The 58,922-nt window shown below is 55.8% G+C and overlaps 1 protein-coding gene across 1 annotated transcript; it reads left to right on the top strand.

Moving 5' to 3' along the window:
- Positions 1-9,665: 9,665 nt before the first annotated feature.
- On the top strand, positions 9,666-58,619 carry LOC140406756 (uncharacterized; the record flags this gene model as incomplete). Its single annotated transcript, XM_072494697.1, has 7 exons — positions 9,666-9,810; positions 15,670-15,920; positions 30,885-31,068; positions 42,367-42,506; positions 42,810-43,725; positions 51,189-52,575; positions 58,435-58,619. Coding segments are annotated over exons 2-7 (2,857 nt in total), but the record flags the coding sequence as incomplete, so codon positions are not given.
- Between the last annotated feature and the right edge of the window lie 303 nt (positions 58,620-58,922).

Genomic DNA, 58,922 nt, shown 5'->3' with positions numbered 1-58,922 from the left:
CCACACACAAATAGGCATATAGTATATCAAAACAAACTTTATTATTACCACTGTGTTAAACTACCTTAACATCACAGAAATATAGCTTACAATTACCAGTTCAACAATGCTTAATAATGAAATGAAACACTTTTGCTTCTAACTGATACCTCCTTTATCTCCAATCAAACAAAACCCATCACAGGTCAAAAAATAAAGTTTCAAATAAAGTCAGCAAACATGGGATTATTTGCCTTTTCTAGGTAGAAAGATCTTTTGGGAGTCTGCTTGAAGAGAGAGAGATATCTTATCAGATTAATGTTGAATCTCTTGACTACATCTTTATCCCACTCAAATCCCATGAATTTAAGTTTAAACGCAATGTCTCTAATTATCTACTCTACCAGAAATCATCACAAAAACCCATTCGGCCTCTCTTTGTAAACATAAACAGGTTAGAAAGAAAGGTAACCCAGTCACCATTTTTTTGCATACATCACAATAGACCCAAGCAATTCTCGAAGATTGAAAAGCTCGCAAAAGTACTGGTGCAAAGAGATTGGCACTGATCATTAAAATGTCTTAGTCAGCTACACAAAATAAATGAAAAGTTTGGTGCAAAGCCAGCCTTTATGATTTGTGGGCTGGAATATACCAGAGAGAAGATTTTGCTGCACATTTCAAAGCACTGGTTCGACCACATTGGGAGTACTGTTTACAGTTATGGGCACCGCAGTTTAAAAAGGATATATTGTCTTTGAAGGAGTGCAGCACAGATGCACCAGGATATTACCAGGGCTCCGAGAGATGGATTCTCTGAATCGTTTACATTAAAGAAGATTTATTTTCCCTGGAATATCAACAGGTCACATAATTGAGGTTGTTAGGATTTTTTGGGGAATTGATCAGGCAGATCGCGAGAGACATTTGCACTGGTTAAGAGTCTCAGAAAAACTGACTCAAACTTAAAATCAGAGTCAAGGCATCCAGGAGAGAAGTTAGAAAACATTTTTTAGGGCGGCAGAAGTGTTCATTCTCTGGAGAAAATACAGTCGCTGTTAACACAATAAATGATTTAAATTCAAACTCCCATTATGCTCCAGGAATACTGCTGACTGACTCTCCCTGTTCCCCGGGATTACTGCTGACTGACTCCCTGTTCCCCGGGATTACTGCTGACTGACTCCCTGTTCCCCGGGATCACTGCTGACTGACTCCCTGTTCCCCGGGATTACTGCTGACTGACTCCCTGTTCCCCGGGATCACTGCTGACTGACTCCCTGTTCCCCGGGATTACTGCTGACTGACTCCCTGTTCCCCGGGATCACTGCTGACTGACTCCCTGTTCCCTGGGATTACTGCTGACTGACTCCCTGTTCCCCGGGATTATTGCTGACTGACTCCCTGTTCCCCGGGATCACTGCTGACTGACTCTCCCTGTTCCCCGGGATTACTGCTGACTGACTCTCCCTGTTCCCCGGGGTTACTGCTGACTGACTCTCCCTGTTTCCCGGGATTATCGCTGACTGACTCTCCCTGTTTCCCGGGATTACTGCTGACTGACTCTCCCTGTTTCCCGGGATTACTGCTGACTGACTCCCTGTTTCCCGGGATTACTGCTGACTGACTCTCCCTGTTCCCCGGGATTACTGCTGACTGACTCTCTCTGTTTCCCGGGATTACTGCTGACTGACTCTCCCTGTTTCCCAGGATTACTGCTGACTGACTCCCTGTTCCCCGGGGTTACTGGGAACTGACTCTCCCTGTTTCCCGGGATTATCGCTGACTGACTCTCCCTGTTCCCCGGGATTACTGCTGACAGACTCTCCCTTTTTCCCGGGATTACTGCTGACTGACTCTCCCTGTTTCCCGGGATTACTGCTGACTGACTCTCCCTGTTCCCCGGGATTACTGCTGACAGACTCTCCCTTTTTCCCGGGATTACTGCTGACTGACTCCCTGTTCCCCGGGATTACTGCTGACTGACTCTCCCTGTTCCCCGGGATTACTGCTGACTGACTCTCCCTGTTCCCCGGGATTACTGCTGACTGACTCTCCCTGTTTTCAGGGATTACTGCTGACTGACTCTCCCTGTTTCCCGGGATTACTGCTGACTGACTCTCCCTGTTCCCCGGGATTATCGCTGACTGACTCTCCCTGTTTCCCGGGATTACTGCTGACTGACTCTCCCTGTTCCCCGGGATTACTGCTGATTGACTCTCCCTGTTTCCCGGGATTACTGCTGACTGACCCTCCCTGTTCCCCGGGATTACTGCTGACTGACTCTCCCTGTTCCCCGGGATTACAGCTGACTGACTCTCCCTGTTCCCCGGGATTACTGCTGACTGACTCTCCCTGTTTCCCGGGATTACTGCTGACTGACTCTCCCTGTTCCCCGGGATTATCGCTGACTGACTCTCCCTGTTTCCCGGGATTACTGCTGACTGACTCTCCCTGTTCCCCGGGATTACTGCTGACTGACTCTCCCTGTTCCCCGGGATTACTGCTGACTGACCCTCCCTGTTCCCCGGGATTACTGCTGACTGACTCTCCCTGTTCCCCGGGATTACAGCTGACTGACTCTCCCTGTTCCCCGGGATTACTGCTGACTGACTCTCCCTGTTTCCCGGGATTACTGCTGACTGACTCCCTGTTCCCCGGGATTACTGCTGACTGACTCTCCCTGTTCCCCGGGATTACTGCTGACTGACTCCCTGTTTCCCGGGATTACTGCTGACTGACTCCCTGTTCCCCGGGATTACTGCTGACTGACTCCCTGTTTCCCGGGATTACTGCTGACTGACTCTCCCTGTTCCCCGGGATTACTGCTGATTGACTCTCCCTGTTTCCCGGGATTACTGCTGACTGACCCTCCCTGTTCCCCGGGATTACTGCTGACTGACTCTCCCTGTTCCCCGGGATTACAGCTGACTGACTCTCCCTGTTCCCCGGGATTACTGCTGACTGACTCTCCCTGTTTCCCGGGATTACTGCTGACTGACTCTCCCTGTTCCCCGGGATTATCGCTGACTGACTCTCCCTGTTTCCCGGGATTACTGCTGACTGACTCTCCCTGTTCCCCGGGATTACTGCTGACTGACTCTCCCTGTTCCCCGGGATTACTGCTGACTGACCCTCCCTGTTCCCCGGGATTACTGCTGACTGACTCTCCCTGTTCCCCGGGATTACAGCTGACTGACTCTCCCTGTTCCCCGGGATTACTGCTGACTGACTCTCCCTGTTTCCCGGGATTACTGCTGACTGACTCCCTGTTCCCCGGGATTACTGCTGACTGACTCTCCCTGTTCCCCGGGATTACTGCTGACTGACTCCCTGTTTCCCGGGATTATCGCTGACTGACTCCCTGTTCCCCGGGATTACTGCTGACTGACTCCCTATTTCCCGGGATTACTGCTGACTGACTCCCTGTTTCCCGGGATTATCGCTGACTGACTCTCCCTGTTCCCCGGTATTACTGCTGACTGACTCTCCCTGTTTCCCGGGATTACTGCTGACTGACTCTCCCTGTTCCCTGGGATTACTGCTGACTGACTCTCCCTGTTCTCCGGGATTACTGCTGACTGACTCTCCCTTTTTCCCGGGATTACTGCTGACTGACTCTCCCTGTTCCCCGGGATTACTGCTGACTGACTCTCCCTGTTTCCCGGGATTACTGCTGACTGACTCTCCCTGTTCCCCGGGATTACTGCTGACTGACTCTCCCTGTTTCCCGGGATTACTGCTGACAGACTCTCCCTGTTCCCCGGGATTACTGCTGACAGACTCTCCCTGTTTCCCAGGATTACTGCTGACTGACTCTCCCTGTTTTCAGGGATTATCACTGACTGACTCTCCCTGTTTCCCGGGATTACTGCTGACTGACTCTCCCTGTTTCCCGGGATTACTGCTGACTGACTCTCCCTGTTTCCCGGGATTACTGCTGACTGACTCCCTGTTCCCCGGGATTACTGCTGACCGACTCTCCCTGTTTCCCGGGATTACTGCTGACTGACTCTCCCTGTTTCCCGGGGTTACTGCTGACTGACTCTCCCTGTTCCCCGGGATTACTGCTGACTGACTCTCCCTGTTCCCCGGGATTACTGCTGACTGACTCTCCCTGTTTCCCAGGATTACTGCTGACAGACTCTCCCTTTTTCCCTGGATTACTGCCGACTGACTCTCCCTGTTTCCCGGGATTACTGCTGACTGACTCCCTGTTCCCCGGGATTACTGTTGACTGACTCTCCCTGTTTCCCGGGATTACTGCTGACTGACTCCCTGTTCCCCGGGATTACTGCTGACTGACTCTCCCTGTTTCCCAGGATTACTGCTGACAGACTCTCCCTTTTTCCCTGGATTACTGCCGACTGACTCTCCCTGTTTCCCAGGATTACTGCTGACTGACTCTCCCTGCTTCCCAGGATTACTGCTGACTGACTCTCCCTGTTTCCCGGGATTATTGCTGACTGACTCCCTGTTCCCCGGGAATACTGCTGACTGACTCTCCCTGTTCCCCGGGATTACAGCTGACTGACTCTCCCTTTTTCCCTGGATTGCTGCTGACTGACTCTCCCTGTTCCCCGGGATTGCTGCTGATTTACTCTCTGTTCCCCGGGGTTACTGCTGACTGACTCTCCCTTTTTCCCTGGATTACTGCTGACTGACTCTCCATGTTTCCCGGGATTACTGCTGACTGACTCTCCCTGTTTCCCGGGATTATCGCTGACTGACTCTCCCTGTTTCCTGGGATTACAGCTGACTGACTCTCCCTGTTCCCCTGGATTACTGCTGACTGACTCTCCCTGTTTCCCGGGATTACTGCTGACTGACTCTCCCTGTTCACCAGGATTACTGCTGACTGACTCTCCCTGTTTCCCAGGGTTACTGCCGACTGACTCTCCCTGTTTCCCAGGATTACTGTTGACTGACTCCCTGTTCCCCGGGATTACTGCTGATTTACTCTCTGTTCCCCGGGATTACCGCTGACTGACTCCCTGTTTCCCAGGATTACTGCTGACTGACTCCCTGTTTCCCGGGATTACTGCTGACTGTCTCTCCCTGTTTCCCAGGATTACTGTTGACTGACTCCCTGTGCCCCGGGATTACTGCTGATTTACTCCCTGTTCCCCGGGATTACTGCTGATTGACTCTCTCTGTTTCCCAGGATTACTGCTGACTGACTCCCTGTTCCCTGGGATTGCTGCTGATTTACTCTCTGTTCCCCGGGATTACTTCTGACTGACTCTCCCTGTTCCCCGGGATTACTGCTGACTGACTCTCCCTGTTCCCCGGGATTACTGCTGACTGACTCTCCCTGTTTCCCGGGATTACTGCTGACTGACTCTCCCTGTTCCCCGGGATTACTGTTGACTGAATCCCTGTTTCCCGGGATTACTGCTGACTGACTCCCTGTTCCCCGGGATTACTGCTGACTGACTCTCCCTGTTTCCCGGGATTACAGCTGACAGACTCTCCCTGTTTCCCGGGATTACTGCTGACTGACTCTCCCTGTTTCCCGGGATTATCGCTGACTGACTCTCCCTGTTCCCCGGGATTACTGCTGACTGACACTCCCTGTTTCCTGGGATTATCGCTGACTGACTCTCCCTGTTTCCCAGGATTACTGCTGACTGACTCCCTGTTTCCCGGGATTACTGCTGACTGACTCTCCCTGTTCCCCGAGATTACTGCTGACTGACTCTCCCTGTTTCCCGGGATTACTGCTGACTGACTCTCCCTGTTCCCCGGGATTACTGCTGACAGACTCTCCCTTTTTCCCTGGATCACTGCTGACTGACTCCCAGTTCCCCGGGATTACTGCTGACTGACTCTCCCTGTTTCCCGGGATTATCGCTGACTGACTCTCCCTGTTTCCCGGGGTTACTGCTGACTGACTCTCCCTGTTTCCCGGGATTACTGCTGACTGACTCTCCCTGTTTCCCGGGATTACTGCTGACTGACTCCCTGTTCCCCGGGATTACTGCTGACCGACTCTCCCTGTTTCCCGGGATTACTGCTGACTGACTCTCCCTGTTTCCCGGGATTACTGCTGACTGACTCTCCCTGTTCCCCGGGATTACTGCTGACTGATTCCCTGTTTCCCGGGTTTACTGCTGACTGACTCCCTGTTCCCCGGGATTACTGCTGACTGACTCCCTGTTTCCCGGGATTACTGCTGACTGACTCCCTGTTTCCCGGGATTATCGCTGACTGACTCTCCCTGTTCCCCGGTATTACTGCTGACTGACTCTCCCTGTTTCCCGGGATTACTGCTGACTGACTCTCCCTGTTCCCTGGGATTACTGCTGACTGACTCTCCCTGTTCCCCGGGATTACTGCTGACTGACTCTCCCTGTTTCCCGGGATTACTGCTGACTGACTCTCCCTGTTCCCCGGGATTACTGCTGACTGACTCTCCCTGTTTCCCGGGATTACTGCTGACAGACTCTCCCTGTTCCCCGGGATTACTGCTGACAGACTCTCCCTGTTTCCCAGGATTACTGCTGACTGACTCTCCCTGTTTTCAGGGATTATCACTGACTGACTCTCCCTGTTTCTCGGGATTACTGCTGACTGACTCTCCCTGTTTCCCGGGATTACTGCTGACTGACTCTCCCTGTTTCCCGGGATTACTGCTGACTGACTCCCTGTTCCCCGGGATTACTGCTGACCGACTCTCCCTGTTTCCCGGGATTACTGCTGACTGACTCTCCCTGTTTCCCGGGGTTACTGCTGACTGACTCTCCCTGTTCCCCGGGATTACTGCTGACTGACTCTCCCTGTTCCCCGGGATTACTGCTGACTGACTCTCCCTGTTTCCCAGGATTACTGCTGACAGACTCTCCCTTTTTCCCTGGATTACTGCCGACTGACTCTCCCTGTTTCCCGGGATTACTGCTGACTGACTCTCCCTGTTTCCCGGGATTATCGCTGACTGACTCTCCCTGTTCCCCGGGATTACTGCTGACTGACTCTCCCTGTTTCCTGGGATTATCGCTGACTGACTCTCCCTGTTTCCCAGGATTACTGCTGACTGACTCCCTGTTTCCCGGGATTACTGCTGACTGACTCTCCCTGTTCCCCGGGATTACTGCTGACTGACTCTCCCTGTTTCCCGGGATTACTGCTGACTGACTCTCCCTGTTCCCCGGGATTACTGCTGACAGACTCTCCCTTTTTCCCTGGATCACTGCTGACTGACTCCCAGTTCCCCGGGATTACTGCTGACTGACTCTCCCTGTTTCCCGGGATTATCGCTGATTGACTCTCCCTGTTTCCCGGGGTTACTGCTGACTGACTCTCCCTGTTTCCCGGGATTACTGCTGACTGACTCTCCCTGTTTCCCGGGATTACTGCTGACTGACTCCCTGTTCCCCGGGATTACTGCTGACCGACTCTCCCTGTTTCCCGGGATTACTGCTGACTGACTCTCCCTGTTCCCCGGGATTACTGCTGACTGACTCTCCCTGTTCCCCGGGATTACTGCTGACTGACTCTCCCTGTTCCCCGGGATTACTGCTGACTGACTCTCCCTGTTTCCCAGGATTACTGCTGACAGACTCTCCCTTTTTCCCTGGATTACTGCCGACTGACTCTCCCTGTTTCCCGGGATTACTGCTGACTGACTCCCTGTTCCCCGGGATTACTGTTGACTGACTCTCCCTGTTTCCCGGGATTACTGCTGACTGACTCTCCCTGTTTCCCAGGATTACTGCTGACAGACTCTCCCTTTTTCCCTGGATTACTGCCGACTGACTCTCCCTGTTTCCCAGGATTACTGCTGACTGACTCTCCCTGCTTCCCAGGATTACTGCTGACTGACTCTCCCTGTTTCCCGGGATTACTGCTGACTGACTCCCTGTTCCCCGGGATTACTGCTGACTGACTCTCCCTGTTTCCCAGGATTACTGCTGACAGACTCTCCCTTTTTCCCTGGATTACTGCCGACTGACTCTCCCTGTTTCCCAGGATTACTGCTGACTGACTCTCCCTGCTTCCCAGGATTACTGCTGACTGACTCTCCCTGTTTCCCGGGATTATTGCTGACTGACTCCCTGTTCCCCGGGAATACTGCTGACTGACTCTCCCTGTTCCCCGGGATTACTGCTGACTGACTCTCCCTTTTTCCCTGGATTACTGCTGACTGACTCTCCCTGTTCCCCGGGATTGCTGCTGATTTACTCTCTGTTCCCCGGGGTTACTGCTGACTGACTCTCCCTTTTTCCCTGGATTACTGCTGACTGACTCTCCATGTTTCCCGGGATTACTGCTGACTGACTCTCCCTGTTTCCCTGGATTATCGCTGACTGACTCTCCCTGTTTCCTGGGATTACAGCTGACTGACTCTCCCTGTTCCCCTGGATTACTGCTGACTGACTCTCCCTGTTTCCCGGGATTACTGCTGACTGACTCTCCCTGTTCACCAGGATTACTGCTGACTGACTCTCCCTGTTTCCCAGGATTACTGCCGACTGACTCTCCCTGTTTCCCAGGATTACTGTTGACTGACTCCCTGTTCCCCGGGATTACTGCTGATTTACTCTCTGTTCCCCGGGATTACCGCTGACTGACTCCCTGTTTCCCAGGATTACTGCTGACTGACTCCCTGTTTCCCGGGATTACTGCTGACTGTCTCTCCCTGTTTCCCAGGATTACTGCTGACTGACTCTCCCTGATTCCCGGGATTACTGTTGACTGACTCCCTGTGCCCCGGGATTACTGCTGATTTACTCCCTGTTCCCCGGGATTACTGCTGATTGACTCTCTCTGTTTCCCAGGATTACTGCTGACTGACTCCCTGTTCCCTGGGATTGCTGCTGATTTACTCTCTGTTCCCCGGGATTACTGCTGACTGACTCTCCCTGTTCCCCGGGATTACTGCTGACTGACTCTCCCTGTTCCCCGGGATTACTGCTGACTGACTCTCCCTGTTTCCCGGGATTACTGCTGATTGACTCTCCCTGTTCCCCGGGATTACTGTTGACTGACTCCCTGTTTCCCGGGATTACTGCTGACTGACTCCCTGTTCCCCGGGATTACTGCTGACTGACTCTCCCTGTTTCCCGGGATTACTGCTGACAGACTCTCCCTGTTTCCCGGTATTACTGCTGACTGACTCTCCCTGTTTCCCGGGATTATCGCTGACTGACTCTCCCTGTTCCCCGGGATTACTGCTGACTGACTCTCCCTGTTCCCCGGGATTAGTGCTGACAGACTCTCCCTTTTTCCCTGGATCACTGCTGACTGACTCCCAGTTCCCCGGGATTACTGCTGACTGACTCTCCCTGTTTCCCGGGATTATCGCTGACTGACTCTCCCTGTTTCCCGGGGTTACTGCTGACTGACTCTCCCTGTTTCCCGGGATTACTGCTGACTGACTCTCCCTGTTTCCCGGGATTATCGCTGACTGACTCTCCCTGTTCCCCGGGATTACTGCTGACTGACTCTCCCTGTTCCCCGGGATTACTACTGACGGACTCTCCCTGTTTCCCGGGATTATCGCTGACTGACTCTCCCTGTTTCCTGGGATTACTGCTGACTGACTCTCCCTGTTTCCCGGGATTATCGCTGACTGACTCTCCCTGTTCCCCGGGATTACTGCTGACTGACTCCCTGTTTCCCGGGATTACTGCTGCCTGACCCTCCCTGTTCACCGGGATTACTGCTGACTGACTCTCCCTGTTCTCTGGGATTATGGCTGGATTGACTCTCACTATTCCCTGGGATTACTGATGGACTAGACTCTCTTTTCACTTTAGGGTTTCTGGCAGACAGCGGAGATCTCTCCCAGTGGATTCCTTCGCCGGCCGTGGCACTGTGATAATCTGCCAGGTAAGCAGAGGGAGTGTTATCCCATCCCAAACGGGGTTCTGGTGCTTGGATACAGTGAGTCACATGGGAAGAGAAGTCGGGGGAAGGGGCAGAGAGTAGGGGCGGGCGCAAGGAGGGGAGGGCAAGAGGAGGGAAGGGTGGGGGCATGCAGAGAGTGAGGGGCGGGGGAGGGGAACAGACGGACGCAACAGAGGAAAGGAGAGCACGGGAGGAGAGCTGCTGTCTGGAAGTTGCAATTATATTAAACACATCACAGAAATATAAATGTTCATCAGAGTTCATCTAGGACAGCAGTCTGTCTCCAATATTTATTTGTTCTGTCATGTGAGAGTACCTTTAAGAAATGGGTGTTTAAGAAATGTACCTTTAAGAAATGGGTGTTTATCAGTGATGTCAGAGAGTGGGTGGAGCTGGGCTATCTGTCAGCTTTTTACTTTCGTTTTAGGCTGTTTGCTGCAGGGTGTGTTTTAGTTTCGTTTTCAGAGCTGGATAGCTGCAGTCACAACCAGAAGGTGTTTTAGTCTCTCTCTCTGTAATCTAAAAACAGTAAATCAATCCTTTGGTGATTTAAAACTAATAACTGCTCTCAGTAGTGACTTTAACCTGATGTGCTTCTGTTAAAGGTTTTGTTTTTAAGTCTTACGGATGTTAAAAGGAAAGCTTAAAGGATTACTTAGTGTTGTAGTCTTTGGTGGTTGTATTTGAATTAATGGTTGCTAAGGTGTTCACTGTATGTTTTAAAAAGGTTAACTTGAGTTCATAGAATAAACATTGTTTTGCTTTGAAAAAATACTTTTCCATTTCTGCTGTACCACATCTGTAGAGTGGGCCGTGTGCTCCCCATACCACAATCTATTAAAAGTTGTGGGTCAGGTGAACTCCATGATACACTTTGGGGTTCTCTAAACCCCGGCCCATAACAATTCTTTCACAGAATGTAGAAGTCACTGGCTGGGCAGCACAGTGGGATAAACAGCTGGCTTGTAATGCAGAACAAGACCAGCAGCACGGGTTCAATTCCCGTACCGGCCTCCCCGAACAGGCGCCGAAATGAGGCAGCTTTTCACAGGGCTTTTCACAGTAATTTCATTGAAGCCTACTTGTGATAATAAGCGATTATTATTATTATTTGCTGCCCATCCCTAATTGCCCTTGAACTGACTTGACCGGCGTTTAAGAATCAACCACATTCCTACGGCTCTGGAGTCGCATGCAGGCCAGACTGAGTAGGGACAGCAGATTTCCTTCCCTAAAGGACATGAGTTGAACCGTTCGGGTTTTTCCAATAATCAACGATATTTTCAAGATCACCATTACTTAGACTAACTTTTAGGTGTGATTAATTAAAATTAAATTCCACCAGCTCCAACAACTGGTTGGGTTTGAATCCATGTTCCCAGATCATTAGCCTGGGCCTGTGATCACAGGCTTGTGACTTACCAGAGTGCCACTGTCTCCCCCCAAAGGAGAGGTGATAGAATGTTAAAGAAGCAGGTGTGAGCTATACAGCTGGACCGAGAGCACTAATAATAATAATCTTCATTGTCACAAGTAGGCTTACATTAACACTGCAATGAAGTTACTGTGAAAAGCCCCGAGTCGCCACATTCCGCCGCCTGTTCGGGTACACAGAGGGAGAATCCAGAATTCTCAGCCGATACGAGAATTGAACCCGCTCTGCTGGCCTTGTTCTGCATTCCAAGCCATGTGTCTAGCCCACTGAGCTAAACCAGCCTGTGTGACTTGAGGAAGCTATCAGTAGTGGAACAAGGATTTATTGAACTATGTCCGACACTCTGCCCATGGCAGTAACTCTCCCAATCCAGTCCAAGTTGGGACAATCAACAACTCCGGGCCCTGCTTAGGCCGGGTTTTCTGTGTAGTCTTTAATGAGCTCCATTTGGGTGGCCTCCACCCCTATCTAGGAAGCTCATACTCAACGTGTCCCACAGGGAGATCGACACTGGTATCCCCGTGGTCACTTTGAGGGGTATGACAGTGACCTCGCCACTTCCTTCAACTACTGACATCACCGAGCAGTTCTCATTGAGGCTTTGAGTGTGGGCAACGGGAAATGCACTTTCTCTAACCTTTATCTGAATGCCATTTTTATCTGTTCAGTGACAGAAGAGTGGAGCAGGATCATTCCCCAGCCTTAATTTCCCCTTGCTCTCAGGGCAGGTACAGCGTAGGTTGGAGATGGGGTAAAGCTCCCTCGGCAATGTGTAACCGCACCACCAGCACAGGTACAGCAGTTAGAGACAGAGGAATTCTGTCAGTCTGCTGCTGCAAGAGTGGCTGATGTCTCTGTTAATGGAGCGTCTGTCGCTGATGCATATGGGTGATGGGGGGAACATTCTTTTGCAATCTCCCACCCTGGTCTCTGCTGACTCCAACATAGGATAAGTATCAGACCACCCAACGTGGGGAATGTGTGGAGACCAGTCACACAGTCTGCATTGTCTAGTTTAGAGAGGAATTCCTGGCACTCCTGTGGGCCCCAGTGACAGTGCTGAGCCTGCAGATATGCATGGAGGTGTTTTATAACTGACGGCGTGTACAAAAGACTGTACAGTCACAGGCTAGAACTCTGACACACACTGCTGAATAAGCAGCTGCTCCATTCACTGACTGTGCTTGAGCCTCACTCTGAATAAACAGTGACTCTGTACAGTTACACAGTGAGTGACCCTCATCCTGAATAAACTGTGACTCTGTACAGTTACACAGTGAGTGATCCTCACCCTGAATAAACAGTGACTCTGTACAGTTACACAGTGAGTGATCCTCACTCTGAATAAACAGTGAGTCTGTACAGTTACACAGTGAGTGAGCCTCACTCTGAATAAACAGTGAGTCTGTACAGTTACACAGTGAGTGACCCTCATCCTGAATAAACTGTGACTCTGTACAGTTACACAGTGAGTGAGCCTCACTCTGAATAAACAGTGAGTCTGTACAGTTACACAGTGAGTGACCCTCATCCTGAATAAACAGTGACTCTGTACAGTTACACAGTGAGTGATCCTCACCCTGAATAAACAGTGACTCTGTACAGTTACAGTGAGAGACCCTCACCCTGAATAAACAGTGACTCTGTACAGTTACACAGTGAGTGAGCCTCACTCTGAATAAACAGTGACTCTGTACAGTTACACAGTGAGTGACCCTCACTCTGAATAAACAGTGACTCTGTACAGTTACACAGTGAGTGACCCTCACTCTGAATAAACAGTGACTCAGTACAGTTACACAGTGAGTGACCCTCACTCTGAATAAACAGTGACTCTGTACAGTTACACAGTGAGTGACCCTCACTCTGAATAAACAGTGACTCAGTACAGTTACACAGTGAGTGAGCCTCACTCTGAATAAACAGTGACTCTGTACAGTTACACAGTGAGTGACCCTCACTCTGAATAAACAGTGACTCTGTACAGTTACACAGTGAGTGAGCCTCACTCTGAATAAACAGTGACTCTGTACAGTTACACAGTGAGTGAGCCTCACTCTGAATAAACAGTGACTCTGTACAGTTACACAGTGAGTGACCTTCACTCTGAATAAACAGTGACTCAGTACAGTTACACAGTGAGTGACCCTCACTCTGAATAAACAGTGACTCTGTACAGTTACACAGTGAGTGAGCCTCACCCTGAATAAGAACATAAGAACTAGGAACAGGAGTAGGCCTTCTGGCCCCTCGAGCCTGCTCCGCCATTTAATGAGATCATGGCTGATCTTTGTGGACTCAGCTCCACTCTCCGGCCCATACACCATATCCCCGAATCCCTTTATTCTTTAGAAAGGCATCTATCTTTTCCTTAAAAACATTTAAGGAAGGAGCCTCAACTGCTTCACTGGGTAAGGAATTCCAGAGATTCACAACCCTTTGGGTGAAGAAGTTCCTCTTACACTCCGTCCTAAATCTACCTCCCCTTATTTTGAGGCTATGCCCCCTAGTTCTGCTTTCCCCGACCAGTGGAAACAACCTGCCCGCATCTGTCCTATCTATTCCCTTCATAATTTTATGTCTCAATAAGATCCCCCCGCATCCTTCCAAACTCCAATGAGTACAGTCCTAGTCTACTCAACCTCTCGTCATAATCTAATCCCCTCAACTCTGGGATCTACCTAGTGAATCTCCTCTGCACTCACTCCAGTGCCAATATGTCCTTTCTCAGGTAAGGAGACCAAAACTGAACACAATACCCCAGATGCGGCCTCACCAACACCCTATACAATTGCAGCATAACCTCCCTAGTCTTGAACTCCATCCCTCTAGCAATGAAAGACAAAACTCGATTAGCCTTCTTAACCACCTGTTGCACCTGCACACCAACTTTTTGCGACTCGTGGACCAGCACACCCAGGTCCCTCTGCACAGCAGCATGTTTTAACATCTTACCGTTTAAATAATAATCCATTCTGCTGTTATTCCTCCCAAAATGGATAGCCTCACACTTGGCAACATTGAATTCCATCTGCCAGACCCTAGCCCATTCACCTAACCTATCCAAATCCTTCTGCAGACCTCCGGTATCCTCTGCCCTTTTTGCTTTACCACTCACCTTAGTGTCGTCTGCAAACTTTGACACATTGCACTTGGTCCCCAACTCCAAATCGTCTATGTAAATTGTGAACAACTGCGGGCCCAACACTGATCCTTGAGGGACCCCACTAGTTACAGGTTGACAACCAGAGAAACGCCCATTTATCCCCACTCTCTGTTTTCTGTTAGTTAACCAATCCTCTACCCATGCTACAACTTTACCCTCAATGCGATGCATCTTTAGTTTATGCAGCAACCTTTTGTGTGGCACCTTGTCAAAAGCTTTCTGGAAATCCAGATATACCACATCCATTAGCTCCCCATTATCTACTGCACTGGTAACGGCCTCAAAAAATTCTACCAAATTAGTCAGACACGACCTACCCTTTATGAACCCATGCTGCGTCTGCCCAATGGGACAATTTCCCTCCAGGTGCCCCGCTATTTCCTCCTTAATGATAGATTCCAGCATTTTCCCTACAACCGAAGTTAAGCTTACCGGCCTATAATTACCCGCTTTCTGCCGACCTCCTTTTTTAAACAGTGGTGTCACGTTTGCTACTTTCCAATCCTCTGGGACCACCCCAGAGTCTAGTGAATTTTGATAAATTATCACTAGTGCGTTTACAATTTCCCTAGCCATCTCTTTTAACACTCTGGGATGCATTCCATCAGGTCCAGGAGACTTGTCTACCTTTAGCCCCAGTCGCTTGCCCGATACTGCCTCCTTAGTGATTACAATCATCTCAAGGTCCTCACCTATCATATCCTTATTTCCATCAGTCACTGGCATGTTATTTGTGTCCTCCACTGTGAAGACTGACCCAATAAACCTGTTCAGCTCCTCACCATTTCCCCGTCTCCTATTATTAAATCTCCCTTCTCATCTTCCAAAGGACCAATATTTACCTTAGCCACTCTTTGTCTTATATATTTGTAGAAGCTTTTACTATCTGCTTTTATGTTCTGAGCCAGTTTACTTTCGTAGTCTACCTTACTCTTCTTTATGGCTTTTTTATTAGCTTTCTGTTGTCCCCTATAATAAACAGTGACTCTGTACAGTTACACAGTGAGCGACCCTCACCCTGAATAAACAGTGACTCTGTACAGTTACAGTGAGTGATCCTCACCCTGAATAAACAGTGACTCTGTACAGTTATACAGTGAGCGACCCTCACTCTGAATAAACCGTGACTCTGTACAGTTACACAGTGGGTGAGCTGGGATATTATGTGCTGCTCAATTTGAGATCTGTTAACTGGATTTCTATCCTTCAGAATGAAGTTAATTTACTGTCTCATTCCCAGATTCCTTGCCTTTACCGTATTCCTTGGCTGAGGAGCGATATTCCGATTCGGATGAGGGATTCCAATTCAGTGATGATGTCTCCCCACATCCCTTGCCCTTGTCTGACGGTCAGTACCAGCAGCAGCAGAGTGATGCTGAGGATTCTCTGCTGAGCCACAATCTGGCACCCAGAAACCCAGAAGAACGCTTGGAAAGGCTGGAGGAGATGGTGGCCTCACTCAGCACAATGCTGGACATGCTCAAAGTTCAGGTAGGTGAAGGCTGAGACTGGGAAACACCCACACCGACCCAGATTCTCACATGGGTCTTATCCTGTCTGTGCATGTTGGCTTGGCTGCTCTGGATAATGTTTGGTGTCTCTAATCGTGTCCGCAGCACACATCCACAGACATTTATTGGTTGAGTTGCACCATATGCCATATTGGTGTAGGCATTCTGGTTGGAGTGTGTCGAGTGGGCAGATGCCAATCAGAATACAATGCTAATTTGATGTCAGCGTTAGCATGATGAAACTTAATCCCCAGCTAATGTCCTCTCTTAAATTCAGACAGCTGGACACATGTTCAGCCGACGGAACGTTCCTCCCAGCAGTACCTTTTCGAAGGATTACCAACACCATATAGGCAGGTTTCAGGTTAATTGCTTCTCACTTACCCTCCTTCGATTCGACAACTGTTCATGTTTTCTTTATGAAAGCAAAATCTTACAAATGCTGGAAATACTCAGCAGACGTGACAGCATTTGTTTTGAGATACAAATGGAGTTAACTGGCTGAATTTGCTGGGGTAGGCCTCCATTCTGGGTTGGGAACCAGAGGTGGCCGAGGCAGGTCTCTGCCTGCAATTTTCCCAGATGCAGCCAATTAAGAAGCTGATTCTGGGAGCCCCATCAAATTAAGGACAATGTGGGCCGGGGGGATGCTGCTGGCCCCAGGGGAGACCGGGGGGAAGCTGGAGGTCCCAGGGGAGACCGGGGGGAAGCTCGAGGCCCCAGGGGAGACCAGGGCGACGCTCGAGGCCCCAGGGGAGACCAAGGGCAAGCTGGGGGCCCCAGGGGAGACCTGGGGAAGCTGGAGACCCCAGGGGAGATCGGGGGGAAGCTGGATGACCCAGGGGAGACCGGGGGGAAGCTCGAAGCCCCAGGGGAGACCGGGGGGAAGCTCGAGGCCCCAGGAGAGACCGGGGGGAAGCTCGAGGCCCCAGGGGAGACCGGGGGGAAGCTGGAGGCCCCAGGGGAGACCGGGGGGAAGGAGGAGGCCCCAGGGGAGACCGGGGGGAAGCAGGAGGCCCCAGGGGAGACCGGGGTGAAGCTGGAGGCCCCAGGGGAGACCGGGGGGAAGGAGGAGGCCCCAGGGGAGACTGGGGTGAAGCTGGAGGCCCCATGGGAGACCAGGGGGAAGCTGGAGGCCCCAGGGGAGACCGGGGGGAAGGAGGAGGCCCCAGGGGAGACCGGGGGGAAGGAGGAGGCCCCAGGGGAGACCGGGGGGAAGCTGGAGGCCCCATGGGAGACCAGGGGGAAGCTGGAGGCCCCAGGGGAGACCGGGGGGAAGCTGGAGGCTCCAGGAAAGACAGGGGAGAAGCTGCAGGCCTCAGGGGCAGCTGGGAGGTGGGTGGGTGGAAGAGAGAGCTGGGAGGTGGGGGGGAGCTGTGTGGGGGGAGCTGTGGGGGGGGGGGGGGGGGGGGGGGAGATGGGGGAGCTTGGGGGGGGGGAGGCAGCTTGGGGGAGGGGGTTGGGGTGGGGAGGAGCTAGAGGCCCCAGGAGTGGTCTGGGGAGCTGGAGGCTCCTTGGGGGAGATGGGCACTGCTGAAGCAGGCAGAGGACTACAAGGTTGCCTTAAAATGGAGGTGCAGCCTGGGAGTAAAGTGATACATGGTGCCTGGCTGCAGCTGTCAGGCCATCTTGTGAAAGGAGAACTCTGCATAGGATGCCTCATGCTAAACTGTGGTCTTTTCGTCTCCGGGTCTGTGCGTCAGTGATCGAGTGGAGCGGCAGTGTCCAAGTAGATGGCTGGAAGTGTGAAATCTTCTGTGTTTCCACCCTCACTCTTTTCTTGCTGTTTCTGAACTGCCTGAAAGGTGAAAGGGCACAAGGATGAGGCTGGCGAGAGTGGAGGGAAGAGAGGCGGCTCACACCACCAGCATGTGTTGATGGGGGAACCTGAGAGGGACGGTCAGGCGCAGGGATATTGTTATCTTACAGGTTTCAGCACTTCTATTGGCAAAGCCCTCGACAGGAGGCACCTTAATAATGATCAGCACCATCTCCACCATCAGGGGTCAGGATCGGCAGAAGCAGCTGTCCAGCTCCTCCTACCCCTGCTTGGGCAGGAGAAAGGGAAGTGTGGGAGTGAGTGTGGTGCAGTGTGGATGGATAATGTGGGGGTTATGATAGCTGGCGATGTGTGCAAGCGCTGGGTGTGAGCCTTGCCCCGGCTATGTGGGGCTGCAAGGAATGAGCTCCGATGGATGTAATTGGTCTGTAAGTGACGGGATTGTGGTGCAGTGTTTGTGGCTATTGGTGCAGTTGTTGGTGAATATTAAAAGATGCATTCACTGACCTCAATTAGATCATTGATCTTGCTGAGGTTCATGTGCGTGGGACATGACCCTTGACATCAGTCTCCGTGATTATTTGCTCCCACTGTCTCTAACATGTGTCTGAAGTGCCAGCAGCCCCCCCGGTTATTCGACAGCTCTCCTCCTTTGCAACTCTCACTCCGAGGCCCCCAGTTCAGTGCGGGATAACCTTCTCTCCCATATTGTGCCATTCTTGTCTTTCTCAGATCTATTTCTAGTACCTGCTCCATCCACAGAATACCACCCTGTGGTGAATGTATTCACCTGAATATGAGCTGTCTGTATAGTACTGTGACTTATGGCCAGGAAATGGTAATACGATCTACCTCCAGGTATTGTACTAGAACCCCGGTGGGCTCCGCCTCTAGCTCCGCCCCCCCCGGGGCGACATACGGACCTGCCATCTGTGGGCGGCACTCATTTGTACAGCAGACACTGGCAGGCAAGTTCCTGGATAATAAATCCTTACGTTCACTCGCTCTCATAGTCTCGCAGTGAATTAACGGTATATCACAGCCCTTGAAGAGCAGTAGACCTAGTTTTACTGCTGCTAGCCACTCACGGTATTGGCTGACGACTCAGCCACCCAATTGCTCAATAGTGCAAGGAAATAATGTAAAACAGCAGTCAGAATGATGTTCGTATGCTCCTCCATTGCTATTAATAGGCAGGGGTTCAGCAATCATGATGGTGGGCACAGTGGGTAGCACTGTTGCTTCACAGCTCTAGGGTCCACGGGCGTCATTCTCCGACCCCCCGCCGGGTCGGAGAATGGCCGTTGGCCGCCGTGAATCCCGCCCCCGCCGAAGTCTCCGAAGGGAGAAAAGTCGGCGGGGCGTTAATGGCGCCGCTGCCGCGGAGAATGTCACGGGTCTGCGCAAGGCAGCCGATTTTCGGCCTGCCGATATTCTCCCTTCCGGATGGGCCGAAGTCCCGTCGACGTGATGACCGTTCACGTCGACGTCAATCAAACCTCCTTTTCATCGGCGTGACCCGGTGCTCCAGGCTCACGCCGACCAGCGAGGAGGTGAGTGACGGCCTGGGGGGTTGGCTCTGGGCAGGAAATGGCGTGGCCGCAGACTGATTGCGTGAGGAGAGGTGTGTCTCGGCTTGTGTGTGTGTGCGGCGGGGGGGGGGGGTGTGGTTAGAGTAGGCTGGGCTCCGGGGGAGTGCCGGGAGGGGGTCCGTGCCGGGGTGGAGGTTGGGGAGGGGGTCCGTGCCGGGGTGGAGGTTGGGGGCGGGGTCCGTGCTGGGGTGGAGGTTGGGGGTTGGGGAGGGGGTCCGTGCCGGGGTGGAGGTTGGGGGGGGGGTCCGTGCTGGGGTGGAGGTTGGGGGTTGGGGAGGGGGTCCGTGCCGGGGTGGAGGTTGGGGGGGGGCTCCGTGCTGGGGTGGAGGTTGGGGGTTGGGGAGGGGGTCCGTGCCGGGGTGGAGGTTGGGGGGGGGTCCGTGCTGGGGTGGAGGTTGGGGGTTGGGGAGGGGGTCCGTGCCGGGGTGGAGGTTGGGGGGGGGGGTCCGTGCTGGGGTGGAGGTTGGGGAGGGGGTCCGTGCCGGGGTGGAGGTTGGGGGGGGGTCCGTGCTGGGGTGGAGGTTGGGGGTTGGGGAGGGGGTCCGTGCCGGGGTGGGTGATGGGAGGGCAAATGAGTTGGTCCATCTGGCCAGGTGCCAGCCTCTGACAGTTGGACCCATGCGGTCCATGCCACCTGGCTGGGGGGAGGAGGGGATATGGGCAATGATGACATGTCGTCGTTCCCCTCCCCCCCACCAGGCCGTCATGTTTTCAGACCATCCAGCGATGTTGGCCGCCGTGGTGGCAGCCGCTCATATCTATGTTGCCCTGGATGAGGAGGAGGAGGAGGAGGAGGAGGAGCGTGCCAGAGAGGCGGCGCAGGCTGCCGCAGAGGGGCAGGCGGCAGCCGCCCAGGCTGGAGGGACACCTGACCGACAGGACGAGGAGGGGGAGGAGGACGTCGTGGCCCCACGGCAACGGAGGCACCCGAGGGCGCCCCGTGTGTACCGGCCCCGGCAGTCATACCAGGACCTCACGGACCGGGAATGCAGGAGGAGACTCCGGATGAGCCGGGAAACCGTGGCACACATCTGCCACCTGCTGGCACACCTGTCACCGCGTGGCACTGGCGGGGGACACCCTCTCTCCGTGTCCGTCAAGGTTACGGTGGCCCTGAACTTTTATGCAACGGGGTCATTCCAGGCACCGAGTGGGGACCTGTCCGGCATATCGCAGACATCGGTGCATCGGTGCATCCGGGCAGTGACAGATGCCCTTTATGCCATGGCGCACCGCTACATCCGCTTCCCCGTGGACCGGGCCAGCCAAGATGCCCGGGCCGTGGGCTTCTCTGCCGTTGCCGGGTTCCCCATGGTCCAGGGCGCGATCGATGGGATGCACGTCGCCGTGCGGCCACCTGCAGAGAACAGGGCCGTGTTCACTAATAGGAAGGGGACCTATTCAATGAACGTACAGGTGGTCTGCGACCACTGCATGATGATCCTGCACATCTGTGCCCGTCACCCAGGCAGTGTACACGACTCATTCGTGTTGTCGCGGTCATCCATCCCCGGCTGAGGGGCTGGTTGCTGGGCGACAGGGGCTACCCATTGCGATCGTGGCTGATGACGCCTATACGGAGGCCACGCAATGAGGTGGAGAACCGCTACAATGATGCCCATGTAGCGACAAGGGGAGTGATCGAGAGGTGCTTTGGCGTGCTGAAGATGCGTTTCAGGTGCCTGGACCTCTCTGGGGGCGCCCTCCAGTATCGGTCAGATAGGGTCGGCCGCATCATTGTGGTGTGCTGCGTCCTGCACAACATAGCCCAGCAGAGGGGCGATGTGCCGCAGGCAGAGGAGGGCGGAGTGGAGGAGCAGCAGGTAGAGGCCCAGTCCTCCCCAGATGAGGGGGATGGGGGCAATGGTCAGGGCAGACGGGGTAGACACAGGCGGGTGGCTGTCCACCGTTACCGGCTGGCCCAGCGGGCACGGGACAGACTGATAGACGCCCGCTTCACTGACTAGATGGGCGTGGGAATCGGGTAGTATGGCCACAGACCGCACACCATGACAACAGCCGACCACCCACACCCCCCACCCATCCACCCACCCAGCACCCTCACCCCCCTCCCCAACCCCACACACCCCACCCGCATGCACACCACCCCCCCACCCCCAATTGCCGATCCACCGGCGGCACAACGGGCCGGGCTCACCCAGTTGCGGGTGGACGCGTGTCTATCGCAGGCCATGGAGGATGATGACAACCCGCCTCCGATGAGCTCCTGGCTCTACATCGTTGGACTATGTCTGACCCATGGCCACAGTACCACCATCCACCCGGACCATCCCTGCATGCGGCTGTGACACTGCAGCGCACGGTCCCGTCCTCTGCCCGGGGGATGTTGATGGCGGCCCAGGGGGAAGGGGGCAGACTCACCTGGGGCTGAGGTAAGACCACCCGTCACACACACACTTGCGCTCAACGTACATGACACGCCCGCACACTTTGGACAGAGCACAAAGGCAGCTTCGGTAGGTGTAACATTGACTTTAATAACCAAAGGAGTTCATGCACGTGCCCTAGCCCCTAAAACTCATCTGTGCCCTGCACCCGTGCCAACTTACTCAGTGTCTAATTGTTTGGCCTTACGGGCCCTTTGACTACGTCTACGTGGTTCCCCAGACGGTACAGCAGAACTGGAGGTGGACTACTGTGATTCCTGCCCTCTGACACCGGATCCCTTTGGCGGCCGTTTCCTGAGGCGTCCTGGCCTAGATGGGCCAGGCTGCGGCCCGGGCGACTGGGATGGCGAGCTGCCAGCCTGTCCTGCCCGTTGCCCACCCGATGCAACTGGGACGGAAGGGGGGGAGTCCGAGGTGTCGCGGTGTACCGGGACCTCCCCTACAGAGGGAGCCGGGACGGACCACACCACCTCCTCCTCCCTCGGGGTGCCCGATGGCCCCCAGGCCTCTACATGGGTGGGGGATGCGAACGGACTGGCCATCCGACGCGCCCCCGACATCTGGCGCTGCCAGTCCTGGAGGCCCGTGCTGGTATCGACAGGGGTCTGCAGGTTTGCAGCCATGGAGCCCAGGGGGTTGTCGAACCCTGTCTGCGACAGTGCGACGCCAGCTCGCACATGGCCACTGGCGCCGATGCCCTCAGCGATGGCCTGCTGAGACTGGGCCATGGCCTGCAGAGACTGGGCCATGGCCTGCAGAGACTGGGCTATGGCCTGCTGAGACTGGGCCATGGCCTGCAGAGACTGGGCCATGGCCTGCTGAGACTGGGCCATGGCCTGCAGAGACTGGGCTATGGCGTTGAGCGCCTCTGCCATCTGGCGCTGGCACTGGCTCATGGCCTCCTGTGAGAGGGCAGCCATTTCCTGGGCCACAGACGCCGCCTGCACGGAAGGCCCCAGGCCTCGCAAACCGTTCCCCATGTCTGACACCGTCGCACCCATTGCCTCCACCGCGGACGCCACCCGTGCGGTGTCAGCCTGGGTGGCACGCATGACCGGGACCACTCCCAGCTCCTGGACGCGGGTGGACTCCTCCACCTGCGACCGCAGCCGCCGCAAGCCACCCGTCACCCTATTCGCTCGTCTCCGTGTCGGTGGTTGCATCGGATCTATGTGTGGGTGTGGTAACTGCAGGAACCCGGGATCCATCTGGGCGGCAGATGTTCGCTTGGCCTGGGCTGCCCTCCGACCGCCCGGTCTCTCTGCTGCTCCTACCTCCACCTGCTGTACCGGGACGGCTGTGTTGTGCGCACCAGTGAGTGTACCAGACGCCTCATCACTAAAGTGCCCAACCGTGGTGAGTGTTTCTGCGATGGTGGAGGGTGTTGGTGACAGCAGTGGCGTTGTGTCGTGCTCTTCGTCCCACTCTGAGTCCATGGCACTTTGGGGTGGGGGTTCGTCTCCACCCATCCACTCTGAGTCACTGTCCGGTATTTTGTCTTCCCGGGTAGGGGTGTCCTGGGTAGTGCTGTCCCGGGTAGGGGTGTCCTGGATAGTGGTGTCCTGGGTAGTGGTGTCCTGGCTCGGATGTGACGGGGGCCTGTGGCTGCCCCCCTCATCGCTGGGTGGTCGCTCCCGCACGTGACGGGGGTGTCGTCTCCCTGTTGCTCCAGGTCTCTCCGTCTCCCGTGGTCTCCGAGGGGCATCCTGCGGGCGTCGCATGCTGGAGGGTGCGGGTCTCTCCGTCTCCTGTGGTCTCCGAGGGGCATCCTGCGGGCGTCGCATGCTGGAGGGTGCGGGTCTCTCCGTCTCCTGTGGTCTCCGAGGGGCATCCTGCGGGCGGTCTGCATCTGCGGGGATGGGTGCCTGGACGTTTGGTCCTGCGATACACAATGAAGCATGCATGGTTAGACATCAGGCAGTGATCAGGTGATACGGGGGAGGGGGATATAGGGGAGGGGGGATATGGGGACGGGCTGTTGGTGGCTCACTTGCTCGTGGGGCCCCGACCTCTGCATCAGCAACCTCCCGGTCCTCAGGTCCGCCAGCCAGTTCCAGGGCCCTTTCCTCGTGTACGGTCAGTGGCCTCTCATCAGCGGGCCCTCCTCCAGTCCTCACATGCTCCCTATTGTTGTGTGCGCGCTTCTCCTGTGGGGGGGGGGGGGGGGGGTTGGTGGCAGGGGTAAAAGGCAACAGTGTTAGGCAGGTATATGAATGCACGCCATCGGTTGCGCGTGCATTGCAGAGGTTAAGGTTAGGGCTGGATTCACTTGGGGATATGGGGGAGGGGGGGATATGGGGGAGGGGGGGATATGGGGGAGGGGGGGATATGGGGGAGGGGGGGATATGGGGGAGGGGGGATATGGGGGAGGGGGGATATGGGGAGGGGGGTATGGGGGATATGGGGGAGGGGGGATATGGGGGAGGGGGATATGGGGGAGGGGGGATATGGGGAGGGGGGATATGGGGGATATGGGGGAGGGGGGATATGGGGGAGGGGGGATATGGGGGATATGGGGGAGGGGGGGATATGGGGGAGGGGGGGATATGGGGGAGGGGGGGATATGGGGGAGGGGGGATATGGGGAGGGGGGATATGGGGGATATGGGGGAGGGGGGATATGGGGGAGGGGGGATATGGGGGAGGGGGGATATGGGGAGGGGGGATATGGGGGATATGGGGGAGGGGGGATATGGGGGATATGGGGGAGGGGGGATATGGGGGAGGGGGGATATGGGGGATATGGGGAGGGGGGATATGGGGGATATGGGGGAGGGGGGATATGGGGGATATGGGGAGGGGGGATATGGGGGATATGGGGGAGGGGGGATATGGGGGAGGGGGAATATGGGGGAGGGGGGATATGGGGGAGGGGGGAGGGGGGTTATGGGGGAGGGGGGATATGGGGGAGGGGGGATATGGGGGATATGGGGGAGGGGGGGATATGGGGGAGGGGGGATATGGGAGATATGGGGGAGGGGGGAATATGGGGGAGGGGGGAATATGGGGGATATGGGGGAGGGGGGATATGGGGGAGGGGGGATATGGGGGAGGGGGGATATGGGGGATATGGGGGAGGGGGGATATGGGGAGGGGGGGATATGGGGGAGGCTCACCCTGCCTGCTCTGACGAGGTCGTTCACCTTCTTGTGGCACTGGGTGCCTGTCCGTGGTGTTAGGGCCACAGCGGTGACGGCCTCTGCCACCTCCCTCCACAGACGCCGGCTGTGGCGTGGGGCAACTCTGCGGCCGTGCCCGGGATACAGGGCGTCCCTCCTCTGCTCCACCGCGTCCAGGAGCGCCTCCACATCTCGTGACTCGAACCTCGGGACTGAGCGACGGCCAGCCATCAAGTCGGGTGTTGCGGTCAGGTGTTCCGGTCGGGTGGGGGGGAGCTGCGCGGCCTTATGAGCCGTCACGCCGTGCAGCGCGTATGACGCTGCACGGCGTGAACCACTGCGCAAGCGCGGATCCCGTTACATCGCTGCTAGCCCATTTCGGGCCGCAGACTATCGGCCCATTGTTATGACGTGACGCAAGTGGGATTTGCGCCGTTTTTTGCGCCGATCGGCGGAGTTTCCGCCGATAACGGTGAATTTCGCCCCACGTTTCAATTCCCGGCTTGGGTCACTGTCTGTGCGGAGTCTGCACGTTCTCCCCGTGTCTACGTGGGTTTCCTCCGGGTGCACCGGTTTCCCCCCACAGTCCAAAGATGTGCAGGTCTTACTTGTACACAGTTCCACACACACTGACTCTCACTGGGACACAGTTCCACACACACTGATTCTCACTGGGACACAGTTCCACACACACTGACTCTCACTGGGACTCAGTTCCACACACATTGACTCTCACTGGGACACATTTCCACACACACTGACTCTCACTGGGACACATTTCCACACACACTGACTCTCACTGGGACACATTTCCACACACACTGACTCTCACTGGGGTACAGTTCCACACACACTGACTCTCACTGGGACACAGTTCCACGCACACTGACTCTCACTGGGACACAGTTCCACACACACTGACTCTCACTGGGACACAGTTCCACACACACTGACTCTCACTGGAACACAGTTCCACACACACTGACTCTCACTGGGACACAGTTCCACACACACCGACTCTCACTGGGACACAGTTCCACACACACCGACTCTCACTGGGACACAGTTCCACACACACCGACTCTCACTGGGACACAGTTCCACACACACTGACTCTCACTGGGACACACATTCACACACACTGACTCTCACTGGGACACAGTTCCACACACACTGACTCTCACTGGGGTACAGTTCCACACACACTGACTCTCACTGGGACACAGTTCCACACACACAGACTCTCACTGGGACACAGTTCCTAACACACTGACTCTCACCGGGACACAGTTCCACACACACTGACTCTCACTGGGACACAGTCCCAAACACACTGACTCTCACTGGGACACAGTTCCACACACACTGACTCTCACTGGGACACAGTTCCACACACACTGACTCTCACCGGGACACAGTCCCACACACACTGACACTCACTGGGACACAGTTCCACACACACTGACTCTCACTGGGACACAGTTCCACACACACTGACTCTCACTGGGACACAGTTCCACACACACTGACTCTCACTGGGACACAGATTCACACACACTGACTCTCACTGGGGTACAGTTCCACACACACTGACTCTCACTGGGACACAGTTCCACACACACAGACTCTCACTGGGACACAGTTCCTAACACACTGACTCTCACTGGGACACAGTTCCACACACACTGACTCTCACTGGGACACAGTTCCACACACACTGACTCTCACCGGGACACAGTCCCACACACACTGACACTCACTGGGACACAGTCCCACACACACTGACACTCACTGGGACACAGTTCCACACACACTGACTCTCACTGGGACACAGTTCCACACACACTGACTCTCACTGGGGCACAGTTCCACACACACTGACTCTCACTGGGACACAGTTCCACACACACTGACTCTCACTGGGACACAGTTCCACACACACTGACTCTCACTGGGACACAGTCCCACACACACTGACTCTCACTGGGACACAGATACACACACACTGACTCTCACTGGGACACAGTTCCACACACACTGACTCTCACTGGGACACAGTTCCACACACACTGACTCTCACTGGGACACAGTCCCACACACACTGACTCTCACTGGGACACAGTCCCACACACACTGACTCTCACTGGGACACAGTTCCACACACACTGACTCTCACTGGGACACAGTTCCACACACACTGACCCTCACTGGGACACAGTTCCACACACACTGACTCTCACTGGGACACAGTTCCACACACACTGACTCTCACTGGGACACAGTTCCACACACACTGACTCTCACTGGGACACAGTCCCACACACACTGACTCTCACTGGGACACAGTTCCACACACACTGACTCTCACTGGGACACAGTTCCACACACACTGACCCTCACTGGGACACAGTTCCACACACACTGACTCTCACTGGGACACAGTTCCACACACACTGACTCTCACTGGGACACAGATACACACACACTGACTCTCACTGGGACACAGATACACACACACTGACTCTCACTGGGACACAGTTCCACACACACTGACTCTCACTGGGACACAGTTCCACACACACTGACTCTCACTGGGACACAGTTCCACACACACTGACTCTCACTGGGACACAGTCCCACACACACTGACTCTCACTGGGACACAGTTCCACACACACTGACTCTCACTGGGACACAGTTCCACACACACTGACTCTCACTGGGACGCAGTTCCACACACACTGACTCTCACTGTGGTACAGTTCCACACACACTGACTCTCACTGGGACACAGTTCCACACACACTGACCCTCACTGGGACACAGTTCCACACACACTGACTCTCACTGGGACACAGTTCCACACACACTGACTCTCACTGGGACACAGTCCCACACACACTGACTCTCACTGGTACACAGTTCCACGCACACTGACTCTCACTGGGACACAGTTCCACGCACACTGACTCTCACTGGGACACAGTTCCACACACACTGACTCTCACTGGGACACAGTTCCACACACACTGACTCTCACTGGGACACAGTTCCACACACACTGACTCTCACTGGGACACAGTTCCACGCACACTGACTCTCACTGGGACACAGTCCCACGCACACTGACTCTCACTGGGACACAGTCCCACGCACACTGACTCTCACTGGGACACAGTTCCACACACACTGACTCTCACTGGGACACAGTTCCACGCACACTGACTCTCACTGGGACACAGTTCCACGCACACTGACTCTCACTGGGACACAGTTCCACACACACTGACTCTCACTGGGACACAGTTGCACACACACTGACTCTCACTGGGACACAGTTGCACACACACTGACTCTCACTGGGACACAGTTCCACACACACTGACTCTCACTGGGACACAGTTCCACACACACTGACTCTCACTGGGACACAGTCCCACACACACTGACTCTCACTGGGACACAGTTCCACACACACTGACTCTCACTGGGACACAGTTGCACACACACTGACTCTCACTGGGACACAGTTGCACACACACTGACTCTCACTGGGACACAGTCCCACACACACTGACTCTCACTGGGACACAGTTCCACACACACTGACTCTCACTGAGACACAGTTCCACACACACTGACTCTCACTGGGACACAGTTCCACACACACTGACTCTACTGGGACACAGTTGCACACACACTGACTCTCACTGGGACACAGTTCCACACACACTGACTCTCACTGGGACACAGTTCCACACACACTGACTCTCACTGGGACGCAGTCCCACACACACTGACTCTCACTGGGACACAGTTCCACACACACTGACTCTCACTGGGACGCAGTTGCACACACACTGACTCTCACTGGGACACAGTTGCACACACACTGACTCTCACTGGGACACAGTCCCACACACACTGACTCTCACTGGGACACAGTTCCACACACACTGACTCTCACTGGGGTACAGTTCCACACACACTGACTCTCACTGGGACACAGTTCCACACACACTGACTCTACTGGGACACACACTGACTCTCACTGGGACACAGTTCCACACACACTGACTCTCACTGGGACACAGTTCCACACACACTGACTCACACTGGGACACAGTTCCACACACACTGACTCTCACTGGGACACAGTTCCACACACACTGACTCTCACTGGGACACAGTTCCATAGACACTGGGCTAGATTCTCCCAAAATGAGACAATGTCCCCACGCTGGCGTAAAATAACCGTCGTTTCTCACGTGTATCCGATAAAAAAGATCATCCAATTCACTCACCTGCAGGGGGCTGGCAGGAACCCAGCGTTAGGTGTGGATAAAGGCCTTGCAAGTCCGGTTTCGAGTCTGCGCATGCGCACGGCAGCAGCTTCCATGGCGGACTCGGACCGCAGAGGCAGCTGCAAAATATAGGCCATTCCGAATGGCCACGCGCCCGAAAATCCGGCCCAATCTGTCCCCCGGCCACCCATCAGGGCCTCCCAGTGCCCGATTCCCCCCGCCCCCAGCAGGGCGGCCGCGGACTGAGTCCGCAGCTGCCAAGCGAGCTTCCCGAACGGCGATAGGTGGTTAGAACCGCGCCGTCGGGAACTCGGCCGGTTGGGAGCGGAGGATCGCTGAGCGGGCTCCTGGCAATGCCCCCCCCCCCCCCCCCCCCCGCCGCACAGAGTACTCGGTGAACATGCCGATTCCGGGTCCCAGAGAATCACCAGGCTGGCGGCGGGCCCGATTTCGGCCTGAGCGTGGATTCTCCGACCCCGCGGCAAACGCAATTTCAGCGCGGGGCTGCGGATTATCCTGCCCACTGAAATGCTGCGGCATTGGGCTGAATGGTCTGAATATGTGTGGTCAGTCCTATTTTTCTTGTTCAGTGAGGATTGATGTTGGGAACTTGGGGAATGGGGACAGATGTTGGTTGAAGAAGACACAAGTCACTCCGGATTCCGGCTTCTGACCTTTCACTGGTGATCCTGGCTCGAAACTGTAAGTTTGGATGTTAAGGTAGCCCACTGGCCCCGTAGCCCACTGGCCCCGTAGCCCACTGGCCCCGTAGCCCACTGGCCCCGTTCCCCACTGGCCCCGTAGCCCACTGGCCCCGTAGCCCACTGGCCCCGTAGCCCACTGGCCCCGTAGCCCACTGGCCCCGTAGCCCACTGGCCCCGTAGCCCACTGGCCCCGTAGCCCACTGGCCCCGTAGCCCACTGGCCCCGTAGCCCACTGGCCCCGTACCCCACTGGCCCCGTACCCCACTGGCCCCGTACCCCACTGGCCCCGTACCCCACTGGCCCCGTACCCCACTGGCCCCGTACCCCACTGGCCCCGTAGCCCACTGGCCCCGTAGTCCACTGGCCCCGTAGCCCACTGGCCCCGTTCCCCACTGTCCCCGTTCCCCACTGGCCCCGTTCCCCACTGGCCCCGTTCCCCACTGGCCCCGATCCCCACTGGCCCCGTTCCCCACTGGCCCCGTTCCCCACTGGCCCCGTTCCCCACTGGCCCCGTACCCCACTGGCCCCGTAGCCCACTGGCCCCGTAGCCCACTGGCCCCGTAGCCCACTGGCCCCGTAGCCCACTGGCCCCGTAGCCCACTGGCCCCGTAGCCCACTGGCCCCGTAGCCCACTGGCCCCGCAGCCCACTGGCCCCGCTCCCCACTGGCCCCGCTCCCCACTGGCCCCGCTCCCCACTGGCCCCGCTCCCCACTGGCCCCGCTCCCCACTGGCCCCGCTCCCCACTGGCCCCGCTCCCCACTGGCCCCGCTCCCCACTGGCCCCGCTCCCCACTGGCCCCGCTCCCCACTGGCCCCGCTCCCCACTGGCCCCGCTCCCCACTGGCCCCGCTCCCCACTGGCCCCGCTCCCCACTGGCCCCGCTCCCCACTGGCCCCGCTCCCCACTGGCCCCGCTCCCCACTGGCCCCGCTCCCCACTGGCCCCGCTCCCCACTGGCCCCGTTCCCCACTGGCCCCGTACCCCACTGGCCCCGGTTGCTGTTGTGTTTGTGAAGGTTTTGCTTTTCTTCCTTGTTTAGAACTCTGAGCTGCTGGTGCGAGTCAGGCACCTGGAGACATGCGAATGCAGAAAGCCCGTGTGCTCGTGGCAGGGGAGGGAGTATGAGGAGGGGCAGTCGTGGGACCAGGACCCGTGTAGCACCTGTACCTGCACTAATGGAGTGGTACATTGTTCAAAGCAGGGTGGCAGAACCCTCTGTCAGGGTGAGTATCACACAGTGGGATGGGGAAAAGGGAGTGTCAAATATTTTGAACTCATTGTCTTCTAATAGATGAAATTAGAAACAGAGAAAATAGGAGCAGGAGTGGGCTATTCGGCCCTGGGAGCCTGCACCACCATTCAATGTGATCATGGTTGATCCTGCAACTTCAGTATCCTATTCCCGCTTTCGCTCCATTTTTAAAATATAAATTTAGAGTACCCAATTCATTTTTTCCCAATTAAGGGGCAATTTAGTGTGTCCAATCCACCTAGCCTGCACATCTTTGGGTTGTGGGGGTGAAACCCACGCAGACACGGGGAGAATGTGCAAACTCCACTCGGACAGTGACCCAGAGCCGGGATCGAACCTGAGACCTCAGCGCCGTGAGGCCGTAGGGCTAATCCACTGCGCCACCGTGCTGCCCACGCTTTCTCTCATACTCCTTGATCCCTTCAGCCTCATGGCCACATCCAGCTCCCTCTTTAATATATCCAACAGCCGCAACAGCTTCCTGTGGGAGAGAATTCCACAAGTTCCCAACTCTCTCAGAGAAGAAGTTCCTCCTCATCTCAGTCCCGAATGGCTGACCCCTTATTCTTAGGCTGTGACCCCTAGTTCTGGCCATCCCCAACATCGGGAACATTCTTCCCGCATCTAGCCTGTCCAGTCCCATCAGGATTTTATATGTTTCTATGACATCCCCTCTCATTCTTCTGAGGCCCAGTCGAGCCCGTCTTTCTTCATCTGCCAATCCTGCCATTCCGGGAATGAGTCTTAACTAATGTGGACGAACTAAACTGTGGCACCAGGTCCGCAATAACTTCTTTACTTTTCAATTGCATCTTCTAGAAATTAAACCAGGAAAGCAAATGTATCAAATGCTCTGTCTGAGTAAAAAATGTTCAATTTCCACTCCAGAGACTTAAAACAAGAGTCCAGACTTAAATCCCCAGTGCGGCACAGAGGTAACACGGCATTGTCGAGGGGGCAGTACAGAGGGAGCGCTGTGTTGTCGAGGGGGCAGTACAGAGGGAGTGCTGTGTTGTCGAGCGGCAGTACAGAGGGAGCGCTGTGTTGTCGAGGGGCAGTACAGAGGGAGCACTGTGTTGAGAGGCAGTACAGAGGGAGCACTGTGTTGTCGAGGGGCAGGACAGAGGGAGCGCTGTGTTGTTGAGGGGGCAGTACAGACAGAGAGAGCGCTGTGTAGTCGAGGGGGCAGTATAGAGGGAGTGCTGTGTTGTCAAGGGGCAGTATAGAGGGAACGCTGTGCTCTCGAGGGGGCAGTATAGAGGGAGCGCTGTTTTGTCGAGGGGGCAGTACAGAGGGAGCACTGCTGTTGAGGGGCAGTACAGAGGGAGTGCTGTGTTGTCGAGGGGCAGTACAGAGGGAGTGCTGTGCTGTCGAGGGGGCAGTACAGAGGGAGCACTGTGCTGTTGAGGGGCAGTACAGAGGGAGCGCTGTGTTGTCGAGCGGCAGTACAGAGGGAGTGCTGTGTTGTCAAGGGGGCAGTACAGAGGGAGCGCTGTGTTGTCGAGGGGGCAGTACAGACGGAGCGCTGTGTTGTCGAGGGGGTGGTACAGAGGGAGTGCTGTGTTGTCGAGGGGGCAGTACAGAGGGAGTGCTGTGTTGTCGAGGGGGCAGTACAGAGGGAGTGCTGTGTTGTCGAGGGGGCAGTACAGAGGTAGCGCTGTGTTGTCGAGGGGGCAGTACAGAGGGAGCTCTGTGTTGTCGAGGGGGCAGTACAGAGGGAGCACTGTGTTGTCGAGGGGGCAGTACAGAGCGCTGTTCTGTCGAGGGAGCAGTATAGAGGGAGGGCCGTGTTGTCGAGGGGGCAGTACAGAGGGAGCGCTGTGCTCTCGAGGGGGCAGTATAGAGGGAGCGCTGTTTTGTCGAGGGGGCAGTACAGAGGGAGCGCTGTTTGTCGAGGGGCAGTACAGAGGGAACGCTGTGTTGTCGAGCGGCAATACAGAGGCAGCGCTGTGCTGTCGAGGGGGCAGTATAGAGGGAGCACTGTGTTGTCGAGAGGCAGTACAGAGGGAGTGCTGTGTTGTCGAGGGGGCAGTACAGAGGGAGCACTGTGTTGTCGAGGGGGCAGTACAGAGGGAGCGCTGTGTTGTCGAGGGGCAGTACAGAGGGAGCGCTGTGTTGTCGAGGGGCAGTACAGAGGGAGCGCTGTGTTGTCGAGCGGCAATACAGAGGGAGCGCTGTGCTGTCGAGGGGGCTGTACAGAGGGAGTGCTGTGTTGTCGAGCGGCAATACAGAGGGAGCGCTGTGCTGTCGAGGGGGCAGTACAGAGGGAGCACCGTGTTGTCGAGCGGCAATACAGAGGGAGCGCTGTGCTCTCGAGGGGGCAGTACAGAGGGAGCACTGTGTTGTCGAGGGGGCAGTGCAGAGCGCTGTGCTGTCGAGGGAGTAGTATAGAGGGAGGGCTGAGTTGTCGAGGGGGCAGTACAGAGGGAGCACTGTGTTGAGAGGCAGTACAGAGGGAGCACTGTGTTGTCGAGGGGCAGGACAGAGGGAGCGCTGTGTTGTTGAGGGGGCAGTACAGACAGAGAGAGCGCTGTGTAGTCGAGGGGGCAGTATAGAGGGAGTGCTGTGTTGTCAAGGGGCAGTATAGAGGGAACGCTGTGCTCTCGAGGGGGCAGTATAGAGGGAGCGCTGTTTTGTCGAGGGGGCAGTACAGAGGGAGCACTGCTGTTGAGGGGCAGTACAGAGGGAGTGCTGTGTTGTCGAGGGGCAGTACAGAGGGAGTGCTGTGCTGTCGAGGGGGCAGTACAGAGGGAGCACCGTGTTGTCGAGCGGCAATACAGAGGGAGCGCTGTGCTCTCGAGGGGGCAGTACAGAGGGAGCACTGTGTTGTCGAGGGGGCAGTGCAGAGCGCTGTGCTGTCGAGGGAGTAGTATAGAGGGAGGGCTGAGTTGTCGAGGGGGCAGTACAGAGGGAGCGCTGTGCTCTCGAGGGGGCAGTATAGAGGGAGCGCTGTTTTGTCGAGGGGGCAGTACAGAGGGAGCGCTGTGTTGTCGAGGGGCAGTACAGAGGGAGCGCTGTGTTGTCGAGCGGCAATACAGAGGCAGCGCTGTGCTGTCGGGGGGCAGTATAGAGGGAGCACTCTGTTGTCGAGAGGCAGTACAGAGGGAGTGCTGTGTTGTCGAGGGGCAGTACAGAGGGAGTGCTGTTTTGTCGAGGGGGCAGTACAGAGGGAGCACTGTTGTCGAAGGGGCAGTACAGAGGGAGTGCTGTGTTGTCGAGCGGCAATACAGAGGGAGCGCTGTGTTGTCGAGCGGCAGTACAGAGGGAGTGCTGTGCTCTCCAGGGGCCGTACAGAGGGAGCGCTGTGTTGTCGAGGGGCATTACAGAGGTAGTGCTGTGTTGTCGAGGGGCAGTACAGAGGGAGCGCTGTGTTGTCGAGGGGGCAGTACAGAGGGAGTGCTATGTTGTCGAGGGGGCAGTACAGAGGGAGCACTGTGTTGTCGAGGGGGCAGTACAGAGGGAGCGCTGTGTTGTCGAGGGGGCAGTACCGAGGGAGCACTGTGTTGTCGAGGGGGCAGTACAGAGGGAGCGCTGTGTTGTCGAGGGGACAGTACAGAGGGAGCGCTGTGTTGTCGAGCAGCAGTACAGAGGGAGCGCTGTGTTGTCGAGCGGCAGTACAGAGGGAGTGCTGTGTTGTCGAGCGGCAGTATAGAGGGAGCGCTGTGCTGTCGAGGGGCAGTACAGAGGGAGTGCTGTGTTGTCGAGGGGGCAGTACAGAGGGAGTGCTGTGTTGTCGAGGGGGCAGTACAGAGGGAGCGCTGTGTTGTCGAGGGGCTGTATAGAGGGAACGCTGTGCTGTCGAGGGGCAGTACAGAGGGAGTGCTGTGTTGTCGAGGGGGCAGTACAGAGGGAGCACTGTGCTTTCGAGTGGCAGTACAGAGGGAGCGCTGTGTTGTCGAGGGGCAGTATAGAGGGAGCGCTGTGCTGTCGAGGGGCAGTACAGAGGGAGCGCTGTATTGTCGAGCGGCAGTCTAGAGGGAGTGCTGTGTTGTCGAGGAGCAGTATAGAGGGAGCGCTGTGCTGTCGAGGGGCAGTACTGAGGGGGTGCTGTGTTGTCGAGGGGGCAGTACAGAGGGAGTGCTGTGTTGTCCAGGGGGCAGTACAGAGGGAGTGCTGTGTTGTCGAGCGGCAGTATAGAGGGAGCGCTGTGCTGTCGAGGGGCAGTACAGAGGGAGTGCTGTGTTGTCGAGGGGGCAGTACAGAGGGAGCGCTGTGTTGTCAAGGGGCAGTACAGAGGGAGCGCTGTGTTGTCGAGCGGCAGTACAGAGGGAGCGCTGTGCTTTCGAGCGGCAGTACAGAGGGAGTGCTGTGTTGTCGAGGTGGCAGTACAGAGGGAGTGCTGTGTTGTCGAGGGGACAGTACCGAGGGAGCACTGTGTTGTCGAGGGGGCAGTACAGAGGGAGTGCTGTCGAGGGGGCAGTACAGAGGGAGCGCTGTGTTGTCGAGCAGCAGTACAGAGGGAGTGCTGTATTGTCGAGCGGCAGTCTAGAGGGAGCGCTGTGTTGTCGAGGGGGCAGTACCGAGGGAGCACTGTCTTGTCGAGGGGGCAGTACAGAGGGAGCGCTGTGTTGTCGAGCAGCAGTACAGAGAGCGCTGTATTTTCGAGCGGCAGTCTAGAGGGAGCGCTGTGTTGTCGAGGGGCAGTATAGAGGGAGCGCTGTGCTGTCGAGGGGCAGTACAGAGGGGGTGCTGTGTTGTCGAGTAGGCAGTACAGAGGGAGTGCTGTGTTGTCGAGGGGGCAGTACAGAGGAATTGCTGTGTTGTCGAGCGGCAGTATAGAGGGAGCGCTGTGCTGTCGAGGGGCAGTACAGAGGGAGTGCTGTGTTGTCGAGGGGGCAGTACAGAGGGAGCGCTGTGTTGTCAAGGGGCAGTACAGAGGGAGCGCTGTGTTGTCGAGCGGCAGTACAGAGGGAGCGCTGTGCTTTCGAGGGGCAGTACAGAGGGAGTGCTGTGTTGTCGAGGTGGCAGTACAGAGGGAGTGCTGTGTTGTCGAGGGGGCAGTACAGAGCGAGTGCTGTGTGGTCGAGGGGGCAGTACAGAGGGAGTGCTGTGCTCTCGAGGGGGCAGTATAGAGGGAGTGCTGTGTTGTCGAGGAGGCAGTACAGAGGGAGTGCTGTGTTGTCGAGGGGCAGTACAGAGGGAGTGCTGTTTTGTCGAGGGGGCAGTACAGAGGGAGCACTGTTATCAAAGGGGCAGTACAGAGGGAGTGCTGTGTTGTCGAGCGGCAATACAGAGGGAGCGCTGTGTTGTCGAGCGGCAGTACAGAGGGAGAACTGTGTTGCCGAGGGGCAGTACAGAGGGAGTGCTGTGTTGTCGAGGGGGCATTACAGAGGGAGTGCTGTGTTGTCGAGCAGCAGTACAGAGGGAGCGCTGTGTTGTCGAGGGGGCAGTACGGAGGGAGTGCTGTGTTGTCGAGGGGGCAGTACAGAGGGAGCGCTGTGTTGTCGAGAGGGCAGTACCGAGGGAGCACTGTGTTGTCGAGGGGGCTGTACAGAGGGAGCGCTGTGTTGTCGAGGGGGCAGTACAGAGGGAGCGCTGTGTTGTCGAGCAGCAGTACAGAGGGAGCGCTGTGTTGTCGAGCGGCAGTACAGAGGGAGCGCTGTGTTGTCGAGGGGCAGTATAGAGGAAGCGCTGTGCTGTCGAGGAGCAGTACAGAGGGAGTGCTGTGTTGTCGAGGGGGCAGTACAGAGGGAGTGCTGTGTTGTCGAGGGGGCAGTACAGAGGGAGTGCTGTGTTGTCGAGCGGCAGTATAGAGGGAGCGCTGTGCTGTCGAGGGGCAGTACAGAGGGAGCGCTGTGCTGTCGAGGGGCAGTCCAGAGGGAGCACTGTGTTGTCGAGGGGCAGTACAGAGGGAGTGCTGTGTTGTCGAGGGGGCTGTACAGAGGGAGCGCTGTGTTGTCGAGGGGCTGTACAGAGAGAGCGCTGTGTTGTCGAGCGGCAGTACAGAGGGAGTGCTGTGTTGTCGAGGGGGCAGTACAGAGGGAGTGCTGTGTTGTCGAGGGGGCAGTACAGAGGGAGTGCTGTGTTGTCGAGGGGGCTGTACAGAGGGAGCGCTGTGTTGTCGAGCAGCAGTACAGAGGGAGCGCTGTATTGTCAAGGGGCAGTACAGAGGGAGCGCTGTGTTGTCGAGCGGCAGTACAGAGGGAGCGCTGTGCTTTCGAGGGGCAGTACAGAGGGAGTGCTGTGTTGTCGAGGTGGCAGTACAGAGGGAGTGCTGTGTTGTCGAGGGGGCAGTACAGAGCGAGTGCTGTGTTGTCGAGGGGCAGTACAGAGGGAGTGCTGTGTTGTCGAGGGGGCTGTACAGAGGGAGCGCTGTGTTGTCGAGGGGCTGTACAGAGAGAGCGCTGTGTTGTCGAGCGGCAGTACAGAGGGAGTGCTGTGTTGTCGAGGGGGCAGTACAGAGGGAGTGCTGTGTTGTCGAGGGGGCAGTACAGAGGGAGTGCTGTGTTGTCGAGGGGGCTGTACAGAGGGAGCGCTGTGTTGTCGAGCAGCAGTACAGAGGGAGCGCTGTATTGTCAAGGGGCAGTACAGAGGGAGCGCTGTGTTGTCGAGCGGCAGTACAGAGGGAGCGCTGTGCTTTCGAGGGGGCAGTACAGAGGGAGCACTGTTGTCAAAGGGGCAGTACAGAGGGAGTGCTGTGTTGTCGAGCGGCAATACAGAGGGAGCGCTGTGTTGTCGAGCGGCAGTACAGAGGGAGCACTGTGTTGCCGAGGGGCAGTACAGAGGGAGTGCTGTGTTGTCGAGGGGGCATTACAGAGGGAGTGCTGTGTTGTCGAGCAGCAGTACAGAGGGAGCGCTGTGTTGTCGAGGGGGCAGTACGGAGGGAGTGCTGTGTTGTCGAGGGGGCAGTACAGAGGGAGCGCTGTGCTGTCGAGAGGGCAGTACCGAGGGAGCACTGTGTTGTCGAGGGGGCTGTACAGAGGGAGCGCTGTGTTGTCGAGGGGGCAGTACAGAGGGAGCGCTGTGTTGTCGAGCAGCAGTACAGAGGGAGCGCTGTGTTGTCGAGCGGCAGTACAGAGGGAGCGCTGTGTTGTCGAGGGGCAGTATAGAGGAAGCGCTGTGCTGTCGAGGAGCAGTACAGAGGGAGTGCTGTGTTGTCGAGGGGGCAGTACAGAGGGAGTGCTGTGTTGTCGAGGGGGCAGTACAGAGGGAGTGCTGTGTTGTCGAGCGGCAGTATAGAGGGAGCGCTGTGCTGTCGAGGGGCAGTACAGAGGGTGCGCTGTGCTGTCGAGGGGCAGTCCAGAGGGAGCACTGTGTTGTCGAGGGGCAGTACAGAGGGAGTGCTGTGTTGTCGAGGGGGCTGTACAGAGGGAGCGCTGTGTTGTCGAGGGGCTGTACAGAGAGAGCGCTGTGTTGTCGAGCGGCAGTACAGAGGGAGTGCTGTGTTGTCGAGGGGGCAGTACAGAGGGAGTGCTGTGTTGTCGAGGGGGCAGTACAGAGGGAGTGCTGTGTTGTCGAGGGGGCTGTACAGAGGGAGCGCTGTGTTGTCGAGCAGCAGTACAGAGGGAGCGCTGTATTGTCAAGGGGCAGTACAGAGGGAGCGCTGTGTTGTCGAGCGGCAGTACAGAGGGAGCGCTGTGCTTTCGAGGGGCAGTACAGAGGGAGTGCTGTGTTGTCGAGGTGGCAGTACAGAGGGAGTGCTGTGTTGTCGAGGGGGCAGTACAGAGCGAGTGCTGTGTTGTCGAGGGGCAGTACAGAGGGAGTGCTGTGTTGTCGAGGGGGCTGTACAGAGGGAGCGCTGTGTTGTCGAGGGGCTGTACAGAGAGAGCGCTGTGTTGTCGAGCGGCAGTACAGAGGGAGTGCTGTGTTGTCGAGGGGGCAGTACAGAGGGAGTGATGTGTTGTCGAGGGGGCAGTACAGAGGGAGTGCTGTGTTGTCGAGGGGGCTGTACAGAGGGAGCGCTGTGTTGTCGAGCAGCAGTACAGAGGGAGCGCTGTATTGTCAAGGGGCAGTACAGAGGGAGCGCTGTGTTGTCGAGCGGCAGTACAGAGGGAGCGCTGTGCTTTCGAGGGGCAGTACAGAGGGAGTGCTGTGTTGTCGAGGTGGCAGTACAGAGGGAGTGCTGTGTTGTCGAGGGGGCAGTACAGAGCGAGTGCTGTGTGGTCGAGGGGGCAGTACAGAGGGAGTACTGTGCTCTCGAGGGGGCAGTATAGAGGGAGTGGTGTGTTGTCGAGGAGGCAGTACAGAGGGAGTGCTGTGTTGTCGAGGGGCAGTACAGAGGGAGTGCTGTTTTGTCGAAGGTGCAGTACAGAGGGAGCACTGTTGTCGAAGGGGCAGTACAGAGCGAGTGCTGTGTTGTCGAGCGGCAATACAGAGGGAGCGCTGTTGTCGAGCGGCAGTACAGAGGGAGCACTGTGTTGCCGAGGGGCAGTACAGAGGGAGCGCTGTGTTGTCGAGGGGGCATTACAGAGGGAGTGCTGTGTTGTCGAGCGGCAGTACAGAGGGAGTGCTGTGTTGTCGAGGTGGCAGTACAGAGGGAGTGCTGTGTTGTCGAGCGGCAGTATAGAGGGAGCGCTGTGCTCTCGAGGGGCAGAACAGAGGGAGCGCTGTGCTGTCGAGGGGCAGTACAGAGGGAGCACTGTGTTGTCGAGGGGCAGTACGGAAGGAGTGCTGTGTTGTCGAGGGGGCAGTACAGAGGGAGCGCTGTGTTGTCGAGCGGCAGTATAGAGGGAGTGCTGTGTTGTCGAGGGGGCAGTACAGAGGGAGTGCTGTGTTGTCATGGGGGCAGTACCGAGGGAGCACTGTGTTGTCGAGGGGGCAGTACAGAGGGAGTGCTGTGTTGTCATGGGGGCAGTACAGAGGGAGCACTGTGTTGTCGAGGGGGCAGTACAGAGGGAGTGCTGTGTTGTCGAGGGGGCAGTACAGAGGGAGTGCTGTGTTGTCATGGGGGCAGTACCGAGGGAGCACTGTGTTGTCGAGCGGCAGTACAGAGGGAGTGCTGTGTTGTCGAGGGGGCAGTACAGAGGGAGCGCTGTGTTGTCGAGGGGGCAGTACAGAGGGAGCGCTGTGTTGTCGAGCAGCAGCACAGAGGGAGCGCTGTATTGTCGAGCGGCAGTCTAGAGGGAGCGCTGTGTTGTCGAGGGGCAGTATAGAGGGAGCGCTGTGCTGTCGAGGGGCAGTACAGAGGGAGTGCTGTGTTGTCGAGGGGGCAGTACAGAGGGAGTGCTGTGTTGTCGAGGGGGCAGTACAGAGGGAGCGCTGTGCTGTCGAGGGGCAGTACAGAGGGAGTGCTGTGTTGTTGAGAGTCAGGGCTGGGGGGGCGCCGCACTGTCGGAGGATCTGGACTGAGGGAGCGGCGCACCTTCCGAGCGTCAGGACTGAGGGAACGGCGCACCTTCCGAGGGTCAGGTCTGTGAACAACAGGACTGAGGGTGCACCACGCCGTCAGTGGGTCAGGACTGAGGGAGGGCCGGAGGGTCAGGACTGAGGGAGCACCACGCCGTCAGTGGGTCAGGACTGAGGGAGGGCCGGAGGGTCAGGACTGAGTGAACAACACGACTGAGGGAGCACCACGCCGTCGGTGGGTCAGGACTGAGGGAGCGACGCACCGTCGGAGGGTCAGGACTGAGGGAGCGACGCACCGTCGGAGGGTCAGGACTGAGTGAACAACAGGACTGAGGGAGCAGCACGCCGTCGGTGGGTCAGGACTGAGGGAGGGCCGGAGGGTCAGGACTGAGGGAGGGCCGGAGGGTCAGGACTGAGGGAGGGCCGGAGGGTCAGGACTGAGGGAGGGCCGGAGGGTCAGGACTGAGGGAGGGCCGGAGGGTCAGGACTGAGGGAGGGCCGGAGGGTCAGGACTGAGTGAACAACAGGTCTGAGGGAGCACCACGCCGTCAGTGGGTCAGGACTGAGCGAGTGCTGTGCTGAAGGGTCAGGACTGAGGGAGCGACGCACCGTCGGAGGGTCAGGACTGAGGGAGCGACGTACCGTCGGAGGGTCAGGACTGAGGGAGCACCGCACCGTAGGAGGGTCAGGACTGAGTGAACAACAGGACTGAGGGAGCACCACGCCGTCGGTGCGTCAGGACTGAGGGAGGGCCCGAGGGTCAGGACTGAGGGAGGGCCGGAGGGTCAGGACTGAGGGAGTGCTGCACCGCCGGAGGGTCAGGACTGAATGAACAGCAGGACTGAGGGAGCACCACGCCGTCGGTGGGTCAGGTCTCAGGAAGGGCCCGAGGCTCAGGACTGAGGGAGGGCCCGAAGGTCAGGCTGAGGGAGGGCCGGAGGGTCAGGACTGAGGGAGTGCTGCACCGCCGGAGGGTCAGGACTGAGTGAACAACAGGACTGAGGGAGCACCACGCCGTCAGTGGGTCAGGACTCGGAGGGCCCGAGGGTCAGGACTGAGGGAGTGCTGCACCGCCGGAGGGTCAGGACTGAGTGAACTACAGGACTGAGCGAGCACCACGCCGTAGGTGGGTCAGGACTGAGGGAGGGCCGGAGGGTCAGGACTGAGGGAGGGCCGGAGGGCCAGGACTGAGGGAGTGCTGCACCGCCGGTGGGTCAGGACTGAGTGAACAACAGGACTGAGGAGCACCACGCCGTCAGTGGGTCACGACTCAGGGAGGGCCCGAGGGTCAGGACTGAGCGAGGGCCGGAGGGTCAGGACTGAGTTAACAACAGGACTGAGGGCGCACCACGCCGTCAGTGGGTCAGGACTGAGGGAGGGCCGGATGGTCAGGACTGAGGGATGGCCGGAGGGTCAGGACTGAGGGAGTGCTGAACCGCCGGAGGGTCAGGACTGAGTGAACAACAGGACTGAAGGAGCACCACGCCGTCGGTGGGTCAGGACTGAGGGAGGGCCGGATGGTCAGGACTGAGGGAGGGCCGGATGGTCAGGACTGAGGGAGGGCCGGAGGGTCAGGACTGAGGGAGTGCTGAACCGCCGGAGGGTCAGGACTGAGTGAACAACAGGACTGAAGGAGCACCACGCCGTCGGTGGGTCAGGACTGAGGGAGGGCCGGAGGGTCAGGACTGAGTGAACAACAGGACTGAGGGTGCACCACGCCGTCGGTGGGTCAGGACTGAGGGAGGGCCGGAGGGTCAGGACTGAGGGAGGGCCGGAGGGTCAGGACTGAGGGAGCGTCACACTATATGCGGTGCTGACTCTCAGGTGAGACACATCTGTGATCTTATCAGAGGGGTGAGGAGCCCTCTTCTTGATGAACCTGTAGTTACATATTTTTCTTATGCACTGACGGTGCTGCTCGTGTTGCTCTTGTTTTGTCTCTCATCTTGTCTCGTGCTCTTTGAACATTGTGCTTTTTATCCAGATCCCTGCGTTGCCAAGCCCTGCAAGAATGGGGGGCTCTGCCAAGCTCTCGCCTCTGACTCTGGGCAACGACCTTCAGGATTTAAATGCAGCTGTCCTGCATCATTCACTGGACGGCTGTGTGAGGAGCCCATGATCCAGGTAGTGACGCTCTGGCAGTTCACGAAAACAACAGATTGTGTCCATCAGCATTGTATAAAACTGTAACCTCATAGCCCAATATGGTGACTGGTCCAAAGAGAGCATTGGACATTGCCATTGAGTCCATCCTCGAGTCCCCTAACTCTCAGGGAAAAGAGGGTTCGTCTTTTCGGGAAGTGAAGGGGGGGGGGGGAGTGACACTTATTAACCGGGTCCAGATATTTTGGTGCTTTTGCTGTCAATACGGATTATTAGTTTGTGTTTGGTGGATGACCTGTAATCCTCCTCTTGTTTGCTCTACAGGTCTGCTCACTGCCCGTGGTTAAAGGTCACTGTAATGGCAGGCACAGCATTCCAACAAGGCATTGGTTTTACAACAGCCTCTCTGGCCTGTGTGAGGAGTTTGATTACAGTGGCTGTGGTGGGAACAGCAATAACTTTGAAACACACGAGGAATGCACGAGGCGATGTGAGGTCGGAGCTTGCTGCTTCCGCCAACCACAGCTGCCCAACTTTCTGATTGGCTATGACCACGAAGGCTACGATCGCTATGGATACAACATGTCCGGCCTGGATCGGACTGCTAGGCAGGTGGTGGCGTTTAACCCTGTGCGTTCCGGACCAGCATTGTTTGGGCCAAATGGACAGGTCTTCAGTGGCTTGAGTGATGGACGGGAGTTTGATAAGTATGGGCTCGACAAACAGGGGTACGACCGGGATGGGTTTCACAGCGACACTGGCTTTAACCTCACTGGATACAATAAGAGAGGGGACCATGACTCCAGAGGAGAGTTTGACACAACTGGGTTCGATGCTGAAGGTTACAACCGTGCCCAGTTTGATTGTGTTGGGATTAATCATGAGGGGTTCAACTATCTTGGCTTTTTTGCAGCTTATGTCTATCATTGCGAGTACTTGCCAGCTTCTCACTGCCAGGCCATCAACAGAGCTGACCTGAGGAGAGAGGTGGTCAGCTTCAGACCAGGCCAAACGTGTGAGGATGTGTCCTGTAGTCAAAGCTGTGGCTGCACCTTCCAAGGTGCTTCCTACAACTTTGGAGAGTCCTTTGAGTATGGCTGCGAGATCTGTCTGTGTAGCTACACTGGAGTGATTGAATGCAACTGTCGGCATGTCAGTCAACGCAAGGAGATCCGGGACATGATGCCTGGCGAGATGAAGGTTTATCAAGCAGTAATACGGGATCTCTACCTAAAACATGGTATGTACGGCCTCACCTTTGCTCCAAGTCAGTGTAAGGGAGCACATGTGTCATTGTGTGAGAATGCATGCATGTGAATGTGTGAAGCTGTCCACATGTGTGTGTTTGTGACACATTAAACCAAAGACCAGACAGGCATTAAAGCTCCATGGCAGTATTTGTAAATATGTTCTGTATAGTTTCCTGACCCATACTTATCTCTCAATAGACATCATGAAAACATATTCTGGCCAATTATTATGTCAAGACCGAGGGCTTGGGCAGAGGAGAACCATATAATTCCGACAGTGCAGATGGAGGCCATTCGGCCCATCGAGTCTGCACTGACCCTCTGGAAGAGCACCCTACCTAGGCCCACTTGCCCACCCTATCCCTGCAACCCCATAACCCCAGTTAACCTGCACATATTTGGATACTGTAGCACAATCAATCACTCACGAGACGAGATGAGAAGGAGTCAATCGATGGCTTTATTACGCAGACTTGTTCCCCAGCAGCACAGTTACAGAATGCGGCTGCTGGGAGAACCCGGGCTCTTATACTCCCCCTTACTGGGTGGAGCCAGTAGGCGGCTGATCCAATCGGAACTCAGTGTCTATCCACCAATAGCCTCTCGGCATCACAGGGTACCTTAATACCCCTAATACATACCACCACAGATACTAAGGGACAATGTAGCATGGCCAATCCACCTAACCATTCTTTAGACTATGGTAGGAAACCGGAGCACTTGGAGGAAACCCACGCAGACACGGGGGGGGGGGGAAAGTGCAAACTCCTCACAGACAGTCACCTGAGATTGGAATTGAACCCGGGTCCCTGGCGCTGTGAGGAAGCAGTGTTTGCCACTGTGCCACCATGCCGACCCATGGAGAAACAAGTTCACCAAAAGCAGCCTGGTCTTTTAATTAACGGGACATGCACATCACTGGCTGGGCCAGGATTGTCATTGAGAATATGATGGTGAGCCGCCTTCTTGAACCGCGGAAGTCCATGTAGTCCATGTAGTGTAGGTACACCAACTGTGTCGTTAGGGAGCGATCCAGGATTTTGACCCAGCGACAGTAAGGAACGGCAATATGTTTCCATATCAGCATGATTAGTGCCTTGGAGGGAAAGTTGCAGGTGGTGGTGTTTCTCGATGGTAGTGATCATGATTTGGAAGGTGCTGTCGAAGGATTCTCGATGCATTCCTGCAGTGCATGCCCTGCTACTGTGCGTCGGTGTTGGAGGGAGTGCTTGTTTGTGGAAGGGGTGCCAATCAAGCGGACTGCTTTGTCCTGGATGATGCCAAGCTTCCTGAGTGTTGTTGGAGCTGCACTCATCCAGATAAGTGGAGAGTATTCCATTACTGTCCTGTCTTGCCCCTTGTAGATGGCAAAAAGGCTTTGGGGAGTCGGGAGGTGAGTTACTCACCTCCGGATTCCTAGCCTCTAGCCTGCTCTGGTAGCCACAGTATCTATATGGCGAGTTCAGTTTGTAGTCAATGGTAACCCCTAGGATGTTGATAGTGGGGGATTCAGCAATGGTAATGCCATTGAATGCCAAGGGGCGATGGTTAGATTTAGTCTCTTTGGGGATGCTCATTGCCTGGCACTTTGGCGCACGTATTACTTGCCACTCGTCAGCCCAATCCTGAATATTGTCCAGGTCTTGCTGCATTTGGCCATGGACTGCTTCAGTATCTGAGGAGTCCTGAATGGTGCTGCCAACATCAGCAAACATCCCCACTTCTGACCTTGTGATGGAGGGAAGTTCATTGATGAAGCAGCTGAAAATGGTTGGGCCCAGGACACTACCCTGAGGAACTCCTGCAGTATTGTCCTGGAAATGAGATGACTGACCTCCAACTACCACAACCATTCTCCTTTGTGCCGGGTATGACTCCAACCGGCGGAGAGTTTTCCCCCTGATTCCCATTGACTTCAGTTGTGCTATAATCGATCAAATGCTGCCTTGATGTCAAAGGCAGTCATTCTCCCTTTACTCTCGGGTATTCAGTTCTTTTGACCATGAGGCTGTAATGAGGTCAAGAGCTGAGTGACCCTGGCGTAACCCAAACTGAGCTTCAGTGAGCAGGTTATTGCTGAGCATGAGCCACTTGAAAGCACTGTCGATGATCCCTTCCATCACTCTGCTGATGATCAAGAGGAGACTGAGGGACGGTAATTGGCTGGGTTAGATAATCCCTGTTTCTTGTGGACAGGGCACACCTGGACAATTTTCCACATTAAGACCATAAGACTATAAGACATAGGAGTGGAGGTAAGGCCATTCGGCCCATCGAGTCCACTCCACCATTCAATCATGGCTGATTTCAACTCCATTTACCCGCTCTCTCTCCATAGCCCTTAATTCCTCGAGAAATCAAGAATTTATCAACTTCTGTCTCAAAGACACTCAACGTCCCGGCCTCTACCGCCCTCTGTGGCAATGAATTCCACAGACCCACCACTCTCTGGCTGAAGACATTTCTCCTCATCTCTGTTCTAAAGTGACTCCCTTTTATTCTAAGGCTGTGCCCCCGGGTCCTAGTCTCCCCTGCTAATGGAAACAACTTCCCTACATCCACCCTATCTAAGCCATTCATTATCTTGTAAGTTTCTATTAGATCTCCCCTCAACCTCCTAAACTCCAATGAATATAATCCCAGGATCCTCAGACGTTCATCGTATGTTAGGCCTACCATTCCTGGGATCATCCGTGTGAATCTCCGCTGGACCCGCTCCAGTGCCAGTATGTCCTTCCTGAGGTGTGGGGCCCAAAATTGCTCACAGTATTCTAAATGGGGCCTAACTAATGCTTTATAAAGCTTCAGAAGTACATCCCTGCTTTTATATTCCAAGCCTCTTGAGATGAATGACAACATTGCATTTGCTTTCTTAATTACGAACTCAACCTGCAAGTTTACCTTTAGAGAATCCTGGACTAGGACTCCCAAGTCCCTTTGCACTTCAGCATTATGAATTTTGTCACCGTTTAGAAAATAGTCCATGCCTCTATTCTTTTTTCCAAAGTGCAAGACCTCGCACTTGCCCACGTTGAATTTCATCAGCCATTTCTTGGACCACTCTCCTAAACTGTCTAAATCTTTCTGAAGCCTTCCTACCTCCTCCATACTACCTGCCCCTCCACCTATCTTCGTATCATCGGCAAACTTAGCCAGAATGCCCTCAGTCCCGTTATCTAGATCGTTAATATATAAAGAGAACAGCTGTGGTCCCAACACTGAACCCTGCGGGACACCACTCGTCACCGGTTGCCATTCCGAAAAAGAACCTTTTATCCCAACTCTCTGCCTTCTGCCTGACAGCCAATCGTCAATCCATGTTAGTACCTTGCCTCGAATACCATGGGCCCTTACTTTACTCAGCAGTCTCCCGTGAGGCACCTTATCAAAGGCCTTTTGGAAGTCAAGATAGATAACATCCATTGGCTCTCCTTGGTCTAACCTATTTGTTATCTCTTCAAAGAACTCTAACAGGTTTGTCAGGCACAACCTCCCCTTACTAAATCCATGCTGACTTGTCCTAATCCGACCCTGCACTTCCAAGAATTTAGAAATCTCATCCTTAACAATGGATTCTAGAATCTTGCCAACAACCGAGGTCAGGCTAATTGGCCTATAATTTTCCATCTTTTTCCTTGTTCCCTTTTTGAACAGGGGGGTTACAACAACGATTTTCCAATCCAACATTGTCAGATAGAAGCCAATGTTGTAGTTGTACTGTAACAGCTTGGCTAGGGGCACAGCAAGTCTGGAGCACAAGTCTTCAGTCTTATTGCCGGGGCCCACAGGCTTTGCAGTAACCAGTGTCTTCAGCCATTTCTTGATATCACGTGACGTGAATCGAATTGGCTCAAGGTGCATTTCTGATGCTGGGGACCTTGAGAGGAGGCCGAGATGGATCATCCACTTCGCGCTTCTGGCTGATGTTTGTTGCAGCCTTTTCTTTTGCACTAATGTGCTGGGCTCCTCCATCATTGAGGGTGGGGATAATTGTGGAACCTCCATTTCCAGTGAGTTGTTTAATTGTCCACCACCATTCATGGCTGGATATGGCAGGACTACAGAGCTTCGATCTGAACCATTGATTGTGGAATTGCTTACTTCTGTCTATCGCCTGCTGCTATGCATTTTGACAGTCAACTCGCCCGATGTTGTAGCTTCACCAGGTCGATACCTCATTTGTAAGGTGCCTGGTGTAGCACTTGATATGCCCTCCTACACCCTTCATTGAACCGAGGTTGATCCCCTGGCTTGGTGGTAAGGGTAGATTGGGGGATATGCCAGGTTGTGAGGTTACAGATTGTGGTCGAGTACAGTTCTGCTGTTGCTAATGGCCTACAGTGCCTCAGCTGTCCAGTCTTAAGTTGCTAGATCTGTTTAAAATCTAACGCGTTTTGCACAATGGTAGTGCTGAACAACACGATGGAGGGTATGCTCAATGTGAAGACAGGACTTCATCTCCACAAGGACTGAGTAATGGTCGCTCCTACTGATACTGTCATGGACAGATGTATCTACAGCTGGCAGGTTGGTGAGGATGAGATCAAGTCTGTTTTTCCCTCATTGGTTCCCTCGCCACCAGCCGCAGTCCCAGTCTAGCAGCTGTGTCCTGTAGGACCCGGCCAGCTCGGTCAGTGATAGCCACTCCTGATGATGGACATTGAAATCTCCCACCCAGAGTACATTCTGTGCCACTCTCAGTGCTTCCTCCAAGTGATGTTGAGGAGAACTGATTCATCCGCTGAGTTGGGGGGGGGCAGGGGACCATTTCAGAGCGTAGGTTAGGATGGAATAACTTTGCTGTGGATTTGGCATCACATGTTGGCCAGACCAGGCCATAGGAAATAGGAGTAGCCCATTCGGCCCCTCGAGCCAGCTCCATTCAATAGGTTGATCCGACGTTTCTCACGTCCACTTTCCTGCGCTTTCTCCATGACCCTTGATTCCCTTAAGCCCTTTAACAATCCTGTATGTTTTAATCAGATCACCTCTTATTCTCCCAGCCTGTTTAACCTTTGCTGAGAAGACAATCCCTCCATACTGGGGATCACCCTAGGGAACCTTCTCTGAAATAATATCTTACCTTAAATAAGGGGAGCAAGACAGCTCACAGTAATCCAGATGTGATCTTGCCAGTACCGTGTACAGTTGCAGCAAGATTCCCTGCCTCTTATGCTCCATCCCCCTTGAAATAAGGGCCAGCATTCCATTAGCCTTCCTGATTACCTGCTGTACCTGTGTGCTAGCTTTCTGGGTTTCATGCACAAGTACCAAGTCCCTTTGTGTGGTTTCTGCAGTGTTTCTCCGTTTTAAATAATACTGTCCTTTTGTTCTCCTTTCCAAAATGAACAATTTCACATTTTCCCTCATTATACTCCATTTGCCAACTTTTTGCCCACTTACTTAACCGAACCGAATCTCTCTAAACTGCTTGTATCCCTCTCGTAACTTGCCTTTTCACCTACTTTTGTGTTGTCTGCAAATTTGGCTACAGTACATTCGCTCCCTTCCTCCAAGTCATTAATATATATTGTAAACAGTTGTAGTCCCAGCACTGGTGCCTGTGGAACCCCACTGGTTACAGGTCACCAACCTGAGAAAGAACCCCTTAACCCTACACTCTGTTTCCTGACCATTAGCCAATATACTACCACCAACACCACGGGCTCTTATCTTATGATTTGACCTTTTGTGAGGTACCTTGTAAAACGTGTTCTGGAAGTCCAAATACCTCACATCGACTGGTTCCCCTCTATCCACTCTGGTTGAGACTTGCTCGAAAAACTCTAATAAATTAGTCAGACACGATTTCTCTTTTATGAAGCTATGCTGACTCTGCTTGATTAAATTATGATTTTCCAAATGTACTGCTATTACTTCCTTAAGAAATGATTCCAAAATGTTTACAATACTATATGCTGGGCTAATTGGCCTATAGTTACCAGCTTTTTGCGTCCCTCCCTTTTTGAATAGGTGTCACATTGGCAGTTTTCAAATCCTCCGATACTTGTCCAGAATCTAAGGATTTTTGGAAATATACAACCAATGAATCCACTAACTCTGTAGCTACTTCTTTTAGGATCCTGGGCCTCAAGCCATCTGGGTCAGGAGACCTATCTGCCTTTAGCCCCATTAGTTTATCTAATACTACTTCTCTAGTGATGTACGAAGTCTTACAACACCAGGTTAAAGTCCAACAGGTTTGTTTCGATGTCACTAGCTTTCGGAGCGCTGCTCCTTCCTCAGGTGAAGCAGCGAAGGAGCAGGAAGGAGCAGCGCTCCGAAAGCTAGTGACATCGAAATAAACCTGTTGGACTTTAACCTGGTGTTGTAAGACTTCGTACTGTGCTCACCTCAGTCCAACGCCGGCATCTCCACATCATCTCTAGTGATGGTGATGGTCTTTAATTGCTCCCCCCAATTCTTCAGTATTAATGGGATGCCATTAAAGACTGATGCCAACTAACTGTCTATAATTCCTCTGCCATTTCCTTGTTCCCTATAAACTGTCTCCCGACATCCATTTTCTAAGGGGCCTGTGTTCACATATGCAGGTTTCCTTCCCTCGAGGACATGAGTGAACCAGATGAGTTTATCTGACAATCACCAATGGTTTCATGGTCATCATTTGACTTTTAATTCCAGATTGTAATTGAATTTGTATTCCACCATCTGCCTGTGTGGGATTCGAACCCGGGTCTCTGTAGTCTCTGGATTACTAATCCATTGGCAATGCTACAATGCCATCACCTCCATTTCTTGCAACTAGCCCGATCTCACCCATCCACCAAACTAGTCGATGCATTTCTTGACTGAATGCTATGGAGGTGTGGCATCGCAGCCTTCATAGCAGTAATGCAAGTCTTCTATTTAAAATAAAGGTCCCATAAACCACACGTTTCGCTCGTGGCCAGAGTTAAATAATGTTGATTGGATTCCTTCATTTATTACAGCATGGTAGCATACTGGTTAGCACAGTTGCTTCACAGCTTCAGGGTCCCAGGTTCGATACCCGGCTTGGGTCATTTCTGTGCGGAGTCTGCAAGTTCTCCCCGTGTCTGCGTGGGTTTCCTCCCGGTGCTCCGGTTTACTCCCACAGTCCAAAGTGTGCAGGTTAGGTGGATTGGCCATGATAAATTGCCCTTAGTGTCCAAAATGTTTGGGTGGGGTTATTGGGTTACGGGGAGGGTGTGGGCTTGGGTGGGGTGCTCTTGCCAAGGGCCGGTGCAGACTCGATGGGCCAAATGGCTTCCTTCACTGTAAATCCTATGATTAAACCAATTCCCCTAAAATAAACAATCAAATTATTCACCTCATTACTGTTACTTGCTGGGCAGCCTACATCACAACGGTGACTCCATTGTATTGGCCATAAAAGAACGTTGGGAAACACTGAGGTGGTGAAAGATGCTATGGAAATGCAAGTTCTTAATGCTTTGCCATGACTTGACAGGTATCTGGGAGGACCTTGCCAGGTTAAGAGCAGAGTATGCGCCACAGGCCAATGGGCAGTTTACCTTCCTCCCCTGGCATCGTTACTTTCTCCGTATGGTGGAGCGAGAACTGCAGAAGACATCGTGTGACATCAGCATCCCATACTTTGAATGGACCATTGACGCAGGTTCGATGGAGAGCTCCATGGCGTGGCAGGCAAATGTCTTTGGGTCAAATGGAAATCCGGAGACAGACTGCGTCTCCCATCACCCTTTCCAGCAGGGCAATGAGTGGGTGCCTTGCCTCCGTCGGCAGTTCAACTCTTCCGTCACTCTGCCTAATGCGATCAACATCCAGCTGATATTAGCAGAAGACGACTTTAACCAATTCTCCATTCAGATGGAGGCTGTCTCGGGGCTTTTCCATCTTTGGGTTGGAGGCCACATGGCTTCTCCTTTCAGTCCTTACGATCCAATATTTCTCTCACATTATGCGTTTGTAGACAAGCTTTGGACTCACTGGCAAGACCGCAGCCCCAGTGGCCTGCCTCGCTACCCTCCTGAACTCCGGTTTGTGAAGATGAAACCGTTTGACATTTCCCCGGACGACATGTTCCTATCTCAGCAGCAACTCTGCACAACGTATGTCCCAGTGACACTTGGTGCCCCCTGCAACGACACCACCCTCAATCCCCCCATTCACCACCAAGAGGGCTACCACAGGGAGGGACTCGATCAAACTGCACAACCCGACCAGCGAGGAACGTACGATGCTCATGGGTATAACCAGCACGGTTATGACCGCAATGGCTTCGACCAGTCAGGTTGGGATTCATTCGCTTATGGCAGAGACCATTTCAACCGGGATGGCTTTGACATTGAAGGGTTTGACGCTTCTGGGTATAATCGATATGGATTTAACCGTTCACAAGTCACGCCATTTGGAATGAGGAAAGATGAGTCCTACCTGCCTTACGTTGAGGTGGAGGTCATTGAGTCCCTCTTCGACAGAGGCTATAACACTTACGGATACAATAAGTTTGGCTTGGATAAGAATGGATTTGATGTGTTTGGCTTTGATGAGGATGGCTATGACAAGGACAACTGTAATTACTTCTTCAGAGGCCCTCATCACATGAGATTCTACTTCTTCATCCAGCAGCAGTTGTACATGGCAAGTCCTGAACTTCTCCTCAACATTAAACGTATCTGCCCCCCAGTAACCCCACTGCCAGACTGGTGGCTTGTTCAGAACTGGATGGCCATCGATGTACAAGAAACTGTCACCGTTATTCGGCGTGTTGAGCAGAAGTGGGCCTCCCATCACCCGTTTGACAGCGGATATATCCCCAGCATCACCTCTGTGAAAGACAACAACCTTTGGCTTCCTGTGACTCCTGACCTCAGGTAGGCATGCAGCTGAATTCTTATTGGTTGTTTATTGATGGTTAAGTTTGGTGCTGATTTTGTGTGACTCCTGGTTCCAGCAATTCTTGTCCCCGACTCTGATCTGAGGAGACGCTCCTTCCACTATTACAGAAACAAAATACTGCACATGCTGGAAATCTGAAATAAAAGTTAAAAGTGCTGGAAATACTCAGCAAGTTTAGGCAGCATCTGTGGAGGGAGAAACCAAGTTAATGGGGGAATTTGTTTTTGAGGGGGGGGGGCAGTCCAATGAATCTTGTTAAATGGGCAGTTCGGAGTCATTTTCCAAGGGCAGTGCAATGTTGAAAGTGTGCACGTGCTCCACGTTGTGGCCAGAACCTCGGCTAGTCAGAGGAGGGCAAGGGGAAATCAGGGCAGCATAAAAATCAGGTGCCACCCGATAGCACAATAGAGCAAACAACAGTTCTGAGGACATCCACGGGGTGAAACTCGGCCACAGCTCCTGGAGTCTGCTCCCACAGGCAGTGCTCAGGCTGTAGACTTGCCTATCAGTCCCCTCAGCCTTTTCTACACCAACATTATGCTCGGTGCTCCCTTGAGACTTTCACCTCGGCAGCACACTGACACTCCAGCCACTGTGACAAGCTGGTTGGTTCTCCCTCCTCTTCATCCTGCTTGGCCTCCCTAATCAGACCGTCCAGCGGGAGGCAGGCTGCTAATTGGGCACCTATCGAAAAATTGAACCAGAATATGGCACAGTGGTTAGCACTGATGCCTCACACCGCCAGGGACCTGGGTTCCATTCCCGACTTGGGTCACCGTCTATGTGGAGTTTGCGCTTTCTCCCCGTGTCTGCGTGGGTTTCCTCCGGGTGCTCCGGTTTCTCCCACAGTCCAAAGATGTGCAGGTTAGGTGGATTGGCCATGTTAAATTGTCCCTTAGGGTGTGCAGGTTAGGTGGAGTTGCTGGGAAAGGGTGGGGGATTGAGCCTAGGTAGGGTGCTCTTTCAGTGGGTCACTTCAGACCCAATGGGCCGAATGGCCTCCTTCTGCACTGTAGGAATTCTAAGATTCAATATGTGAAGCTCTGACAAGCTGGGTTACAGACCAATTGACCGTTGATGCGCAAATTAACACATTTTGATCTCAACGCGCCACCACCAACACGCTTCTTTGCCATTATCACCACCGTTTACAATCCCTCCTCTTTTTGTCCATGGCTTCTTTGTCAATCTTCACCTTTCACTGGCCCATAATCCAGCCCCACTGCTCCACAACCCCCCCCAAACAGTATAAACCTCATCCCATTTCCAGGTCTCTCTAGCTTTGACGAAGTGTCATCCAGACTCAAAACGTTAGCTCCATTCTCTCCCGGTTGGTGCTGTCAAACCTGCTGAGTTTGCCCAGCAGATTGTCTGTTTTTGTTACAGCAACTGGGTCCTGGCAGCCGCAAATATTACCACATCCAGAAATTCAAACCAATGATGTTTCATCAAGAGCTCAAACTAATTTGCATCTCACTGAAGTGAAATCTGCCACAAACCACCACAATGGAGCAGTGTTTTAAAACGTCATTTTTAAAATTAAACAAAATTGCTTTCACAAAGTTTTCCTCGATATATTTTTGAGGGACAAGTTGGCACAGTGTGAGGAGGAGGGAAAATGAGTTCATCACAAGCAGTAAGCATTTTGAATCAGCATCAGTTTGTCATCTGTGAGTGACCCAATTTTAAATTACTGACAAAAAACTTCAAATGAATGACAGAAGCATTTGCAAGTTATTGGGTCGGGTCAGCACGGGTCAGACTTTTTAAAAATTAAATTCCAAAGTTTTTAAGACATTCCTATTCATGTCCTTGCACCCCAAAGAGCTAGGCTACGTTTTGAAACGTTAAAAAAATGTGTTGATGGGATGTGGCAGTCGCAGGCTGTGCCAGCATTTATTGCCCATCCCTAATTGCCCTTGAGGGGCATTTAAGTGTCACCCACGTTGCTGTGGCCCTGGAATCACATGTAGGCCAGGCCAGGTAAGGACGGCAGATTTCCTTTCCTAAAGGACATCAGTGAACCAGATGGATTTTTACGACAATCGACAATGGTTTCATGGTCATCATTGGACTTTTATTTCCAGATTTTTATTGAATTCAAATTTCAGCACCTGCAGTGGCGGGATTCGAACCTGAGTCCCCAGAACATTACTCAGGGGTCTCTGGCTGACGAATGAAGTGACAATAATCCCACTATGCCACCGCCTCCTTTTTCGGATTGCTGCAAACACACATTGAATCACTATCGAGAGTTTTCATTTATTCACCCTGGAGGACTGGGCTGTTTTAGTGGGTGGGGTTAGCCTCAAGTCTGATCATTTTTAAATAATGTAAAAACTTGCATGTAATTTATACACTGACCAGTTGCACAGGTTATCCCGGAAATCCCAGTGTACCTGTACGGAATCTGTACCCCCCAGCGTTGTTAGTTTTAAACACCATTGGGCTGGATTCTGCGTCCCGCTGCGTCAGATTTCTGGTTCAGCATGCCGCCGGGATTCTCTGTTACCCCCCCCCCTCTCGCTCCCCCCCTCTCGCTCCCCCCCTCTCGCTCCCCCCCCTCTCGCTCCCCCCCTCTCGCTCCCCCCCTCTCGCTCCCCCCCTCTCGCTCCCCCCTCTCGCTCGCCCCCCTCTCGCTCCCCCCCTCTCGCTCCCCCCCTCTCGCTCCCCCCCTCTCGCTCCCCCCCTCTCGCTCCCTCCCTCTCGCTCCCCCCCCTCTCGCTCCCCCCCCTCTCGCTCCCCCCCTCTCGCTCCCCCCCTCTCGCTCCCCCCCCTCTCGCTCCCCCACCCCTCTCGCTCGCCCCCCTCTCGCTCGCCCCCCTCTCGCTCCCCCTCTCGCTCCCCCCCTCTCGCTCCCCCCCTCTCGCTCCCCCCCTCTCGCTCCCCCCCCTCTCGCTCCCCCCCTCTCGCTCCCCCCCTCTCGCTCCCCCCCTCTCGCTCCCCCCCCTCTCGCTCCCCCCCCCTCTCGCTCCCCCCCTCTCGCTCCCCCCTCTCGCTCCCCCCCCTCTCGCTCCCCCCCCTCTCGCTCCCCCCCTCTCGCTCCCCCCTCTCGCTCCCCCCCTCTCGCTCCCCCCCTCTCGCTCCCCCCCCTCTCGCTCCCCCCCCCCTCTCGCTCCCCCCCCTCTCGCTCCCCCCCTCTCGCTCCCCCCCCCCTCTCGCTCCCCCCCCTCTCGCTCCCCCCCTCTCGCTCCCCCCCTCTCGCTCCCCCCCTCTCGCTCCCCCCCTCTCGCTCCCCCCCTCTCGCTCCCCCCCTCTCGCTCCCCCCCCCCTCTCGCTCCCCCCTCTCGCTCGCCCCCCCTCTCGCTCCCCCCCTCTCGCTCCCCACCTCTCGCTCCCCCCCTCTCGCTCCCCCCCCCTCTCGCTCCCCCCCCTCTCGCTCCCCCCCTCTCGCTCCCCCCCCTATCGCTCCCCCCCCTATCGCTCCCCCCCCCCCCTCGCTCCCCCCCCCCTCTCGCTCCCCCCCTCTCGCTCCCCCCCTCTCGCTCCCCCCCTCTCGCTCCCCGCCCCTCTCGCTCCCCCTCTCGCTCCCCCCCCCTCTCGCTCCCCCCCCCTCTCGCTCCCCCCTCTCGCTCCCCCCCTCTCGCTCCCGCCCTCTCGCTCCCCCCCTCTTGCTCCCCCCCCCTCTCGCTCCCCCCCCCTCTCGCTCCCCCCCCTCTCGCTCCCCCCCCCTCTCGCTCCCCCCCCCTCTCGCTCCCCCCCCCCTATCGCTCCCCCCCTCTCGCCCCCCCCCCTCTCGCCCCCCCCCTCTCGCCCCCCCCCTCTCGCCCCCCCCCTCTCGCCCCCCCCCTCTCGCCCCCCCCCTCTCGCCCCCCCCCTCTCGCTCCCCCCCTCTCGCTCCCCCCCCTCTCGCTCCCCCCCCTCTCGCTCCCCCCCTCTCGCTCCCCCCCCTCTCGCTCCCCCCCTCTCGCTCCCCCCCCCCTCGCTCCCCCCCCCTCGCTCCCCCCCCTCGCTCCCCCCCCCTCTCGCTCCCCCCCTCTCGCTCCCCCCCTCTCGCTCCCCCCCCTCTCGCTCCCCCCCTCTCGCTCCCCCCTCTCCCTCCCCCTCCCTCCCCCTCCCCTCCCCCTCCCTCCCCCTCCCTCCCCCTCCCTCCCCCTCCCTCCCCCTCCCTCCCCCTCCCTCCCCCTCCCCCCCTCCCTCTCCCTCCCTCCCCCTCCCTCTCCCTCCCCCTCCCTCCCGCTCCCTCCCGCTCCCTCTCCCTCCTCTCTCTCCCCCCTCCCTCCCCCTCCCTCTACCTCTCCCTCTCCCTCTCCCTCCCCCTCCCCCTCCCCCTCCCTCTCCCTCCCCCTCCCCCTCCCCCTCCCTCTCCCCCTCCCTCTCCCTCTCCCTCTCCCTCTCCCTCTCCCTCTCCCTCTCCCTCCCTCTCCCTTCCTCTCCCTCCCCTCTCCCTCCCTCTTTGTCCCTCCCTCCATCTCCCTCTTTCCCCCTCCCTCCCCCTCCCCCTCCTCCCCCTCCCCCTCCCTCCCCCTCCCCCTCCCCCTCTCCCTCCCCCTCCCCCTCCCTCCCCCTCCCTCCCCCTCTCCCCCCTCCCCCTCCCTCCCCCTCCCTCCCCCTCCCTCCCCCTCCCTCCCCCTCCCTCCCCCTCCATCCCCCTCCATCCCCCTCCCTCCCCCTCCCTCCCCCTCCCTCCCCCTCCCTCCCCTTCCCCCTCCCTCCCCCTCCCTCCCCCCCTCCCCCTCCCTCCCTCCCTCCCCCCTCCCTCCCTCCCTCCCCCTCCCTCCCTCCCTCCCCCTTCCTCCTTCCCCCTCCCTCCCTCTCCCTCGCTCCCTCCCCCTCCCCTCCCCCCTCCCTCCCCCTCCCTCCCCCTCCCTCCCCCTCCCTCCCCCTCCCTCCCCCTCCCTCCCCTCCCCCCCCTCCCTCCCCCTCCCCCCTCCCTCCCCCTCCCTCCCCCTCCCTCCCCACTCCCCCTCCCTCCCCCCTCCCCCTCACTCCCCCTCCCCTCCCTCCCCCTCCCTCCCCCTCCCTCCCCCTCCCTCCCCCTCCCTCCCCCCCCTCCCCCTCCCTCCCCCCCCTCCCCCCCATCCCTCCCCCCCCTCCCCCCCATCCCCCCTCCCTCCCCCTCCCTCCCCCTCCCTCCCCCTCCCTCCCCCTCCCTCCCCCTCCCTCCCCCCTCCCTCCCCCTCCCTCCCCCTCCCTCCCCCTCCCTCCCCCTCCCTCCCCCTCCCTCCCCCTCCCTCCCCCTCTCTCCCCCTCTCTCCCCCTCTCTCCCCCTCTCTCCCCCTCCCTCCCTCCCCCTCTCCCTCCCTCTCTCCCTCTCTCCCTCCCTCTCTCCCTCCCTCTCTCCCTCCCTCTCTCCCTCCCTCTCTCCCTCCCTCTCGCTCTCTTGCTCCCTCCCTATCGCTCCCCCCCTCTCACTCTCTCGCTCACTCTCTCTCCCTTTCTCTCTCTCTCCCTCTCTCTCTCCCTCTCTCTCTCTCTTGCTCCCTCCCTATCGCTTCCCCCCCCCTCACCCCTCTCTCTCACTCTCTCTCCCTTCCCTCCCCTTCCCCTCCCTTCCCCTCCCTTCCCCTCCCTTCCGCTCCCTTCCCCTCCCTTCCCTCTCCCTCCCCTCTCCCTCCCTCTCTCTCCCCTCCCTCTCCCTCCCTCCTCCCTCCCTCTCCCTGCCCTCTCCCCTCCCTCTCCCTCCCTCTCCCTCCCTCTCTCTCTTGCTCCCTCCCCCTCTCTCCCTCCCTGTCATTCCTCCCCCCTCTCTCTCCCTCTCGTTCCTCCTTCCCCCACCCCCCTTCTCTCTCTCTCTCTCTCCCTGTCCCTCTCTCTGAGCTGGGGGATGTTTCTCGCTCTCTGTCGCTGAGCTCAACGATCTCTTGCTTTCTCTGTGTTCTTTTCCTCTGCAGGTTTTGCTTTGAGCTGCACTGGTATTCAGGCTGCCCGTTGGGTACTCTACCAGTCAGTTGCCCCGACCTGTGCCAGGACACCGAGTGTCTGGGATTCCCGAATGCGGAGTGCCGTGTGCATCATTGCGGTGCCTGTTTCAGCGAGTGGTATGACCGAGAAACTAGCCGTCACGTCATGTGCCATGGTTGGTCACTGGTGACTTACAGTCAATCTGTTCAATATGGTTGTAATTATTTACCTTTTAACAAGTGACGGACGTAAAGCTTAGGTTTGCGGATGGTTGGGCTGGGATGGCGGGTGAGGGGGGATGAGGGGTGTGAGGGAGATAAGGAGGAATGACGGGGATTGGGAAAGGGCAAGGATTTGACCATTAAAACAGGGGACGGGGTGGGGAGGGAACCAGAGATCTGCTCTGAAAATGAAAATCGCTTATTGTCACAAGTAGGCTTCAAATGATGTTACTGTGAAAAGCCCCTAGTCACCACAT

Source organism: Scyliorhinus torazame, unplaced genomic scaffold, assembly GCF_047496885.1.
Source record: "Scyliorhinus torazame isolate Kashiwa2021f unplaced genomic scaffold, sScyTor2.1 scaffold_853, whole genome shotgun sequence".
In the NCBI taxonomy this organism is placed as follows: Eukaryota; Metazoa; Chordata; class Chondrichthyes; order Carcharhiniformes; family Scyliorhinidae; genus Scyliorhinus; species Scyliorhinus torazame.
The sequence above is the reverse complement of the archived record's forward strand: the minus strand, read 5'-3'. Positions and strand labels throughout refer to the sequence as shown.